This window comes from Hordeum vulgare, chromosome 7H, assembly GCF_904849725.1.
Source record: "Hordeum vulgare subsp. vulgare chromosome 7H, MorexV3_pseudomolecules_assembly, whole genome shotgun sequence".
Classification (NCBI taxonomy): domain Eukaryota; kingdom Viridiplantae; phylum Streptophyta; class Magnoliopsida; order Poales; family Poaceae; genus Hordeum; species Hordeum vulgare.
In genome coordinates, this window is record NC_058524.1 from 626,099,419 (window position 1) to 626,171,507 (window position 72,089).

General features: G+C 47.5%; 2 long non-coding RNA genes across 2 annotated transcripts; both read right to left on the bottom strand.

Moving 5' to 3' along the window:
• Positions 1 to 20,452: 20,452 nt before the first annotated feature.
• LOC123410822 lies at positions 20,453 to 21,472 on the bottom strand. Its single transcript, XR_006613104.1, has 3 exons — positions 21,325 to 21,472; positions 20,799 to 20,849; positions 20,453 to 20,617 (listed from the first exon to the last, which is right to left on the bottom strand). It is a non-coding gene; the product is annotated as an uncharacterized LOC123410822 (long non-coding RNA).
• Positions 21,473 to 22,228: 756 nt separating this feature from the next.
• LOC123412079 lies at positions 22,229 to 22,455 on the bottom strand. The gene is made up of 2 exons (XR_006613403.1): positions 22,422 to 22,455; positions 22,229 to 22,340 (listed from the first exon to the last, which is right to left on the bottom strand). It is a non-coding gene; the product is annotated as an uncharacterized LOC123412079 (long non-coding RNA).
• Positions 22,456 to 72,089: the final 49,634 nt, after the last annotated feature.

Genomic DNA, 72,089 nt, shown 5'->3' on the forward strand with positions numbered 1-72,089 from the left:
AGACTGACACATTCCATCCTTATGAACACCTCGTAAAAGACTGAGTAGGCATATCATCTTAATATTCACAAAGTCACCGCTGACACCTCGTTGCAGACGGAAACGTCGCTGAAAATCCTGAAATAAATCAAAGGACAATGCAAGCACGAGATTTTCTTTATTTACAACCAGTGGATGCATACACACATTCCATCTTTATGAACACCTCGTAAAGACTGACACATTCCATCCTTATGAACACCTCGTAAAAGACTGAGTAGGCATATCATCTTAATATTCACAAAGTCACCGCTGACACCTCGTTGCAGACGGAAACGTCGCTGAAAATCCTGAAATAAATCAAAGAACAATGCAAGCACGAAGACTTGAATCCTGAAATATATCAAAGAACAATGCAAGCACGAAGACTTAGTAGACCGGTTCCATCGACTGACATGCAACTTGTTGCATAAAGATGGGTGGCGGGTGTCTGATTCTCCTAATTTAGTTGAATCGGATCGACAGAGGCGGTCCTTGGAGAAGGTTAAATAGCAACTTCTATATCATCGTTGTGGTTATGCGTAGGTAAGAATCGTTCTTGCTAGATACCCATAGCATCCATGTAAAACATCCAAGAACAAATTAGAGGACGTTTAGCTTCTTTTTGGAGGGTATGTTGTGATTTGATATGGTCAAGAACATAATGTTATATATTTGATGTATGAGATGATCATGTTGTAATAGTTAAATATCAACTTGCATGTCGATGCTACGGCAACCGACAGGAGCCATAGGGGTTATATATTTTTTTCTTTTTCTTTTATCTTCACAATAAGATTTTCTTTATTTACAACCAGTGGATGCATACACACATTCCATCCTTATGAACACCTCGTAAAGACTGACACATTCCATCCTTATGAACACCTCGTAAAAGACTGAGTAGGCATATCATCTTAATATTCACAAAGTCACCGCTGACACCTCGTCGTAGACGGAATGTCTGCCGAGGAAGAAGAGCGTTCACTGGCCTAGCTAACCAGTGGAGTAAATCTCTTTTTGTATTTTTTTTTCTTTGCAATAAGATTTTCTTTATTTACAACCAGTGGATGCATACACACATTCCATCTTTATGAACACCTCGTAAAGACTGACACATTCCATCCTTATGAACACCTCGTAAAGACTGACACATTCCATCCTTATGAACACCTCGTAAAAGACTGAGTAGGCATATCATCTTAATATTCACAAAGTCACCGCTGACACCTCGTTGCAGACGGAATGTCTGCCGAGGAAGAAGAGCGTTCACTGGCCTAGCTAACCAGTGGAGTAAATCTCTTTTTGTATTTTTTTTTCTTTGCAATAAGATTTTCTTTATTTACAACCAGTGGATGCATACACACATTCCATCTTTATGAACACCTCGTAAAGACTGACACATTCCATCCTTATGAAGACGGAATGTCTGCCGAGGAAGAAGAGCGTTCACTGGCCTAGCTAACCAGTGGAGTAAATCTCTTTTTGTATTTTCTTTTCTTTGCAATAAGATTTTCTTTATTTACAACCAGTGGATGCATACACACATTCCATCTTTATGAACACCTCGTAAAGACTGACACATTCCATCCTTATGAACACCTCGTAAAGACTGACACATTCCATCCTTATGAACACCTCGTAAAAGACTGAGTAGGCATATCATCTTAATATTCACAAAGTCACCGCTGACACCTCGTTGCAGACGGAAACGTCGCTGAAAATCCTGAAATAAATCAAAGGACAATGCAAGCACGAGATTTTCTTTATTTACAACCAGTGGATGCATACACACATTCCATCTTTATGAACACCTCGTAAAGACTGACACATTCCATCCTTATGAACACCTCGTAAAAGACTGAGTAGGCATATCATCTTAATATTCACAAAGTCACCGCTGACACCTCGTTGCAGACGGAAACGTCGCTGAAAATCCTGAAATAAATCAAAGAACAATGCAAGCACGAAGACTTGAATCCTGAAATATATCAAAGAACAATGCAAGCACGAAGACTTAGTAGACCGGTTCCATCGACTGACATGCAACTTGTTGCATAAAGATGGGTGGCGGGTGTCTGATTCTCCTAATTTAGTTGAATCGGATCGACAGAGGCGGTCCTTGGAGAAGGTTAAATAGCAACTTCTATATCATCGTTGTGGTTATGCGTAGGTAAGAATCGTTCTTGCTAGATACCCATAGCATCCATGTAAAACATCCAAGAACAAATTAGAGGACGTTTAGCTTCTTTTTGGAGGGTATGTTGTGATTTGATATGGTCAAGAACATAATGTTATATATTTGATGTATGAGATGATCATGTTGTAATAGTTAAATATCAACTTGCATGTCGATGCTACGGCAACCGACAGGAGCCATAGGGGTTATATATTTTTTTCTTTTTCTTTTATCTTCACAATAAGATTTTCTTTATTTACAACCAGTGGATGCATACACACATTCCATCCTTATGAACACCTCGTAAAGACTGACACATTCCATCCTTATGAACACCTCGTAAAAGACTGAGTAGGCATATCATCTTAATATTCACAAAGTCACCGCTGACACCTCGTTGCAGACGGAATGTCTGCCGAGGAAGAAGAGCGTTCACTGGCCTAGCTAAACAGTGGAGTAAATCTCTTTTTGTATTTTTTTTTCTTTGCAATAAGATTTTCTTTATTTACAACCAGTGGATGCATACACACATTCCATCTTTATGAACACCTCGTAAAGACTGACACATTCCATCCTTATGAACACCTCGTAAAGACTGACACATTCCATCCTTATGAACACCTCGTAAAAGACTGAGTAGGCATATCATCTTAATATTCACAAAGTCACCGCTGACACCTCGTTGCAGACGGAAACGTCGCTGAAAATCCTGAAATAAATCAAAGAACAATGCAAGCACGAAGACTTGAGTCCTGAAGTATATCAAAGAACAATGCAAGCACGAAGACTGAGTAGACCGGTTCCATCGACTGACATGCAACACATCCTTATGAACACCTCGTAAAAGACTGAGTAGGCATATCATCTTAATATTCACAAAGTCACCGCTGACACCTCGTTGCAGACGGAAACGTCGCTGAAAATCCTGAAATAAATCAAAGAACAATGCAAGCACGAAGACTTGAATCCTGAAATATATCAAAGAACAATGCAAGCACGAAGACTGAGTAGACCGGTTCCATCGACTGACATGCAACTTGTTGCATAAAGATGGCTGGCGAGTGTCTGATTCTCCTAATTTAGTTGAATCGGATTCGACAGAGGCGGTCCTTGGAGAAGGTTAAATAGCAACTTCTATATCATCGTTGTGGTTATGCGTAGGTAAGAATCGTTCTTGCTAGATACCCATAGCATCCATGTAAAACATCCAAGAACAAATTAGAGGACGTTTAGCTTCTTTTTGGAGGGTATGTTGTGATTTGATATGGCCAAGAACATAATGTTATATATTTGATGTATGAGATGATCATGTTGTAATAGTTAAATATCAACTTGCATGTCGATACTACGGCAACCGACAGGAGCCATAGGGGTTATATATTTTTTCTTTTTCTTTTATCTTCACAATAAGATTTTCTTTATTTACAACCAGTGGATGCATACACACATTCCATCCTTATGAACACCTCGTAAAGACTGACACGTTCCATCCTTATGAACACCTCGTAAAAGACTGAGTAGGCATATCATCTTAATATTCACAAAGTCACCGCTGACACCACGTTGCAGACGGAAACGTCGCTGAAAATCCTGAAATAAATCAAAGAACAATGCAAGCACGAAGACTTGAATCCTGAAATATATCAAAGAACAATGCAAGCACGAAGACTGAGTAGACCGGTTCCATCGACTGACATGCAACTTGTTGCATAAAGATGGGTGGCGGGTGTCTGATTCTCCTAATTTAGTTGAATCGGATTCGACAGAGGCGGTCCTTGGAGAAGGTTAAATAGCAACTTCTATATCATCGTTGTGGTTATGCGTAGGTAAGAATCGTTCTTGCTAGATACCCATAGCATCCATGTAAAATATCCAAGAACAAATTAGAGGACGTTTAGCTTCTTTTTGGAGGGTATGTTGTGATTTGATATGGCCAAGAACATAATGTTATATATTTGATGTATGAGATGATCATGTTGTAATAGTTAAATATCAACTTGCATGTCGATGCTACGGCAACCGACAGGAGCCATAGGGGTTATATATTTTTTTTCTTTTTCTTTTATCTTCACAATAAGATTCTCTTTATTTACAACCAGTGGATGCATACACACATTCCATCCTTATGTACACCTCGTAAAGACTGATACATTCCATCCTTATGAATACCTCGTAAAAGACTGAGTATGCATATCATCTTAATATTCACAAAGTCACCTCGTAAAGACTGATACATTCCATCCTTATGAGCACCTCGTAAAAGACTAAGAAATAAGATTTTCTTTATTTACAACCAGTGGATGCATACACACATTCCATCCTTATGTACACCTCGTAAAGACTGATACATTTCATCCTTATGAACACCTCGTAAAAGACTGAGAAATAAGATTTTCTTTATTTACAACCAGTGGATGCATACACACATTCCATCCTTATGTACACCTCGTAAAGACTGATACATTCCATCCTTATGAACACCTCGTAAAAGACTGAGAAATAAGATTTTCTTTATTTACAACCAGTGGATGCATACACACATTACATCCTTATGTACACCTCGTAAAGACTGATACATTCCATCCTTATGAACACCTCGTAAAAGACTGAGTAGGCATATCATCTTAATATTCACAAAGTCACCGCTGATACCTCGTTGCAGACGGAAACGTCGCTGAAAATCCTGGAATAAATCAAAGAACAATGCAAGCACGAAGACTTGAATCCTGAAATATATCAAAGAACAATGCAAGCACGAAGACTGAGTAGACCGGTTCCATCGACTGACATGCAACTTGTTGCATAAAGATGGCTGGCGGGTGTCTGATTCTCCTAATTTGAAATTTTCAAATTAGTGACCCAAATGTTTTTGGTGAAATGGGTCGAGGTTACTAAGGTCTTCTAAGGATGGGAATTTGGGTATCAAATACCAAATGAATCTATGAGTTCCATTGAAAAATCTTTGGGGGTCAAAACTGATTACAGAAAATATTTTTGGTTGAAATAAAATATGAAAGGTTGTTAAACCCTTCTAAATTTTTTAGAAATCAACTAAAATAAATGCCTAGATGCTATAGAACTGCCATAGGTTAGAAATCAGAAAAGATGGAGGGGAAAGAAATATTGAAGAAGGTTGACAAGTGAACCTATGGAAATTTATTCCAAAGGTTAGTTAAAAATAAATAAATACAAGGGTTCTCCCAAACCAAGTCATTTTGAGAAGAGGCTAGGAAACAAGAAAAATCCTTTTCAAACCAGACATGTTGTTGAAGAAATCTCAAAATATTTTCTTAAAAAGGGTTTCAAATAGCATAATGGATCTGAACATATGATCTTCCACCAAATAAACCATAAAGCATCAACTACAAGATGTAATCAACGCTACTAGACATACCCGAGGAGATGGTGCTGATGAAGATGTTGATGAAGATTGGCCTCCACAAGATGAGAGGATTGTTGGTGATGACAATGGCCTCGATTTCCCCCTCCGGGAGGGAAGTTCCTCCTGTGGAATCGCTCCTCCGGAGGGCAAGAAGTGGAAGGTGCATCACAAGGATGTGAAGTCTGCGTTTTTGAACGGAGATTTGATCAAAGAAGTGTATGTCGCTCAGCCTTCTAGTTATGTGATTGAAGGACAAGAACAAAAGGTGCTAAAACTGCATAAGGCACTTTATGGTCTGAAGCAGACTCCATGGTCCTGGAATGGAAAGTTGGACAAAACACTTGCTGATTTGGGGTTTGAAAGATGTCCATATGAATATGCTATGTACATGAGGTCACAACTGATGGTTGGTGTCTACTTGGATCACCTCGTCATCGGTCATAGGTTGGCTAAAATAACTGAATTTAAAAAGAAAATGAAGAAGTTGTTCAACATGAGTGACGTGGGGTTGTTGAGTTTCTATCTTGGAATAGAAGTTAAAAAGTTGTCTCATGGGATTTTTCTGAATCAGTCAAGTTATGCAGCAAAGATACGGGAGAAGTGTGGAATGACAGCTTGTAATGATGTGAAAACTCTAATGGAGGCTTGTGTGCACTTGAGCAAGTTCAGTACTTGTGATCCGGTTTATGCAACAGAATACAGAAGCATCATAGGAAGTATGAGATACTTGACTCATAACCTCCCTGACATTACCTTTGCTGTTGGGGTTGTAAGCCGATACATGGAGAATTCGGCGACCGATCGCATGACTGTTGTAAGACACATACTACGGTATGTAAAAGGGACACAAGATCTCGGTTGCTTCTAGGGAAGAACTGAACAATGAATGCATATGTGCGGATACAACGATAGTGATTTGGGTGGCGATGTGGATGACAGGAAAAACACAACTGGCGTCATCCTCTACCTTAGATCTAACCCGGTGAGTTGGTTTTCACAGAAACAAAAGATAGTTGGTGTGTCTTCCTGTGAAGCTGAATATGCAGCAACAGCTACATAAGTGCAGTCATGTGTTGATTTGGTCAGTGTGTAACTGCGCCCGCCACAAGCTTCTTGCGTTTATGCTGCAGCCGTGTCGTTGCTTAGCTTATGCATCGGCACGATCCATGCTCGTGGGATGGCACGCCCAGAAATTGGATGGTCACGTTGTTCCCGTTCAGGTTTGTTACGCGTCGCAAAAGAAAAACTCATCTCTCTCTGTGACTACATTTCCTCTATTTTTCATCTACCTTTAGTGCGTGTAGGTTCTCCAGAGAAAAATTCAGATCGAAAAAGAGACCAGATCACAACCTCAAAACTAATACTTTGATACTACTCCCTTCGTTCCTAAATATAAGTCTATTTAAAGATTTCACTAGAAGAGTATGTACGAAATAAAATGAGTGAATCTATACCCTGAAATATGTCTATATACATCCGTATATAGTCTTTTTAAGGGAACATCTAAAAAGACTTATATTTAGAAACGGAGGGAGTAATAATCATATCCATGTGCCCGGACACCTGAGACGGGGATGACAACACCAAACCAGATCGTCAAAGTCCACAAACATTTCACCCAGTAATTAGTCAGCACCGGAACTGCGTTGTAATTGTTGAGTATCGTGATTAGTTAGAAAACATAACATAGACTAGGAATTATTGGGCTTGTCTTGTACTCCAAATTGATCATGTACTCCTATATATATGTCCATGAGGCTCAAGCAATACACTATTCCATCAATCACTCTTCTCCCGTTCAACTTGGTATCCGCCACCCTCAAAAAAAAAATTGGTATCCGCCGCAAGTTCCTTGACCTAGCCGCCGTCGCTTCCGCACCGCGCGCCGCCTCCCGGGAGGTCGGCCTCCATGACCGCCGCTGGGGGCCGCGCCGCCTGTACCTAGGGTTCGTCCGCCGGTCGTGTTGACCGGCTGCCCTAGAGAGTCTTTTCCCGATCTCTTGATCCAGGGTTTTCTCTCTTCCGCCGGTCACTTTGATCGGCATTTTATTTTTGGTTTTCAGATCTTAGATCGGTATGCGTCGCCCGCCGCCGCCGTCGACCACCGCGCCTCTACTCCGACATCCGCGCGACCCAGCTTCTCTGTTGACCCGGTGCCCCCATCAACGCCGTCGTTCGCGCGATGGCACGCCCGTCGATCTCCGCCGGTCGTCATCGTCTTGCTCCGATCGGGACTCCTGCATCGCCCCGACCCGACGGCCTCGCGCCATGCGGCGGCCCATCACATCCGTCGTTCGCCCGCTGCCTGCATATCGATCTCCACCATCGTCTCTTCAAGTCGCGCCGTCGCTTGCCTCGGGCCGGCTGCCGCCTCCGGCCGCGCCGCCTGCCTCGTGCCGGCTGCCGCCTTCGGCCGCACCGCCTGCCTCAGACCGGTTACCAGCTCCTGCCGCATCGGCCTTGCCGGCCGCCGGCTACTCGGTCGCCGCCACCCCGCCTCCACCGAGCAACGTTCCCGAGCTCGCACGCGATCGGATTGATCACCCATCTGCGCGCGATCCGTGTCATCTACGCCGTGCGACTCACCTGATCAGTCGGTTGCATGCGCCTCTGCAGGTCCTGTGAAGGCTGTCTCGAGTACAACGCGCCCTTCCACCGATCGAGCCACGGGCTGCCGCTGCGTTGCCCATCGGGCCGCAGCGCCGCCGCCTAGTGGTTCTCCCGACGGTTGCCCCGACCAGTGAGCCACTGCTATACCGCCCCTTTGGGCTATAGTGCGGCGGCACGCGGTCCCCGCCGCCACCCGAGGCCATCCCCGTGGCTGCACCGAGCCGCGCACCGCCGCTGCGTCGCCCCTTCGGGCCGTAGCCTTGCGGCACGTTGTCTACCCCACCACCCTAAGGTCTTCCCGCCGTCGCCCGAACCACACACTGCCGCTTCGTCGCCCCATCGGGTCGTAGCGCCGCGGCGCATGGTCCACTCCGCCGTCCCCGCGCGTCGACTTCCTGTGATATGAACTGTGCCCTCTCCTTTGGCACAGGAACGCCATTGTCCGCGCCTGTCTTCGTCATGCAGTCGGGTTCTTCCTCGCCTACTTCGAGCATCGCCGCCGCGCTCCAAACCAGCCGCAGCCGCCGCCATCAGGCCGTCGCCGCCGCTCTCCTTTGGCGCTGCTGTAGCTTGCTCACCCGAGCCGGACCGCCCGTCCACCTCCTTCATCTTTGTTCAGCACCAGCTCATCGCGAGCGTCGTCATCGTCTTCCCCGACCACTTCATCTACTCCGACCACCGCAGGCAACATCGACCCCCGTAGATTCGCACCGCAACAGTCGTCGAGTCATTCTCTGCTAGCCTCCTCGACATGGCGTACAGGTCCCCGTCTACGCATGCCTGGTGCTGGCAACACCGGTGTGTGCCTTCGTCCCCGGTGTGTTCCCAGGCCTGGCAAGCCTGGAGCTACGCATCGCCAACATCGACTTCGTCTGTCTACGCATGCGCGGAGCTAGCAACATCGATGCGTGCCTTCGTCCACGAAGTGTCCCCGGGCTTGGCAAACCCGGCACGAGCGTCTTCAATTACGTCTCCTTCCCGGCGCATCACTACTTTGACACCACTGCGCCCATGACTGACTCGACGCCTCCTTGCACCCGCGGCGACTTCCTTGACACCGGCTATCATGACTCGACATCGACCACGACATTTTTTGCACGACTACCTCGACCACGGGTACATCACCCTACGCTCCCGGCTACCTCGACAAATGCACAAAGGGATACCGCCTTGCTTGAGCAACCTCGTCGGTTTCCACTCCAGCCACAACTTCCGCGATGCATCGCCGTTATGATTGTGGGGGGGGGGGATGACCGTCGGCTTACCTTTGGATTTTTCTCCAGTCTCACCATCTGTGTCGCTATTCGCGCCACCACAGTTGTAGAGTCCTTCTCTGCTAGCCTCCTCGACATGGCGTACAGGTTGTGTGCAGGTCCCCGTCTACGCATGCCCGGTGCTGGCAACACCGATGTGTGCCTTCATCCCCGATGTGTTCCCAGGCCTGGCAAGCCTGGAGCTACGCATCGCCAACATCGACTTCGTCTGTCTATGCATGCACGGTGCTGGTAACACTGACGCGTCCACGAAGTGTCCCCGGGCTTGGCAAACCCGGCACGACGCGTCGTCAACTACGTCTCCTTTCCGGCGCATCACTACTTTGACACCACTGCGCCCATGACTGTCTCGGCGCCTCCTTGCACCCGTGGCTCCACGGCGACTTCCTCGACACCGGCTATCCCGACTCGACATCGACCACGACATTTTTTGCACGGCTACCTCGACCACGGGTACATCATCCTACGCTCTTGGCTACCTCGACAAACGCACAAAGGGCTACCGCCTTGCTTGAGCAACCTCGTCAGTTTCCACTCCAACCACAACTTCTGCGATGCATCGCCGTTACGACTGTGTGTGTGGGGGGGGGGGGGGGGGGGCATGACCGTCGGCTTACCTTCCGATTCTTCCCCAGTGTCACAATCTGCGTCGCTACCGTTGTGACTGCCGGGGGATGTTAAATATCGTGATTAGTTAGAAAACTTAAGATAGACTAGGAATTATTCTGGTTTGTCTTGTACTCTAAGTTGATTATGTACTCCTATATATATGCCCATGAGGGTCAAGCAATACAACAACTATTCAATCAATCACTCTTCTTCCGTTTAACGTGTAATAAAACCTCTTATAGGCCACAAGCATTGCAGCAAAACCATAATAAAATACTCCTACATGGTAAGATACTAATGTTTCATGTAGACACCATTGTTGTTTGGTCGCATTCAAGCTCGTCAAGCACATCCTATATCCTCTACACCAATCAGCCTACAAAGTAAAGAACAAAAGAAATTGTATCATGTTGCGAGGCCATATAAATCCAGAAAGCATTGTTTTCATTTATAAACAAAATGAATATAAAAACACTCAGGGAGAAAGACATTATGTTAAGAGGTACTGTCAATAATCTAATCATAAGAGAGATGAGAACTGGACGTACACGGAGATAATGCATCCTTCTTCAAATTCCCATTGAACTGTTAACAGTCTGTCACATTTTTGTCCTTAGTTAGTGGCCACAATCACATATTTGTGTGCACAACTCCTAACCCTCGTAGTTACTCCTAAACTCATTCGCACCATAAATACATATCATTAAGAATAAGTTGGCATCGGGTCGTCTAACAGTTCCAAGCAAGAATTTGTAATGTCTAAATCTGCTATCTGTACGCCCTCATGTTGCAGAATCAACCACCATCAATGCATCGACTTCTTCATTTGAGGCCTTGCCAATAAAATCAAATATTCACATTCTTCCTTGGAATGAGAGCATCAGTAAAGCCAGTCATACCTTAATTGCTGTTTGAAGAGAACTAACATGGATAAGAAATAGTTGTAGTAATAGCAGTTAGATAAGATACAACAAATACTCGTGTTACAACATTCTCATTATGAAATGTCATCAGAAGTCAACACCTTCCAAAGTCACTTTGGATACTAATAATCATGCCCATGTGCCCGAACACCTGAGATGGGGATGACGACACCAACCAGGTCGGCGATGACTTTGTCCGAGTATCCAACCGCAAGAGTCACAAAGTGCATCTGACAGCATATAGGCGAAGCCGCCTCCGGCACTCCGGTTATGGATGTGTCGCCATCATTTTCTTCTGTTGGAGTTAAACCTGACGTTGGTTTCTCCCGTACTTGTGTATGAATGCGTCCGGCTAGGATACATGGCCTTCTTCGAGGAGTATTTGTATTAGGACTAGGACTACTTTAGGACTAGCTTAGCTAATATAAATACTCCAGTATCTCGTTTAATCAACAACTGGATCTAATAAATTCAAATTATTGAGGGGAGCGACATGCTCCCATGTCCAACTCGGCATGTTGTCTGGTGGGAGTTTGAGCGATTCAATTAACAGCCGACAACTCATACATGCGTACGTAGAAACCCGGTGTGTCGATTCAGCCACATGCAGCAACTGTTGTACCCGTTTTACCAAAAGTGTCGGCCGGCTACAACTCATCAGGCAGCAACGTTGTATGTGCACATTATTGACAAAGTACTCGTCAGGTGTCATATGGTATGGGATCGAAAGCCAAGAATCGGTTCGGTGACGGACAGACCGTTCGCATCACAGGGCGAGGTACTGTCCTGTTTGAGTTGAAAAATGATGGTCACAAGGTATTCACAGATGTGTACAACATTGCCAAGCTAAAGAGCAACATCATAGGTCTTGGTCCGCTCGAGGAGCATGGTTGCAAGATTGTGCTCGAAGATGGTAATCTATGGGGGTATATGATCGTCAATGGATGCTAATTACGAAAGTGCAGTGGACAGTGGTCACCGAACAGGCTTTACATCCTCAACTCGTCCCGTATGAATCCAGTATGTCTCTTGTCGAGCATGGAGGACTCGGCATGGAAGTGACACACACGCTACAAACATCTAAATTTTCAGGCTCTTCGACAACTTTGACTAAAGGAGATGGTGCGTGGCCTACCATGCATTAACCATGTTGAACAAGTGTGCAACGGCTGTCCTATTGGTTAACAAAGGCGAGGCCCGTTCCCTTGAGAGGAAAACTTTGGAGCGAGTAATTCTCTTGAGTTCGTCCATAAACAGGTTACACCGGCGACCCCTACTGGAAATGGATATTTCCAGCTCATCGTCGATGACTACAAAAGATACACGTGGATTGATTTGTTGAAGACAAAGTATCAAGCTTTGGAAACATTCAGGATAGTAATGATGGTGGTTGAAGTAGAATCTGAAGTCATGTCTCATGAATTTACAAAAACTTGCAAAACACACTCGATCAAGCAGTATCTTACTACATCATATTGACCGCAACAAAACGGTGTTGTGTAACGGAGGAACCAAACCTGGTGGCGACGACACGGAGCATGTTAAAGTGTAAAGGTTTGCCACACAAGTATTAGGGTGAGGCGGTCTATACGGCCATTTATTTGCTGCACCGGGATCCAACCAAGAGTGTGGTTGGCATGATTCCGTACGAAGCATGATATGGACAGAAGCCCACAGTTGATCAACTTTGCACTTTCAGGAGCGTGACACATAAGGCGGTGACCGGGCACACTAGCAAGTTGATGGATTGGAGTACTTTAATGACATTGGTTGGCCATGAAGCGCGCACGAAGGCGTGTCGGGCATGCAACCCAACGATCAATAAGGCGGTTCTAACGCGTTATGTGGTCTTTGAAGGAGCAAGGTTGATCTTTTAGAAATAAAAGGTCTTGACGGGCAAGAAGATCATTGACCCGCGCGGCTAAAATATTCCAACATTGTAAGATACAAATGTTTGATGTAGAAACCAATGTGGTTTGGTCGCATTCAAGCTCATCAAGCATAGCCTACATCCTCTACACCAATCAGCCTACAAAGTAAAAAAGAAAAGAAATTGTATCATACTGGATTGTCAATTAGAACACATTTATTTGTCAATAATTAGTAAGCGGAGAGGACATATAAATCCTGAAGGCATTGTTTTCATTTATAAAAAAATTGAATATAAAAACACTCAGGGAGAAAGACATTATGTTAGGAGGTACTTTCAATAATCTAATCATAAGAGGGATGAGAACTATACATACATGGAGATAATGCACCCTTCTTGAAATTCTCATTGAATTGTTAACCAGTCCGTCACATTTTTGTCCTCAGTTAGTGTCCACAATCGCATATTTGTGTGCACAACTCCCAACCCTCATAGTTACTCATAAACTCATTCCCACCATGAATACATATCACTAAGAATAAGTTGGCATTGGGTCGTTTAACAGTTTCAAGCAAGAATTTGTAATATCTAAACCTGCTATCTTTATGCCCTCATGTTGCAGAATCAACCACCATCAAGAAGGCGACTTCTTCATTTGAGGCCTTGCCAATAAAATAAAATATTCACATTCTTCCTTGGAATGAGAGCATCGGTTAAGCCAGTCATACCTTAATTATTATTTGAAGAGAACTGACATGGATTAAAAATAGTTACAGTAATGGCAGTCAGATAAGATACAACAAATACTCATGTTACAACATTCTCATTATGCAATGTCATCAGAAGTCAACACCTTCCAAAGGCACTTTGGATACTAATAATCATGCCCATGTGCCCGAGCACCAGAGACGGGGATGACGACAACAACCAGAACGGCGATGACTTCGTCCGAGTATCCAACCGCACGAGCCACAAAGTGCATCAGGATAGGCGAAGCCACCTCCGGCACTCCGGTTATGGATGCATCGCCATCATTATCTTCTGTTGGAGTTAAACCTCACGTTGGTTTCACCCATACTTGTGTACAAATGTGTCCGGCTAGGATACGTGGCCTTCTCCGAGAAGGATTTATATTAGGAAGAGGACAAGTTGACTAGCTTAGCTAATATTAATACTCATGTATTCCGTGTAATCAACAATAGGATAAAATCAATTCAAAATATTGACGGGAGCGACATGGTCCTAGGTCCAACTCGGCATGTCGTTGTCTCGTGAGAGTTCCAGAGATCTAATTAACAGCCTCAACTCGTACATGCGTACGTAGAAACCTGGTGAATCGATTCAGACAAATGGAGCAACTGTTGTACGTGTGTTCGACCAAAAGTATCGGCCGGCTACAACTCATCAGGTAGCAATGTCGTATGTGCACATTATTGGCAAAGTACTCGTCAGGTGTCTTATGGTATGGGATCGAAGCCAACAATCGGTTCGGCGACGGACAGATCGTTCGCATGGCAGGGCGAGGTATTGTCCTGTTCGAGCTGAATAACGGTGGTCACAAGGTATTCACAAATGTGTACAGTATTCCCAAGCTAAAGAACAGCATCATAGGTCTAGGTCAACTCGAGGAGCATGGTTGCAAGATTGTGCTCATAGATGATTATCTATGGGTGTATATGATCGTCAGTGGATGCTAATTATGAAAATGCAATGGACAGTGGTTACCGAACAGGCTTTACATCCTCAACTTGTCCTGTATGAATCCAGTATGTTTCTTGTCGAGCATGGATGACTTGGCATCGAAGTGACACACGCGCTACAAACATCTAAATTTTCAGGCACTTCGACAACTTCCACTAAAGGAGATGGTGTGTGACCTACCATGCATGAACCATGTCGACCAAGTGTGCAACAGTTGTCTCATTGGGAAACAAAGGCGAGCCTGTACCCAAGAGAGGGAAAGTTTATAGCGAGTAAAGCTCTTGAGTTCGTCCACGGACCGGTTACACCGGAGACCCCTTCTGGAAATGGATATATCCCACTCATCGTCGACGACTACAAAAGATACATGTGGATTGATTTGTTGAAGACAAAGTATCATGCTTTGGAAACATTCAGGATATTAAAGATGGCGGTTGAAGTAGAATATGAAGTCAAGCAGAAGGCCCTCCGCACCGATTTGGGGGGGGGGGGAGGAGGTGAGTTCATGTCTCATGAATTTACAAAAAATTGCGAAACAAACTCGATCAAGCAGTATCTTACGACATCATATTGACCGCAACAAAACGGTGTTGTGGAGGGGAGGAACCAAACCGTGGTGGCGACGGCATGGAGCATGTTAAAGCATAAAGGTTTGCTGGACAAATATTAGGGTGAGGCGGTCTATACGGTCGTTTATTTGCTGCACCAAGCTCTAACTAAGAGTGTGGTTTGCATGATGCCGTACGACGCATGATACGGACACAAGTCCACAGTTGATCAACTTTGCACTTTCGGGAGCGTGGTGCATAAGACGGTGACCGGGCATACTAGCAAGTTGATGGATTGAAGTACTTTAATGATATTGGTTGGCTACGAAGCACGCACGAAGGCGTGCCCGGCGTGCAACCCCTAGATCAATAAGGCGGTTCTGACGCGTTATGTGGTCTTTGAAGGAGCAAGGTTGATCTTTTAGAAATAAAAGGTCTTTGAAGGAGCACCGTGGGATCTGCATAATTGGGAGCAGCTAGAGAAAAAAAAGAAGTTGCTTGTCCATACAATAAATAAATAAAAATCAACATAATAAATTAGGAATAAGCGAAAGAGAGAAAAGAAAAATTTAAAATCATCTGAGAGAAACAAAAAGATCGACCGCATACGTCTATGCGGATCTTGCAATCGTATAACACCGGGGGAAGCCGGATAGCGATACGGCGATCTTTATAAATTTAGAATAAGCGAAAGAGAGAAACGAAAAATTCAAAATCATCCGCATAATCGGCTACAAACCGTTTTATACGCTAGCACCGGGCGAAGCCGGATAGCGATACGGAGAACCTCCACGACGCGCCTCCACCCTTCTCCTCCGTCTTCGCCGCCGTCTCCACGTACTTGCACATACGTACACGTGCTCTATAACCTCACACCGTGATGATCGTATTACAGTACACGCGGCGAAATTCCCAAGGTGGCACGGCGGCTGGCTTGCTTGGTGGTGTACCGTGCGGCGTAGTGCACGCCGTCCCCGGGGTTGAAGCGGAAGGAGCCGGCCGGGAAGCCGTGGCCGTGGCCGTGGCCGTCGAGCGGGTGGACGGTGGAGCGGGCGCGGCGGCGGGACGTGGAGGCGAGGGCATGCATGGCGGCGATCGCGCATATCGCCATGTTTGTAGTTGGTTCCTTGCGGTCTGTTTGCGCATATCGCCATGCTTGCGGTTTGCGCCATCGATCGCGTGAAGTGGAAACGGTGAGCGAAGATTTCCCGTTTTCTAATCCACCCGACAGCGAAAGATTGCTGCTCCTTACAAATGTGCTCGTGACTTTACCGTTTCTATTTTAATAGTACCACATCGCCTGTTATACAACTTGTTTTGCAGCTTAAGTAGCGTGTATCCGGCTATCTATTTGCCGATGACGCGAAGCTGTTTCAACATCTTTGCTGAGGCGAAAAGCAGTCACACCATACTTCTGGCTGGGCCAAGCCACGGGTCTGTAACCTGAAGTTGCTGTTAACTCAGCATGAGGGGGGCCGGAAGTGTGGACTGACGTCAGTCTTTTTTCACCTTCTTATGTTTTCCGATATCTCAAAAAAATCCGCCGCCCCCGGTGGGAATCGTCGGATGCACAGCGGTGGCACCTTCTTATGTTTTCCGATATCTCAAAAAAATCCGCCGCCCCCGGTGGGAATCGTCGGATGCACAGCGGTGGCCGGGGTGACGACCCCATGGCTGGGTGGTTGGCGCGCCCGTTGGTCCGACCAGTTCCCATATCGGAAAACCAATCCTACTACTACGTCTAAATAATAAATATATAACTTGGTACTAAGATTTCACGTGTGTAATCCTTCCGATGTATACAAAGTGAGCAATGATAAATACTATTACAATCTAAGATATACTACATTGGGTGGTCGGCGCGCCCGTTGGTCCGACCGGTTTCGATATCGGACATTTTTCTTTCTTTCATTCCACATATAAATATAATGCATAGGAAAGCCAATCCTACTACTATGTCCAAATAATAAATATATAACTCGGTACTGAGATTTCACGTGTAATCCCTCGATGTATACAACTTGTTTTGCAGCTTAAGTAGCGTGTATCCGGCTATCTATTTGCCGATGACGCAAAGCTGTTTCAACATCTTTGCTGAGGCAAAAAGCAGTCACACCATACTTCTGGCTGGGCCAAGCCATGGGTCTGTAACCTGAAGTTGCTGTTAACTCAGCATGAGGGGGGCCGGAAGATGTTTTTTCAATAGTTGCCAGAAGTGTGGAATGACGTCTGTCCAGATATTTTTTCAATAGCTGAGTGATTAAAATTTTACATAGCCTCTCGCGTCGCCCCCATCGTGGGCGACACGGGAGGAGCCAGCGTCTCGCCCCCGTGCCCATCCTCCACTCCGCCACCGCACGTGGTCGGCGCCGGGCTAATCCCGTGCGTGCGACACGGTGGCGGAGGGCCTCTCCCCCCGACCCATGGATGGCCCGCGAGTTCAATATCTCAAAAAAAATGTCCAGATGTTTTTTCAAAATCTGAGTGATTAAAATTTTACATAGCCTCTCGCGTCGCCCCCCTCGCGGGCGACACGGGAGGAGCCAGCGGAATGTCCAGATGTTTTTTCAATATCTGAGTGATTAAAATTTTACATATTCTCTCGCGTCGCCCCCCTCGTGGGCGACACGGGAGGAGCTAGCGTCTCGCCCCGTGCCCATCCTCCACTCCGCCACCGCACGTGGTCGGCCCGGGCTAAGCCCGTGCATGCGACGCGGTGGCGGAGGGCCTCTCTCCTCTCCCCCCGATCCATGGGTGGCCCGCGAGTTCAATATCTCAAAAAAATGTCCAGATGTTTTCTCAATATCTGAGTAATTAAAATTTTACATAGCCTCTCGCGTCGCCCCGCTCACGGGCGACACGGGAGGAGCCAACGACCGCCGCCAACGTCTCTCCCCGTGCCCATCCCCCCTCCACCACCGCACGTGGTCGGCGCCGGGTTAAGCCCGTGCGTGCGACGTGGTGGCGGAGGGCCTCTCCCCTCTCCCCCGGATCTATGGGTGACACGCGCGCCCAGATCCGCGGCAGCGCGGCCCCCACTTCGGCGCACGGCGGCGCGGCGACGCTTGTGGTGGTGCCGGCACTACTAGGAAAAGGCTTGCTAATGGCGCACCTATTTTGGCTACTAATGGCGCACTATAGGTGCGCCACTAGCATCACGTCATTAGATTTTTTTACTAATGGCGCACCACAAGTGCGCCATTAATATCTGGTATACTAATGGCGGACCAGGCAGTGCGCCATTAGTATTGCTCATGGTGCATCATTAGTATGCCTCCCAGATGCGCCATTAGTATGCCTCCCAGGTGCGCCATTAGTATAGCCCATGGTGCTCCATTAGTATCTGGTATTCTAGGATATATATGTTTTGTTTCAAAACCACAAATTCAACAACACATAACATATATATTAAATATATAATACATAATATGTGCCCAATAGTTGTACTGATCCACACCGCATAACATATATGCAAAGTTGCATAACAAATTTCATGATCCATATATCAAAACTCCATAGCATCCATACATCCAAAATTCCATAGCATCCATACATCCAAAATTCCATAGCATCCATATATACATATAGTTCCATAGCATCCATACATACATAGCTCCATAGCAACAACGATACTTTGCGGGCATTAGTAAGTAATATTTGGCACTAAAACAAATGCCTTCATGTTCATATCGTAGTCCAAAGAGCATCCGCATGGCAATGGGTGGGTTCATCCTCCTGGTTGTAATCACCGTCGACGTCCTCGTCCTCCCGTCGTCGTCCTACTGCAATGTAAATAAATAGCAACACTAGAAAATCACAAAGTAATGACATTTTTTACAAGGTACAAAGCAATGACTGATACGATCAAATATCAATAAACATCAGCAGAGTCAAGTATGCATGCCAATGTCATTAGCAAAGTACAGAGTAATGACTGACATAATCAAAATATCAACAAACATCAGCAGAGTCAAGTATGCATGCAAATGATATTTTCAGGGTGATCAGATCAAAGAAAATAGCCATACAAATACTGAATATTCTCTGTTGATGATTTTGTTTTATTTTGCGGGATAAGTAACCACCGGAATAGTCAAAATATCAGTATACATCGGAGAGACCTGCATCTAACAAGCACAAGTGGAGGAAATGCACTATTCTGAATCCACTCCATTCGCAAAAAAGAGGGGAAGGAAAAGATAGTACTCCATAAGAAGAAGGAATCAAAGATGATAACAGGCAAGGCAATCATGATGATATAAACATACATACAGGTGAGACGCCCATTAGAAAATAGCCATACAAGTGGGAACAATCATGTATTCACAAACATTATCGGGCCTGACATAGACTGTAGACTGTTGGGCAACCCTGGGCATTATCGGGCCTGACATAGACTGTAGACTGCAAATGATCCATGCTGGTAGAGCTGATTGGAACATGCCAATGTTTATGGATGTGTTTGCAGTTTCCACTTGGGGGATTTGGAAAGAGCGAAATGATAAATTGTTCAGAGGGATCCCACCATCGCATGGCTCCTGGCTCAGGCTGTAGGTGGATCTGGGAATAAGTGGGATTAGTGGGTTCATCCCACTTAAACTGATTAATTGGGCTCCCACTAGACAGAGAAAAAAATAAGTGGGCTAACCCTATTAGCCCACTGGAGTCCCACCTATCCACCAACCCCATCCACAAGCCTTCCAGCCTACGCAGGAGGCGTCGCGGCGTCGCGGCTGTGCCTCACTGTCCATAGAGGGGACATTGGATTTGTTGCTGCTCCAAGCAGCAGCATTAAGGGGTTTGTTGCTGCGTTTTTTTGCTGCAAGTAGTCTATCTTGAGAGAGGATTTTTTTGCTGCAAGCAGTCTATATTAAGGAAGCAGCAGCAGGTAGTCCATACAGGGGTTATATTAAGGAAGCAGCAGCAGGTAGTCTATATTAAGGAAGCAGCAACAGGTAGTCCATACAGTAGTCTATATTAAGGAAGCAGTTATAGTGATTCAGATATGCTACAGGATTCTGTTTCTTGTAGTTATAGTTATATTTCTGTTTTATAAGTGGTTTCCTATAGATTTATTATTCTACCATCTTATAGATTTATTATTCTACCATCTTATGAAATTTTCTATAGATTTCCAGTTTCCTTCCTATGCAATTACATAATACATTTAAAAAGTGGGAACCCACTTGATCCCACTTAACCCACTTAAATCACTTCTTAAATTCCCATAGGCTACAAAAGAAAGGTCTTCCTATTGCATGGCAATGTGCTGAAGAATTCCAGAAAGGAGAATATTGGGTTGACCTCGATGTGATCAACTAACCTGACCGTCCCCATATTCAACATTGAGATGAACAAGAGACGTTGTAAATTCAGCATATCTTCTTGTGACATAGTGAGGATGCACATCATCCTCCCAAAGAGTCTTAATATTAGCATTCCGCAAGCTGCTCAAATGCAAGTCAAAGACCATCTTGAAGTGAGGCCAGAGTGACATGTTAACCTGCCCATTGTGCAACATGAAAGATGATTCAGCCTAATTTTGGAATGTGGAACAGAAGACAGACTCTCATCCAATTTAGCATGAGCTTTCCTAATGGTAACACCCACATTGACAAAGGTAACTCTCAAGTAAAGTTGATATAGAATTTGAAGGAGTAAACAAGGAGGGAGTCAGAACAAACCTTGTCTAGGTAAGAGTCCAAACATGGAATTCGCCGCTTAAACATGATAAGCTGCACAAACATAAATTCCATTCAGACATGTGTTTCGCACGGGTCATGCTAGCATGCTTTGCCACACATTCAGTTACCAATTTACACAGGGTTTCACCACTTTATGGACTACTTGAAAGAATCTAACAACATATAGAGATTTAGATATGCTCTTGCAAATAATTTATCAGTTACTCTTTAAAGAATGAAATAAAATAAACATTACGGGGAAAGGGTTAATTTTGGCCAGTTTCTGGTGAAAATCAGCCAGAATAATCTAGCAAAATGACAATTCTCCCTTGCTGCTTGGACTGTTTAACAGTAAATATTGGATTAGTACTAGTTTATATATTACAGGGATATCCCTCTACAGAACATGAAAGGCTGCAACCCTGCAACCCCTTTCAGAACATAAGCTTTCTTAAGTTTGACTCCTACAACAGGAATAAAACTCTATCTAGTTATTCATTCATTCATAACATAAAAGGAGAAATACCTGGTGCTGATGAATTATCCGAATCATAAGCATTATTCCTATTGCATCATAGCAGTTCAGAAGTACAGCATTGAAATATTCATCGACAACTTGAATTGGTCCTGAATGAAACAACTGAAACTTTCAAATCATTTGCATCCACCATAATTATGAGAAAGATGGTAAGGTCAATGCTAAATTGACCAACATAGTGGCACTTTTGTTATGACAAGGATAAGAATATAAGACAAGTGTTTGTTGGAGTAACTCATAAGCTCCTCAACCTTTCTAAACTATTAACTTAACATGCACACTAACTTAATAGCTTTACTGCAAAAAAAAAGGATGTAGCCAAGAGTGGGCTTTTAAGTTTACTAGCTAAATACCCGTGTGTTGCTGTACAAGTTCTCTTAAATGCTTAAACATATTTGTCATCCTAGCCCCTAAATTGTGCAAATAAAAAGATATCTCAAAATATACATTGAGCGAATCAACTAACCGAAAATCGTGGTGCATCTGTCTACAACAGAGTGTACGGTAATTGTGGTATGGCAGATCTCCGAAGGTGAACGGACCGTCACCAACTCAGAAATTTATAGAAGTGGAGATTTATCTAGTTTGCACTATGATAATTACAAAGCATCTCAACCAGAATAAACCCATATATCAACAAGTCGTACACTCATATAATCCAGAATAGTACAACCAACTAAATAAAAGCATGCCTATCAGTTTTTGTCTTAGCATGCATTACTGTCTTATGCTGACACTGTGATTTTTCAGGGAAACAGACAATAGCAAAGCAAACAAGGGGAGTTTTTAGTGCAAATAGATCTTTGGCTGCTAAAGTTACAACTGACACCTGGGTAGGTTGTTTAAACCTATGGATGGGTCAGATACAATGGGCAAGATGAGGGACATGGGCGTACCTCTCGGGGCCCGTAGACGGCGGCGATGACCCTGGTGTTGCCCATCTCGAAGAGCGCCGAGCCGTCGGCCCTGGAGACGACGCCGACCTCGCCCTTGAGCTGCCGCATCTGCGAGACGCTGGCCGCGAAGAATCAGAGCCAGCCGAGCTGGAACCGGACGAAGGCGAGAGGGAGGGAGCGGGGGCTCACCTCGTTGGGGCGGCGCCCGTCAACTCGGAATCCGCCGGCGGGGAGGTGGCGCCGCTGCGCGCGGGGGGGCTCCGGCTTCGGCTCCGCTCCGGTGGTTGAGTGCGTGGCTCTGGGCCTCGGGGTCCCTTCCCGTTGATGGCGACCTCGCGGCCATTGTAGCGGCCAGAGTAGACGCGGCTGTGGCGGTCGGAGGCGAAGCGGGCCCAGATCTCGAGCCCTGCGTGGGAGCGGCGGCGGGTATTGGAAGGGCGCGGCGGCGGGAGGGAGGGAAGGAGGGAGCCCTGCGCGCGGTGGAGAGCGTGGGAGCTGCGGCACGGGGGAGGGGGTGGGGGTGGAGAGAGAGAGAGTGGTCACGGGAGAGAGAGTGGTCTGGGAGGGGTGGGGGGTAAAAATTTTTTTTTATTGTAGTGGCGCACCACCTGTAAATGCGCCAATAGTAACCCTGGTTACTAATGGCGCACCTCCTCTGATGCGCCATTAGTAGTTCTGCAAAAAAAATAGTAGTGGCGCACCACCAACAGATGCGCCATTAGTAACACTGGTTACTAATGACGCACTAGCTGTGGTGCGTCATTAGTAGTTTGCAAAAAAAAACAAAAAAAAATTATAGTAGTGACACACTACTAACGGATGCGCCATTAGTAACCCTGGTTACTAATGACGCACCAGTTGCAAAAACAAAAAAACAAAATATAGTAGTGGCGCACCGATTGTGTGGTGCGCCATTAGTGTCCATCACACTAATGGCACACCTCACATGGTGCGCCACTACTATATAGTAGTGGCGCACTGCTTGTGTGGTGCGCCATTACTATTTATATCATCTATAGCCCTTTTCCTAGTAGTGCGGTGGGAATCTGCCGGATGCAGAGGGGATGTCCAGATGTTTTTCCAATATCTGAGTGATTAAATTTTTACATAGCCTCTCGCGTCGCCCCCCTTGCGGGCGACACGGGCGGAGCCAACGACCGCCGCCAGCTTCTCGCCCCATGCCCATCCTCCCCTCCGCCACCGCACGTGGTCGGCGCCGGGCTAAGCCCGTGCGTGCGACGCGGTGGCGGAGGGCCTGTCCCCTCTCCCTCGGATACATGGGTGACATGCGCGCCCAGATCCGCGGCAGCGCGGCCCCCACTTCGACGTACGGCGGCGCGTCGATGCTTGTGGTGGTGCCGGTGGGAATCTGCCGGATGCACAGCGGATGGCGGTGGCCAGGGTGGCGACCCCATGGCTGGGTGGCGGCGCGCCCGTTGGTTCGTTCGGTTTCGATATCAGATCTGGTGACTACCGGGCGGCGCGGGGGGTGGCGGCGGCCTGGCGTGGCTGTCGATCTGGACGCGATGGTGCCGGTGGCTCTTTGCTGGCCTGCCAGAAGTGTGGAATGATGTCAGTCTTTTTTTCTCTCTTTCCTATCTCAAAACCTTCTTATGTTTTTCCACATCTCTTGATCTTGTCCACATGTTCAACGATTTACGGTCCTCCTTATATTTTTAAGCATCTCTTGATCTTGTCCACATGTTCAAAGATTTGTAGTCCTTCTTATATTTTTCGACATCTCTTAATCTTGTCCAGCTGTTCAACGATTGGTAGTCCTTTTTATATTTCGGTGATCTTGTCCAGATGGTCAACGATTTATGGTCCTTATATTTGGGTTTACAGACCACCACCCAAACGAATAATGAATTATGTTTGTTATTCTTTCAATACTTGTTGTGCCATATCCATGGCAGCGCGCCCCCCACTTTGGCGCACGGCGGCGCGGCATCCCCGCGGCGACGCCTGTGGTGGTGCCTGGTGGGAATCATCCGGATGCACAGGGGATGGCGGTGGCGGGGTTCGCACGCGCCCGTTTGTCTGACCGGTTCCGGTATCGGATCTGGTGAATACCGGACGACGCAGGGGGTGGCGGCGGCCCAGCGTGGCCGTCAATCTGGATGCGGTGGTGCCGGTGGCTCTTTGCTGGCCTGCCAGGCCTCCAGGGGTATCTTCGTCTCCGACCCCATCTGCTCCGGTTCGTGCTAGATCCAGTCCAGAGAGACCCATCTCACGGTGATGGCTGCATGGATCTAGCAACGGCGGCTGTATCCTTTTGTTCTAGTCTCTGATAGAGAAGTAGGTGGTCCGATCACAAAAGTTGGATGGAGGTTCTTCGAGCGGATCTGGGTGAAAACCTCGTTCTCAGCTTGATGGCAACACCGGCGATGGCGGCACTCTTTTGTGTCGTTACCTTCTTGAAGGCATCGCTGTGGAGAAGCTCCAGACCTCTATCCGCTACCTCTGGGGGAAACCCTAGATCAGTAGATCAGATGACGGTGTCGCGTTGGCGATGTTTCCTCCTTGCGGGCGTCATTCTTGGAGGCGTACACGGGATCGAGGGACCAGTGGGTGGCTTCTTTGGTGGAGTGGTGCTTCATCTTACCCATTGATGGCGGCGGATCTCGGCGGCGTGGCGCAGTGGAGACTCCGTGCCTGATGTGCGGAGATGGACTCGCGCAAGAGGAGGTAGCTGTCTGGCGTCATGGTGATGTCGATGGCGGAGTGGCCAGACATGGTAGTAACATCAGTATTTGCTGTGAAGACAGACCTGTGGAAGATGGCGATGACGACATATGCTAGTGCGTCACTCCGGTTTGTGCCCCAGACCCGGTATGTGGCTCGGCTGTGGCTTCCGGCTTTTGATGTTAGGCTTAGATGAGTGGTCTGGGTATTTGGCCCAACTAGCACCCCTTCATCATATGGATAGGAGTAGCGGCAGATATTGTCAAGATGGCGGATTCAGGCGTATTGTTGTAATACTTTGTAAGGTCCTCGAGAATAATCAATAAAGTGGTCGCATGCATCTTCCAGATGCAGAAGCCGGGGTCATCCTCCTTTTCTAAAAAAATGTTTTTCAATATCTCTTGATCTTGTCCAGATGTTCAACGATTTATGGTCCTCCTTATATTTTTCAACATCTCTTGATTTTGTCCAGATGTTCAACAATTTGTGCTCCTTCTTATATTTTTCGACATCTCTTGATCTTGTACAGATGTTCAACGATTTTTGCTCCTTCTTATATTTCGGTGACCTTGTCCAGATGTTCAACGATTTATGGTCCTTCTTATATTTCGGTTTACAGATCAACACCCAAACGAGTATTGAATTACGTTTGTTATTGTTTCAACAATTGTGCCATAGCCAACATTTCTTCATCTTGTCCAAATGTTCCACGATTGATGGTCTAATTATGATGGCATGCATATCATAGACCTCAAGTGAAGAGAGCAAGAGTTCACCAACTTGAGTTTAATGCTTTGACAAATGAAACCGAGGGTCGTGGATAACCTACACTCCATTATGTTGACCACCGGCATGAGATCAAGCATTGTTGGACTGGTGGTGCCCAATGAGAAACCGACGTATGTGAACTCTCCAACCGAATGACAAAAAGGAATAATCTCTCCTCCGAGCTTCATCGGTGAGCCTGTAAATTTCCCTCCTCTCTTACTGCTGCTCCGACGGCCAGTGGATGAGAGGCGAATCCCGGTGCCTTCGCTCCAGCTAGTAGTTTAGGTTTGTGACTTTATTCCTGTAGGTGTGGCGCTTATGAGGATGGCGGCAATTCTTTTGGGACATTGTATTTCAGGCTTCGATCCTTCTCGATTTGGTTCATCTCTACACTGTCGACGGAGCTTTGACGTAGATTCATGTTGTCACCTTTGTGCGGCGGGGTTAGGGTCCCTCATCACATGTGTGCTATGACAATATTTGGTGCGTGTTGCCTCAGATGTATCCAAGGACTCAGCAATGACAATTGCGACTACATATCGTAGTCCTTAGGGGCACGTCACTACTAGGAATATGCCTAGTAGTGAGTAGTGACGTCGGGAAAGGCTTAGCAGTAATGAACGAGCGCGCTATATTACTAGGGCGTAGCTAATTTCTATTGAAAATATGTTCTAGAGGCAATAATAAAATAGTTATCATTATATTTTCTGTTCATCATAATTTCCAAAAAATAATTATTATGCGTATTTACATAGTATTTATGCATGCTTTATATAATAGCAACATACACGTACATTGAAACTATATGAGACAACAGTGTCTCATCATCATCTTGATCCCCATAATTCTACAACATAATCTCATAATCTCATCATCATCACAATTATCTAACATAAATGTATCCTCATCATCTTGAAATAGTGATACAGGTTATTACAAATCTCGAATACAGGCAACTACCGGTGGTAATACCATGCATCGGTCTTGCCATTTGTATTTGCATGGAAATACAATGGTAAGAAAATAAATTAGACAAAAAAAGTAATAACAAATAGGGGCTTATGTTGGATGGCACGATCTAAATCCAAATAGGATTAAGAAACAGTAAATTGTGTCTAAATAATTAGACAATGAGGAATACTAATAATCTTCTCATATCCTACTTTTTTATTCATTTAGTTCTTCAATTAACTCAAAGTTCTTTTTTTTTTAAAGAACTCCGCTTTCCTTAAAACATTATAAACAGTTCTTGTCGGTTCAGCACCCTTTTCAAGGAAATAAAGAATAGCTGGAACATTTAAACAAGTTTGATTCTTTATCGGATCATAAAACCCACTTTTCGAAGATATCTTCCTTCTCATTGAGATCGAATATCAAATGGAACGATTCAATAGACGGCTTCTTGGGATAGATGTACATATAAAATGACCTAGTCGCCAATGAGCATTTCTTGTTCATGTGCCTCCAAGAGACGCGAGGTGCACAAGCCACAACATGATCATCACCAACACGTAGGTTGCCGGTGACCGAGTTGAGCATGTATTAGAGAAGGCGCACCACACGATACCGTCTCACGACCTTCCCAGAAAGGGCCCCGCCCACATACGGGCACTACTGTTTGGTGTCAAATTGTCAGACTGATATATATATGTCATAGTATTGTGAGACGACAAGCATGTTGACCAGCTAAGCGAGGAACGTGCATTTTGGAAGCTCACGCTTCTGGACACCCTTTATATGTACCCATCAATACTGCTTAGGATCTGTGCTAGACAACTAAGTTACTACATCGGATATTATTTTATTTTGTTCTCCCACATAAAAAACAATATTTGGTCATGACAGTGCATGTCGAGGCCATCCACGACCTCGAGTGCATGTCGAGGCCATCCACGACCTCGTCCAATAGAGGGTTCGTTGTTTTTCAGTGCATGTCGAGGCCATCCATGCGCCGCCAGGACGACATCGTGTCCATCGCCTAGGAGCGGGTTCGTTGTTATTCAGGAGCTGGAGCTCGCCTTACCTCCGTCGCTGTCCAATAAAGGGTGGAAGCGACAATGAAGCAGACACCGTGTGTGTTGAATTTATATTCTTTGATGCGCAAGTCAATAGATAGTAAGAATAACTGTGGACTACACATCAGCTCACGCAACACGAAGGACTAACTATCGAGATGAAATTTAAAATAAATAAATATCTAGAGGCTGCTGCGTAAGAAATATATGTCTAGACCCCATGGTCCACCGCCCGTGCGTGGTTCTTCTTCCGCATGCTGCGCCACAGCCTTTCCCATATATCTCGCTAACAGCAGCTGGCCGGCGGCGCGACGCCCTCTCCCCCGCATCTCTCCCGTGCACTTCGCCGGCACCTACTCCATCGAGGCCATCTGCCACGCACATCTACGACGAGGTGTGTACCGCGTGCTCAGTCCCAGGGGTCTCTACGTCTCCTACGAGTAAGTCACCACAGTGCATGTCGAGGCCATCCACGACATTGTTAGCTAATCTAGACGTTGGAGTTTTAGGATAGTTTTTGCTTCTGTCAGGAATAAGCAGCAGCATGAGGAGCGACTTGCGCGACGCCATGCAGTAGGCTAGATAGGCGGACTGGACGTGGTCATCACGGCGGCCCGATAAACTCGCAGGTGATGTAGGAGGCACGACTGCTCTCATGGGATGGCGCGAGATTGACGGATCGTGACACGTAGATAGGATCTTCACCTGCCCATCTCCTTCGATTGTAAAAGAAACGAACGAGAAAAGTCGCAAGGTTACGCGGCGCAAAACCCAGTCTCCCTCTCTGTGATCGTGAGCTAGATTTCCTAACAGACATCGTGTCCATTGCGTAGGAGCGGGTTCGTTGTTGTCCAGGATCTGGGGCTCGCCTTACCTCCGTCGCTGTCCTCATGGACAATGTGTCCAATAGACGATGGAAGCGACAATGAAGCAAACACCGTGTTTGTTGAATTTATATTCTTTGATGCGCAAGGTCAATAGATAGTAAGAATAACTGTGGACTACACATCAGCTCACGCAACACGAAGGACTGACTATCTTCCACCTGAACTGGAGGAGCTTCCAGGCAAAATATTTATTCTAACAATTTTCTCACAAGAGAGAGTTCCCTTGTTGCTAATTTTTAGAAGTTCCAAGTAAAAAAGTTGAGCATCTAGGAAGTGAAGGACCAATTGCGTAACTTTTAGTGCTTAGATCATCTCCGCGCGCTAAAAGATTCGTTTTTTGGGCATCGGACAGCTCCAACAGACGCTGTAAAACAGTGCGTGCGTCAAAAACTTTTGGGCACGCGCTTAAAAACTCTACGGCTAACAGCAAACTCTGAGCTGCTGCACGTGGGGCCGCTAGACCGGGCTGGATTGGGCGCCGCAGTAGCGCGCGTCTGTTGGAGAGGCTCCGGTCCCGCGCTTTAAAAGTGCTACAGTGACGCGCTAAAAAAATTATTGGGCGCGGATATCAAGCTCAATGTGCTTCATCCGGCAATGATGAACGGGGTTTACAGAACGGTACACAGCAGAGACGTTGTCACAGTACACGACCGTGGACTTAGTGACACCGTGATGCAACTCTTGAAGTAGCTATCGAATCCATGAGCACTTAGCAACTGCATTAGCCACCGCTCAGTAATCAGCCTCTGCTCTGGAGCACGATACTATGAGTTGTCGTTTCGGCGACCACGAGACGGGTGAGGGACCGAGGTAGACACAGTAATCGGACGTGAAGGGTCGTGTGTTGGGACAGCCAGCCCAATCAGCATCAGAGCAGGCCACCAAATCCATAGAGGGAGACGTCGTGAGAGTGAGTCTGAGGGACATCGTTCCACGGATATAGCGGAGAATCCGTTTCAAGAGCGTCTAGTGGGGGTCACGAGGGGTGAGCATATGGAGGCATATCCGCTACACAACTTACTGCAATTCTGGTGTGATGAGCGTAAGATACTAAAGAGCATCAACAATAGTGTGGTAGAACAGGGCATCCGACGCCAGTGATCCCTCCTGACCAGAGACCTTGGTCTTCGTGTCAATAGGAGTAGCGACACGATGACAATTTAGCATTCCGGCACGCTGAAGCAACTCATGAGCATACTTCTGTTGATGAAGAAAGAAGCCGTTGGGTCGCCGAACGACCTCAATACCAAGGAAGTAATGAAGAGCTCCCAAATCCTTGATGGAAAACTCGTCATGCAGCCGTAAGTAAACTGTTGAAGAAGGGTTGCGGAGGAGGCAGTCAGGATGATGTCGCCGGCGTAGAGCAGCAAGTACGCAGTCGTGTCGCCATGGTGAAGAATGAACAATGAGGTGTCCGGGGTAGTAACACGGAATCCGAGTGTCTATAGAAACCCGGCGATACATTGGTACCATGCACGTGGAGCTTACCTAAGGCCGTAGAGAGACCAAGACATCAAGCACACATGACCAGAATGAGTGGCGTCGATAAAACCGGTAGGATGCTCACAATAGACCTGCTCGACACGGTGTCCATGAAGAAAGGCGTTGGATACATCCATCTAATGAACATGCCATCCACGAGAGACCGCTACTTGGAGAAAGGTGCGGATCGTGCCCGGTTTGGCAACCGGTGCGAACGTCTAGGTGAGCGCGCTGACGAAAACCGCGGACCATCCAGCGAGCCTTGTAGCACTCAAGAGTGCCATCCGAGTAAGTCTTGTGGCGAAAGACCTACTTGCCACTAAGGATGTTAGCACGAGGGAGCCGGGGAAAAAATGTTCAAGTGCGGTTCCACTAAAGGGCGTCGAACTCGTCCTGCAGCGCGGCGAGCTAGTGAGGATCACAGAGGGATGCCTGGATAGAGGCAGCAAGTGGTGATGGCTCAGAGGTGGACGCCACAAGGAGGTACGCGTCGCTGGAGTACAGCAGGCTCGAACGATGGATATCGGCACTAGCCCGTGTCGTAGGACGACGCGGCGACACCAGTACCGCGGCCTGTGAAGGTGGTGAAGATGAGCCGGTCGCGATGGAGGAGGGCAAGGCAATAGCGGCTCCGGCCGCGCCAGGAGGCGAGGTGTCGTCCGCATGCGAGGTCGCGCTCGAGGCCGGGGAAGGGGCGGGTGACGCAGTGCCGGTAGGGGTGGCTAGAGAAGAAGGCGCGGGAGCCTCCAAAAGGGTTGGGTCGGCCAACCCAGAGTGTGACCCCATGGTTGTCGAGGAAGCATGGTCGAAGGCGGGGCCCGTGGTCCGGTCCACGGCACGAGCAGCGCCAAACCCTGGCGGTGGACCAAGGGCCAACCGAGACCGTCCACCAGAGGGGGTTGCCGAAGGGCTGCCGATGGCCGGCGGCGAGGCGGCGGTGGGTACCTGCTGAAATGTAAACACCTTATCATGATAGTAAACGTGGGGATGTTGAGTATCGTGATCAGTTAGAAAACTTAATATGGTCTAGGAATTATTCTGGCTTGTCTTGTGCTCCAAGTTGATCATGTACTCCTATATATATGCCCATGAGGCTCAAGCAATACAACAACTATTCCATCAATCACTCTTCTTCCGTTCAACTGTAATAAAACCTCTTACATGCCACAAACATTGCAGGGAAACCATAATAAAATACTCCAACATGGAAAGATACTAATGTTTCATGTAGACACCATTGTCGTTTGGTCGCATTCAAGCTCGTCAAGCACATCCTACATCCTCTACACCAATCAGCCTAGAAAGTAAAAAAAAAAAAGAAATTGTATCGTACTAGCGAGGCCATATAAATCCTGAAGGCATTGTTTTCATTTATAAACAAATTGAATATAAAAAACTCAGGGAGAAAGATATTATGTTAGGAGGTACTTTCAATAATCTAATCATAAGAGGGATGAGTAGTAGACATACACGGAGATAATGCACCCTTCTTGAAATTCCCATTGAACTGTTAACCAGTCCGTCACATTTTTGTCCTCAGTTAGTGTCCACAATCTCATATTTGTGTGCACAACTCCCAACCCTCCTAGTTACTCATAAACTCATTCACACCATGAATAGATATCACTAAGAATAAGTTGGCATCGGGTCGTCTAACGGTTCCAAGCAAGAATTTGTTATGTCTAAACCTGCTATCTATACGCCCTCATGTTGCAGAATCAATCACCATCAAGGCATTGACTTCTTCATTTGAGGCCTTGCCAATAAAATCAAATATTCACATTCTTCCTTGGAATGAGAGCATCAGTAAAGCCAGTCATTCCTCAATTGCTATTTGAAGAGAACTAACATGGATAAGAAATTGTTGCAGTAATAGCAGTCAGATAAGATACAACAAATACTCATGTTTCAACATTCTCATTATGAAATGTCATCAGAAGTTAACACCTTCCAAAGTCACTTTGGATACTAATAATCATGCCCATGTGCCCGAACACCTGAGACGGGGATGACGACACCAACTAGGTCGGCGATGACTTTGTCCGAGTATCCAACCGCAACAGTCACAAAGTGCATCTCACAGCATAGGCGAAGCCGCCTCCGGCACTCCGGTTATGGATGTGTCGCCATCATTGTCTTCTGTTGGAGTTAAACCTGACGTTTGTTTCTCCCGTACTTGTGTATGAATGCGTCCTGCTAGGATATCTAGCCTTCTCCGAGGAGTATTTGTATTAGGACTAGGACTAGCTTAGGACTAGCTTAGCCAATATAAATACTCTAGTATCTCGTGTAATCAACAACGGGATCAAATCAATTCAAATTATTGACGGGAGCGACATGCTCCCGTGTCCAACTCGGCATGTTGTCTACTGAGAGTTTGAGCAATCCAATTAACACCCGACAACTCGTACATGCGTACGTAGAAACCTGGTGTGTCGATTCAGCCACATGCATCAACTGTTTTACGTGTGTCGGCTGGCTACAACTCATCAGGCAGCAAGGTCGTATGTGCACATTATTGACAAAGTACTCGTCAGGTGTCATATGGCATGGGATCAATGGCTGTATGCACTATCGATGCAGAGGCCGGGGCTTAGCCTCCATTTCGAAAAAAATATTGCATGGGATAAAAAACCAACAATCGGTTCGGTGACGGACGGACAGTTCGCATCACAGGACGAGGTACTGTCTTGTTTGAGTTGAAAAGCGATGGTCACAAGGTATTCACATATGTGTACAACATTGCCAAGCTAAAGAGCAGCATCATAGGTCTTGGTCCGCTCGAGGAGCATGGTTGCAAGATTGTGCTCGAAGATGGCTATCTATGAGGGTACATGATCGTCAGTGGATGCTAATTATGAAAGTGCAGTCGACAGTGGTCACCGAACAGGCTTTACATCCTCAACTTGTCCCGTATGAATCCAGTATGTCTCTTGTCGAGCATGGAGGATTCGGCATGGAAGTGACACACACGCTACAAACATCTAAATTTCCAGGCTCTTCGACAACTTCGACTAAAGGAGATGGTGCGTGGCCTACCATGCATTAACCATGTTGAACAAGTGTGCAATGGCTGTCTTATTGGTTAACAAAGGCGAGCCATGTTCCCTTGAGAGGAAAACTTTGGAGCGAGTAACTCTCTTCAGTTCGTCCACGGACCGGTTACACCGGCGACCCCTATTGGAAATGGATATTTCCCGCTCATCGTCAATGACTACAAAAGATGCACGTGGATATTTCCCACAAATCCATCCAGCTAGTTGTGTGTCTGATTAGCTACGTTGCTGCTGCGTACGTGTGCGTCTCCGCAGAAAGTACTCGTTGGAGTTAGCACGGACGGGACCAAAGCCAACATACAAGCACACCGGTTCGTCGTGTCTCTTGGATGCAAGCTTAAACGCTAGCCGGGGCTTGCCGGAGCACCTGTAGCAGCTCATCAACAGGAAGCTGTAAGCCTCTGCTGTGACCTGCACTACTTCGGCAAGACGGCAAGATGTAATGCGAGCTGGCGCACCTAGAGAAGAGGTCACCGCCTCGCGCTCCAGAGTAGTCGATGGTGACGCCGGAGAAGGAGTTGTAGAACATCAGCCGACAGTTGTAGAACATCAGCCGAGTTGCTCGAGGCCGATGCGAAGGAGGTTGTCTCGCTGCTCCGAGCAGCTCCAAGACCAACGGCCATGGCACGCTTACGCGCTCCGCATGGCGTGCGCGCACGGCCATGGCTCCCCGGCCGATACCCTTCGCATGAGCGGCGCCTCTGCCTCCTCCCGTCCCAGCGCGGCCCGGCAGGGACAACGCAGCAACTATGGCGCCATCGATCGCTTGGCTCGCGTCAAGTGGAAACGGTGAGCGAAGGATTCCAGTTTTCTAATCCACCCAAGACGTACGTCTCGTGGGCCGAAAAAATCCACCCGACGGTCCAGCTGTTCCTTACAAATGTGTTGGTCACTTTACCGTTTCTATTAATAGTACCACATCGCCTGTTATACAACTTGTTTTGCAGCTTAAATAGCATGTATCCGGCTATCTCTTTGCCGATGATGCAAAGCTGTTCCAACATCTTTGCTGAGGCAAAAAGCAGTCACACCATACTTCTGGCTGGGCCAAGCCACGGGTCTGTAACCTGAAGTTACTGTTAAGTCAGCATGAGGGGGGTCAGAAGTGTGGAATGACGTCAGTCTTTTTTTTCACCTTCTTAAAAATGTTTTTTTTACATAGCCTCTCGCGTGCCCCGTGCCCATCCTCCCCTCTCCCCGGATCCATGGGTGGCCCGCGAGTTCAATATCTCAAAAAAAATGTCCAGATGTTTTTTCAATATCTGAGTGATTAAAATTTTACATAGCCTCTCGCGTCGCCCCCCTCGCGGGCGACACGGGAGGAGCCAGCGGAATGTCCAGATGTTTTTTCCATATCTGAGTGATTAAAATTTTACATAGCCTCTCGCGTCGCCCCCCTCGCGGGCGACACGGGAGGAGCCAGCGGAATGTCCAGATGTTTTTTCCATATCTGAGTGACTAAAATTTTACATAGCCTCTCGCGTCGCCCCCCTCGCGGGCGACACGGGAGGAGCCAGCGGAATGTCCAGATGTTTTTTCCATATCTGAGTGATTAAAATTTTACATAGTCTCTCGCGTCGCCCCCCTCGTGGGCGACACGGGAGGAGCCAGCGTCTCGTCCCGTGCCCATCCTCCACTCCACCACCGCACGTGGTCGGCCCGGGCTAAGCCCGTGCGTGCGACGCGGTGGCGGAGGGCCTCTCCCCTCTCCCCCGGATCCATGGGTGGCCCGCGAGTTCAATATCTCAAAAAAATGTCCAGATGTTTTCTCAATATCTGAGTGATTAAAATTTTACATAGCCTCTCGCGTCGCCCCCCTCGCGGGCGACACGGGAGGAGCCAGCGGAATGTCTAGATGTTTTTTCCATATCTGAGTGATTAAAATTTTACATAGCCTCTCGCGTCGCCCCCCTCGCGGGCGACACGGGAGGAGCCAGCGGAATGTCCAGATGTTTTTTCCATATCTGAGTTATTAAAATTTTACATAGTCTCTCGCGTCGACCCCCTCGTGGGCGACACGGGAGGAGCCAGCGTCTCGTCTCGTGCCCATCCTCCACTCCACCACCGCACGTGGTCGGCCCGGGCTAAGCCCGTGCGTGCGACGCGGTGGCGGAGGGCCTCTCCCCTCTACCCTGGATCCATGGGTGGCCCGCGAGTTCAATATCTCAAAAAAATGTCCAGATGTTTTCTCAATATCTGAGTGATTAAAATTTTACGTAGCCTCTCGCGTCGCCCCTCTCACAGGCGACACGGGAGGAGCCAACGACCGCCGCCAGCGTCTCGCCCCGTGCCCATCCTCCCCTCCGCCACCGCACGTGGTTGAAGTGTGGAATGACGTCAGTCTTTTTTTCACCTTCTTAAAAATGTTTTTTTACATAGCCTCTCGCGTGCCCCGTGCCCATCCTCCCCTCTCCCCGGATCCATGGGTGGCCTGCGAGTTCAATATCTCAAAAAAAATGTCCAGATGTTTTTTCAATATCTGAGTGATTAAAATTTTACATAGCCTCTCGCGTCGCCCCCCTCGCGGGCGACACGGGAGGAGCCAACGACCGCCGCCAGCGTCTCGCCCCGTGCCCATCCTCCCCTCCGCCACCGCACGTGGTCGGCACCGGGTTAAGCCCGAGCGTGCGACGCGGTGGCGGAGGGCCTCTCCCTCTCCCCCGGATCCATGGGTGACACGCGTGCCCAGATCCGCGGCAGCGCGGCCCCCACTTCGGCGCACGGCGGCGCGGCGACGCTTGTGGTGGTGCCGGTGGGAATCGGCCGGATGCACAGGGGATGTCCAGATGTTTTTCCAATATCTGAGTGATTAAAATTTTACATAGCCTCTCGCGTCGCCCCCCTTGCGGGCGACACGGGAGGAGCCAACGACCGCCACCAGCGTCTCGCCCCGTGCCCATCCTCCCCTCCGCCACCGCACGTGGTCGGTGCCGGGATTAGCCCGTGCGTGCGACGCGGTGGCAGAGGGCCTCTCCCCTCTCCCCCGGATCCATGGGTGGCCCGCGAGTTCAATATCTCAAAAAAATGTCCAGATGTTTTTTCAATATCTGAGTGATTAAAATTTTACATAGGAATGTCCAGATGTTTTTTCCATATCTGAGTGATTAAAATTTTACATAGCCTCTCGCGTCGCCCCCCTCGCGGGCGACACTGGAGGAGCCAGCGGAATGTCCAGATGTTTTTTCCATATCTGAGTGATTAAAATTTTACATAGTCTCTCGCGTCGCCCCCCTCGTGGGCGACACGGGAGGAGCCAGCGTCTCGTCCCGTGCCCATCCTCCACTCCACCACCGCACGTGGTCGGCCCGGGCTAAGCCCGTGCGTGCGACGCGGTGGCGGAGGGCCTCTCCCCTCTCCCTCGGATCCATGGGTGGCCCGCGAGTTCAATATCTTCAAAAAAAAATGTCCAGATGTTTTTTCAATAGCTGCCAGAAGTGTGGAATGACGTCAGTCTTTTTTCACCTTCTTAAAAATGTTTTTTTACATAGCTTCTCGCGTGCCCCGTGCCCATCGTCCCCTCTCCCCCGGATCCATCGGTGGCCCGCGAGTTCAATATCTTAAAAAAAATGTCCAGATGTTTTTTCAATAGCTGCCAGAAGTGTGGAATGACGTCAGTCTTTTTTTCACCTTCTTAAAAATGTTTTTTTACATAGCCTCTCGCGTGCCCCGTGCTCATCCTCCCCTCTCCCCCGGATCCATGGGTGGCCCGCGAGTTCAATATCTTCAAAAAAATGTCCAGATGTTTTTTCAATAGCTGCCAGAAGTGTGGAATGACGTCAGTCTTTTTTCACCTTCTTAAAAATGTTTTTTTACATAGCTTCTCCCGTGCCCCGTGCCCATCGTCCCCTCTCCCCCGGATCCATCGGTGGCCCGCGAGTTCAATATCTTAAAAAAAATGTCCAGATGTTTTTTCAATAGCTGCCAGAAGTGTGGAATGACGTCAGTCTTTTTTTCACCTTCTTAAAAATGTTTTTTTTACATAGCCTCTCGCGTGCCCCGTGCTCATCCTCCCCTCTCCCCCGGATCCATGGGTGGCCCGCGAGTTCAATATCTTAAAAAAAATGTCCAGATGTTTTTTCAATAGCTGCCAGAAGTGTGGAATGACGTCAGTCTTTTTTTCACCTTCTTAAAAATGTTTTTTTACATTGCCTCTCGCGTGCCCCGTGCCCATCCTCCCCTCTCCCCCGGATCCATGGGTGGCCCGCGAGTTCAATATCTCAAAAAAAATGTCCAGATGTTTTTTCAATATCTGAGTGATTAAAATTTTACATAGCCTCTCGCGTCGCCCCCCTCGCGGGCGACACGGGAGGAGCCAGCGGAATGTCCAGATGTTTTTTCCATATCTGAGTGATTAAAATTTTACACAGTCTCTCGCGTCGCCCCCCTCGTGGGCGACACGGGAGGAGCTAGCGTCTCGTCCCGTGCCCATCCTCCACTCCGCCACCGCACGTGGTCGGCCCGGGCTAAGCCCGTGCGTGCGACGCGGTGGCGGAGGGCCTCTCCCCTCTCCCCCGGATCCATGGGTGGCCCGCAAGTTCAATATCTCAAAAAAATGTCCAGATGTTTTCTCAATATCTGAGTGATTAAAATTTTACATAGCCTCTCGCGTCGCCCCGCTCACGGGCGACACGGGAGGAGCCAACGACCGCCGCCAACGTCTCGCCCCGTGCCCATCCTCCCCTCCGCCACCGCACGTGGTCGGCGCCGGGTTAAGCCCGAGCGTGCGACGCAGTGGCGGAGGGCCTCTCCCCTCTCCCCCGGATCCATGGGTGACACGTGTGCCCAGATCCGCGGCAGCGCGGCCCCCACTTCGCGCACGGCGGCGCGGCGACGCTTGTGGTGGTGCCGGTGGGAATCTGCCGGATGCACAAGGGATGTCCAGATGTTTTTCCAATATCTGAGTGATTAAAATTTTACATAGCCTCTCGCGTCGCCCCCCTTGCGGGCGACACGGGAGGAGCCAACGATCGCCGCCAGCGTCTCGCCCCGTGCCCATCCTCCCCTCCGCCACCGCACGTGGTCGGTGCCGGGATTAGCCCGTGTGTGCGACGCGGTGGCGGAGGGCCTCTCCCCTCTCCCCCGGATCCATGGGTGGCCCACGAGTTAAATATCTCAAAAAAATGTCCAGATGTTTTTTCAATATCTGAGTGATTAAAATTTTACATAGCCTCTCGCGTTGCCCCCCTCGCGGGCGACACGGGAGGAGCCAACGACCGCCGCCAGCGTCTCGCCCCGTGCCCATCCTCCCCTCCGCCACCGCACGTGGTCGGCGCCGGGCTAAGCCCGTGCGTGCGACGCGGTGGCGGAGGGCCTGTCCCCTCTCCCTCAGATCCAAGGGTGACACGTGCGCCCAGATCCGCGGCAGCGCGGCCCCCACTTTGGCGTACGGCGGCGCGTCGACACTTGTGGTGGTGCCGGTGGGAATCTCCGGATGCACAGGAGACGGCGGTGTCCAGGGTGGCGACCCCATGGCTGGGTGGCGGCGCGCCCGTTTGTTCGACCGGTTTCGATATCAGATCTGGTGACTACCGGACGGCGCGGGGGTGGCGGCGGCCTGGCGTGGCTGTCGGTCTGGACGCGATGGTGCCGGTGGCTCTTTGCTGGCCTGACAGAAGTGTGGAATGATGTCGGTCTTTTTTTTCTCTCTTTCCTATCTCAAAACCTTCTTATGTTTTTCAACATCTCTTGATCTTGTCCACATGTTCAACGATTTACGGTCCCCCTTATATTCTTCAACATCTCTTGATCTTGTCCACATGTTCAAAGATTTGTAGTCCTTCTTATATTTTTCGACATCTCTTGATCTTGTCCAGCTGTTCAACGATTCGTAGTCTTTTTTATATTTCGGTGATCTTGTCCAGATGGTCAACGATTTATGGTCCTTATATTTGGGTTTACAGACCACCACCCAAACGAATAATGAATTATGTTTGTTATTCTTTCAATACTTGTTGTGCCATATCCATGGTGGCGCGCCCCCCACTTTGGCGCACGGCGGCGCGACATCCCCGCGGCGACGCTGTGGTGGTACCTGGTGGGAATCAGCCGGATGCACAGGGGATGGCGGTGGCGGGGTTGGCGCGCGCCCGTTTGTCCGACCGGTTCCGATATCGGATCTAGTGAATACCGGAGGACGCAGGGGGTGGCGGCGGCCCAGCGTGGCCGTCGATCTGGATGCGGGGGTGCCGGTGGCTCTTTGCTGGCCTGCCAGGCCTCCAGGGGTATCTTCTGTTGGAAATATGCCCTAGAGGCAATAATAAATAAGTTATTATTATATTTCTTAGTTCATGATAATCGTTTATTATCCATGCTATAATTGTATTGATTGGAAACACAATACTTGTGTGGATACATAGACAAAACACTGTCCCTAGTAAGCCTCTAGTTGACTAGCTCGTTGATCAAAGATGGTCAAGGTTTCCTGGCCATAGGCAAGTGTTGTCACTTGATAACGGGATCACATCATTAGGAGAATCATGTGATGGACTAGACCCAAACTAATAGACGTAGCATGTTGATCGTGTCATTTTGTTGCTACTGTTTTCTGCGTGTCAAGTATTTGTTCCTATGACCATGAGATCATATAACTCACGGACACCGGAGGAATGCTTTGTGTGTATCAAACGTCGCAACGTAACTGGCTGACTATAAAGATGCTCTACAGGTATCTCCGAAGGTGTTCGTTGAGTTAGTATAGATCGAGACTGGGATTTGTCACTCCGTGTTACGGAGAGGTATCTCGGGGCCCACTCGGTAATACAACATCACACACAAGCCTTGCAAGCAATGTAACTTAATGTAAGTTGCGGGATCTTGTATTACGGAATGAGTAAAGAGACTTGCCGGTAAACGAGATTGAAATAGGTATGCGGATACTAACGATCGAATCTCGGGCAAGTAACATACCGAAGGACAAAGGGAATGACATACGGGATTATATGAATCCTTGGCACTGAGGTTCAAACGATAAGATCTTCGTAGAATATGTAGGATCCAATATGGGCATCCAGGTCCCGCTATTGGATATTGACCGAGGAGTCTCTCGGGTCATGTCTACATAGTTCTCGAACCCGCAGGGTCTGCACACTTAAGGTTCGACGTTGTTTTATGCGTATTTGAGTTATATGGTTGGTTACCGAATGTTTTTCGGAGTCCCGGATGAGATCACAGACGTCACGAGGGTTTTCGGAATGGTCCGGAAACGAAGATTGATATATAGGATGACCTCATTTGGTTACCGGAAGGTTTTCGTACATTACCAGAAAAGTTTCGGGCTCATCGGTAGTGTACCGGGAGTGCCGGGAGGGGTGCCAGGGACCATCGGGACGGGTGTCACGCCCCAAGGGGTCTCATGGGCTATGGGAAGAGATAAACCAGCCCCTAGTGGGCTGGAATAAGTTCCCACTAAGGCCCATAAGGTTTGAGAAGGAAAAAAACACAAGGTGGAAAGAGTTTCCAAGTGGGAAGGTGGAATCCTACTCCAAGTAGGATTGGAGTAGGCATCGTCCACCTCCAATTTCGGCCAAACCTTTAGGTTTTGAGGCGGATTGTTCGCGGGGCGGATCGAGGGACGTGAGGACGTTCCACTACATCAACCGCGTTCACTAACGCTTCTGCTGTACGATCTACAAGGGTACGTAGATCACTCAGCCCCTCTCGTAGATGGACATCACCATGATAGGTCTTTGTGCGCGTAGGAAAATTTTTGTTTCACATGCGACGTTCCCCAACAGTGGCATCATGAGCTAGGTTCATGCGTAGATGTCTTCTCGAGTAGAACACAAAAGTTTTTGTGGATGGTGATGTGCGTTTTGCTGCCCTCCTTAGTCTTTTCTTGATTCCGCGGTATTGTTGGATCGAAGCGGCTCGGACCGACATTACTCGTACGCTTACGAGAGACTGGTTTCATCGCTACGAGTAACTCCGTTGCTCAAAGATGACAGGCGGGTGTCAGTTTCCAACTTTAGTTGAATCGGATTTGATCGAGGAGGTCCTTGGATGAGGTTAAATAGCAACTCATATATCTCCGTTGTGGTGTTTGCGTAAGTAAGATGCGATCCTACTAGATACCCATGGTCACCACGTAAGACATGCAACAACAAAATTAGAGGACGTCTAACTTGTTTTTGCAGGGTATGCTTGTGATGTGATATGGCCAACGATGTGATGTCATATATTGGATGTATGAGATGATCATGTTGTAATAGATAATATCGACTTGCACGTCGATGGTACGACAACCGGCAGGAGCGATAGGGTTGTCTTTATACTAACGTTTGTGCTTGCAGATGCGTTTACTATTTTGCTAGGATGTAGCTTTAGTAGTAATAGCATGAGTAGCACGACAACCCCTATGGCGACACGTTGATGGAGATCATGATGATGGAGATCATGGTGTGACGCCGGTGACAAGAAGATCGTGCCGGTGCTTTGGTGATGGAGATCAAGAAGCACGTGATGATGGCCATATCATGTCACTTATAAATTGCATGTGATGTTAATCCTTTTATGCACCTTATTTTGCTTAGAACGACGGTAGCATTATGAGGTGATCTCTCACTAAAATTTCAAGACGAAATTGTGTTCTCCCCGACTGTGCACCGTTGCTACAGTTCGTCGTTTCGAGACACCACGTGATGATCGGGTGTGATAGACTCAACGTTCACATACAACGGGTGCAAAACAGTTGCGCACGCGGAACACTCGGGTTAAGCTTGACGAGCCTAGCATGTGCAGACATGGCCTCGGAACACATGAGACCGAAAGGTCGAGCATGAATCGTATAGTTGATATGATTAGCATAGAGATGCTTACCACTGAAACTATTCTCGACTCACGTGATGATCGGACTTGAGATAGTGGATTTGGATCATGTACCACTCAAATGACTAGAGAGATGTACTTTTTGAGTGGGAGTTCTTAAGTAATATGATTAATTGAACTAATTGTCATGAACATAGTCTAATGGTCTTTGCGAATTACTATGTAGCTTGCGCTATAGCTCTACTGTTTTATATGTTCCTAGAGAAAATTTAATTGAAAGTTGATAGTAGCATACTTTGCAGACTGAGTCTGTAAAACCGAGGATTGTCCTCGTTGCTGCACAGAAGGCTTATGTCCTTAATGCACCACTCGGTGTGCTGCACCTCGAGCGTCGTCTGTGGATGCTGTGAACATCCGACATACACGTTTCTGATGACTACACGATGGTTCAGTACAAAAATACTTAATGGCTTAGAAGCAAGGCGCCGAAAACGTTGTAAAACGTCACGGAACATAAGTGATGTTCTAAACAGATGAAATTGTGATTTCATGCTTGTGCCCTTGTTAAGAGGTACGAGACCTCCGACAAGATTCTTTGTCCACAAAGCATAGGAGAAAAGGCTCAATCGTTGATCATGTGCTCAGATTGTCTGAGTACGACAATCGCTTGAATCAAGTGGGAGTTAATCTTCCAGATGAGATAGTGATAGTTCTCCAAAGTCACTGCCACCAAGCTGTGAGAGCTTCATGATGAACTATAACATATCAAGGATACATACAATGATCCTTGAGCGATTCGCGATGTTTGACACTGCGAAAGTAGAAATCAAGAAGGAGCATCAATAGTTGATGGTTTGTAAAACCACTAAGTTTCAAGAAAGGCAAGGGCTAGAAGGGATACTTCGTGAAACGGCAAAATAGTTGCTGCACTAATGAAGAGACCCAAGATTAAACCCAAACCCGAGACTAAGTGCTTCTGTAATGAGGGGAACAATCACTGAGGCGGAGCAACTCAAGATACTTGGTAGATAAGAAGGCTGGCAAAAGTCGAAAGAAGTGTATTTGATATACATGATGTTGATGTATACTTTACTAGTACTCCTAGTAGCACGAGGGTATTGGATACCGGTTCGGTTGCTAAGTGATTAGTGACGCGAAATGAAAGCTACGGCATAAACTGAGACTAGCTAAAGGCGAGGTGACGATACGTGTTGGAAGTGTTTCCAAGATTGATATGATCAAACGTCGCACGCTCCCTCTACCATCGGGATTGGTGTTAAACCTAAATAATTGTTATTTGGTGCTTGCGTTAAGCATGTACATGATTGGATCGTGTTTATTGCAATACGATTATTCATTTAAAGAGAATAATGGTTACTCTATTTTCTTGAATAATCACCTTCAATGGTTTATTGAATCTCGATCGTAGTGTTACACATGTTCATGATATTGGTGCCAAAAGATACGAGTTGATGATGATAGTACCACTTACTTGCGGCACTGCCACTTGAGTCATGTTAGTATAAATTGCATGAAGAGGCTCCATGCTGATGGATCTTTGTACTCACCTGATTTCGAATCACTAGTGACATGCGAATCATACCACATGAGCAAGACCTTGTTCTCATTGAGATGAAATAAGATAGTAACTTGTTGGAAGTGATACATTTTGATGTATGCAGTCCAATGGGTGCTGAGGCACGCAGTGGATATCATTATGTTCTTACTTCACTGACGATTTGAGTAGATACAGGAGTATTTACTTAATGAATCACAAGTCTAAAATGTTGAAAAGTTCAATTCCGTTTCAGAGTGAAGTTCGTCGTAACAAGAGGATAAACTGTCTACGATATGATCATGGAAATGAATATCTGAGTTACGAGTTTTGGTACACAGTTAAGACAATGTGGAAATTGTTTTGCAGTTCATGCCACCTGGAACATCATAGTGTGATGATGTGTCTGAACGTCATAGCCACACACTATTTGGTATGGTGCATACTATGATGTCTCTTATCGAATTACCACTATCGTTTATGGGTTATGCATTAGAGACAACCGCACTCACTTTAAATAGGGCACCGCGTATTTCCGTTGAGATGACACAGTATAGACTGAGGTTTAGAGAAATCTAAACTGTCGTTTCTTGAAAGTTTGGGGTTTCGACACTTATGTGAAAAAGTTTCAGTCTGATAAGCTCGAACCCAAAGCGGATAAATGCATCTTCATAGGATATCCAAAACAGTTGGGTACATCTCCTATCTCAGATCCGAAAGCAAAGTGTTTGTTTCTAGAAACGGATCCTTTCTCGAGGAAAGGTTTCTCTCGAAAGAATTGAGTGGGAGGGTAGTAGAACTTGATGAGGTTATTGAACCATCACTTCAACCAGTGTGTAGCAGGGCGCAGGAAGTTGTTTATGTGGCGCCTACACCAATTGAAGTGGAAGCTGATGATGATGATCATTGAGCTTCGAATCAAGTTACTACAAACCTCGTAGGTCGACAAGGTCGCGTACTGCTGCAGAGTAGTACGGTAACCCTGTCTTGGAGGTCATGTTGTTGAGCAACAGTGAACCTACGAGTTATGGAGTAAGCGATGGTGGGCCCAGATTCCGACAAATGGCTGGAAGCCATGAAATCCGAGAGAGGATCCATGTGTGAAAACAAAGTGTAGACTTTGGAAGAACTACTTGATGGTCATAGGACTATTGAGTAAATATGGATCTTTAAAAGGAAGACAGACGATGATGGTGATAAGTCACTATTAAGAAAAGCTCGACTTGTCGCAAAGATGTTACCGACAAGATCAAACAGTTGACTATGATGAGACTTTCTCACTCGTAGCGATGCTAAAAGTCTGTTAGAATTATGTTAGTAGTTGTTGCATTATTTATGAAATATTGCACATAGGATGTCAAAACATTGTTTCCTCGACGGTTTCCTCGAGCAAACATTGTATGTGATACAACCAGGAGGTTTTGTCGATCCTAAAGATACTAGCAAGTATGCAAGCTCCAGCGATCCTTGAATGGACTGGTGCAAGCATCTCGGAGTTGGAATATACACTTTGATGAGATGATCAAAGATTTTGGGTTTGTACAAAGTTTATGAGAAAATTGTATTTCCAAAGAAGTGAGTGGGAGCACTATAGAATTTCTGATAAGTATATGTGGTTGACATATTGTGGATCAGAAGTAATGTAGAATTTCTGTAAAGCATACAAGGTTGTTTGAAAGGAGTTTTCAAAGGAATACCTGGATTGAGCTACTTGAACGTTGAGCATCAAAGATCTATGGAGATAGATCGAAAGCGCTTAATGGAAGTTTCAACAAGATGCATGCCTTGACAAGTTTTTGAAGGAGTTCAAAATAGATTAGCAAATAAGGAGTTCTTTGTTGTGTTGTAAGGTGTGAATTTGAGTAAGACTCAAAACCCGACCACGGAAGAATAAAGAGAATAAACGCAGGTCGTCTTCTATGCCTTAGCCGTAGACTCTGAAGTATGCCATGCTGAGTACCGCACCTGATGTGTGCATTGCAGCAAGTCTGTTAAGAGGTACACAGAGTGATCCAGGATTGAATCACTGATCAGCGGTCAAAGTTATCCTTAGTAACTAAATAGACTAAGGAATTTTTCTCGATTATGGAGGTGGTTAAAGAGTTCGTCGTAAAGGGTTACGTCGATGCAAGGTTTGACACTAATCCGAATAACTATGAGTAGTGAAACGGATTCGTATAGTAGAGTAGATATTTGGAGCATTTCCGAATAGCACATAGTAGCATCATCTATAAGGTGACATAAAGATTTGTAAAGAACGCACAGATCTGAAAGTTTCAGAACCATTGACTAAAACCTCTCTCACGAGCAAGACGTGATCAGACCCCAGAACTATATGGGTGTTGGATTCGTTGGAATCACATGGTGATGTGAACTAGATTATTGACTCTAGTGCAAGTGGGAGACTGTTGGAAATATGCCCTAGAGGCAATAATAAATAAGTTATTATTATATACCTTAGTTCATGATAATCGTTTATTATCCATGCCATAATTGTATTGATTGGAAACAATACTTGTGTGGATACATAGACAAAACACTGTCCCTAGTAAGCCTCTAGTTGACTAGCTCGTTGATCAAAGATGGTCAAGGTTTCCTGGCCATAGGCAAGTGTTGTCACTTGATAACAGGATCACATCATTAGGAGAATCATGTGATGGACTAGACCCAAACTAATAGACGTAGCATGTTGATCGTGTCATTTTGTTGCTACTGTTTACTGCGTGTCAAGTATTTGTTCCTATGACCATGAGATCATATAACTCACGGCCACCGGAGGAATGCTTCGTGTGTATCAAACGTCGCAACGTAACTGGCTGACTATAAAGATGCTCTACAGGTATCTCCGAAGGTGTTCGTTGAGTTAGTATAGATCGAGACTGGGATTTGTCACTCCGTGTTACGGAGAGGTATCTCGGGGCCCACTCGGTGATACAACATCACACACAAGCCTTGCAAGCAATGTAACTTAATGTAAGTTGCGGGATCTTGTATTACGGAACGAGTAAAGAGACTTGCCGGTAAACGAGATTGAAATAGGTATGCGGATACTAACGATCGAATCTCGGGCAAGTAACATACCGAAGGACAAAGGGAATGACATACGGGATTATATGAATCCTTGGCACTGAGGTTCAAACGATAAGATCTTCGTAGAATATGTAGGATCCAATATGGGCATCCAGGTCCCGCTATTGGATATTGACCAAGGAGTCTCTCGGGTCATGTCTACATAGTTCTCGAACCCGCAGGGTCTGCACACTTAAGGTTCGACGTTGTTTTATGCGTATTTGAGTTATATGGTTGGTTACCGAATGTTGTTCGGAGTCCCGGATGAGATCACGGACGTCACGAGGGTTTCCGGAATGGTCCGGAAACGAAGATTGATATATAGGATGACCTCATTTTGTTACCGGAAGGTTTTCGTACATTACCGGAAAAGTTTCGGGCTCATCGGTAGTGTACCGGGAGTGCCGGGAGGGGTGCCGGGGACCATCGGGAGGGGTGTCACGCCCCAAGGGGTCTCATGGGCTATGGGAAGAGATAAACCAGCCCCTAGTGGGCTGGAATAAGTTCCCACTAAGGCCCATAAGGTTTGAGAAGGAAAAAAACACAAGGTGGAAAGAGTTTCCAAGTGGGAAGGTGGAATCCTACTTCAAGTAGGATTGGAGTAGGACTCCTCCACCTCCAATTTCGGCCAAACCATTAGGTTTTGAGGCCGCCTCCTCCCCTCCCTCCCACCTATATATACGGAGGTTTTAGGGCTGATTTGAGACGACTTTTCCACGGCAGCCCGACCACATACCTCCACGGTTTTTCCTCTAGATCCCGTTCCTGCGGAGCTCGGGCGGAGCCCTGCTGAAACAAGGTCATCACCAACCTCCGGAGCGCCGTCACGCTGCCGGAGAACTCTTCTACCTCTCCGTCTCTCTTGCTGGATCAAGAAGGCCGAGATCATCGTCGAGCTGTACGTGTGCTGAACGCGGAGGTGCCGTCCGTTCGGTACTAGATCGTGGGACTGATCGCGGGATTTTTCGCGGGGCGGATCGAGGGACGTGAGGACGTTCCACTACATCAACCGCGTTCACTAACGCTTCTGCTGTACGATCTATAAGGGTACGTAGATCACTCATCCCCTCTCGTAGATGGACATCACCATGATAGGTCTTTGTGCGCGTAGGAAAATTTTTGTTTCCCATGCGACGTTCCCCAACATCTTCCTCTCCGACCCGATCTGCTCTGGTTCGTGCTAGATCCGGTCCAGGGAGACCCATCTCAGGGTGATGGCTGCATGGATTTAGCGGCGGCGGCTGTATCCTTTTGGTCTAGTCTCTGATAGAGAAGTAGGTGGTCCGATCACAAAAGATGGATGGAGGTTCTTCGAGCGGATCTGGGTGAAAACCTCGTTCTCGTCTTGATGGCAACACCGGCGATGGCGGCACTCTTTTGTGTCGTTACCTTCTTGAAGGCATCGCTGTGGAGAAGCTCCAGACCTCTATCCGCTACCTCTGGGGAAACCCTAGATCAGTAGATAAGATGACGGTGTCGCGTTGGCGTCGTTTCCTCCTTGCGGGCGTCATTCTTGGAGGCGTACACGGGATCGAGGGACCAGTGGGCGGCTTCTTTGGTGGAGTGGTGCTTCATCTTACCCATTGATGGCGGCGGATCTCGGCGCCGTGGCGCAGGGGAGACTCCGTGCCTGATGTGCGGAGATGGACTCGCGTAGGAGGAGGTAGTTGTCTGGCGTCATGGTGATGTCGATGGCGGAGTGGCCAGACATGGTAGTAACATCAGTATTTGCTCTGAAGATAGACATGTGGAAGATGGCGATGACGACACATGCTAGTGCGTCACACCGGTTTGTGCCCCAGGCCCGGTATGTGGCTCGGCTGGGGCTTCCGGCTTTTGATGTTAGGCTTAGATGAGTGGTCTTGGTATTTGGCCCAACTAGCACCCCTTCATCATATGGATAGGAGTAGCGGCAGATATTGCCAAGATGACGGATTCAGGCGTATTGTTGTAATACTTTGTAAGGTCCTCGAGAATAATCAATAAAGTGGTCGCATGCATCTTCCAGATGCAGAGGCCAGGGGTCATCCTCCTTTTTTTTTAAATGTTTTTCAATATCTCTTGATCTTGTCCAGATGTTCAACGATTTATGGTCCTCCTTATATTTTTCAACATCTCTTGATTTTGTCCAGATGCTCAACAATTTGTGGTCCTTCTTATATTTTTCGACATCTCTTGATCTTGTACAGATGTTCAACTATTTTTGCTCCTTCTTATATTTCGATGACCTTGTCCAGATGTTCAACGATTTATGATCCTTCTTATATTTCGGTTTACAGACCACCACCCAAACGAGTATTGAATTACGTTTGTTATTGTTTCAACAATTGTGCCATAGCCAACATCTCTTCATCTTGTCCAAATGTTCTTCGATTGATGGTCCAATTATGATGGCATGCATATCATAGACCTCAAGTGAAGAGAGCAAGAGTTCACCAACTTGAGTTTAATGCTTTGACAAATGAAACCGAGGGTTGTGGATAACCTACACTCCATTATGTTGACCACCGGCATGAGATCAAGCATTGTTGGACTGGTGGTGCCCAATGAGAAACCGACGTATGTGAACTCTCCAACCGAATGACAAAAAGAAATACTCTCTCCTCCGAGCTTCACCGGTGAGCCTCTAAATTTCCCTCCTCTCTTACTGCTGCTCCGACGGCCAGTGGATGAGAGGCGAATCCCGGTGCCTTCGCTCCAGCTAGTAGTTTAGGTTTGTGACTTTATTCCTGTAGGTGTGGCGCTTATGAGGATGGCGGCAATCCTTTTGGGACTTTGTATTTCAGGCTTCGATCCTTCTCGATTTGGTTCATCTCTACACTGTCGACGGAGCTTTGACGTAGATTCATGTTGTCACCTTGGTGCGGCGGGGTTAGGGTCCCTCATCACATGTGCGCTACGACAATATTTGGTGTGTGTTGCCTCAGATGTATCCAATGATTCAGCAATGACAACTGCGACTACATATCGTAGTCCTTAGGGGCACGTCACTACTAGGAATATGCCTAGTACTGAGTAGTGACGTCGGGTAAAGGCTTCGCAGTAATGAACGAGCGCGCTATATTACTAGGGCGTAGCTAATTTCTATTGGAAATGTTTCCTAGAGGCAATAATGAAATAGTTATCATTATATTTCCTGTTCTTCATAATTCCCAAAAAATAAATATTATGCGTATTTACACAGTATTTATGCATGCTTTATATAATAGCAACATACACGTACATTGAAACTATATGAGACAACAGTGTCTCATCATCATCATGATCCCCATAATTCTACAACATAATCTCATCATCTCATCATCATCATAATTATCCAACATAAATGTATCATCATCATCTCAAAATAGTGATACAGACTATTACACATCTTGAATACAGGCAACTACCGGTGGTAATATCATGCATCGGTCTTGCCACTGATATTTCCATGGAAATACAATGGTAAGAAAATAAATTAGATAGAAAAAGTAATAAAAAATAGGGGCTTATGTTGGATGGCACGATATAAATCCAAATAGGATTAAGAAACAGGTAAATTGTGTCTAAATAATTAGACAATGAGGAATGCAAATAATCTTCTCCTATCCTACTTTTTATTCATTTAGTTCTTCAATTAATTCAAAGTTATTTGTTTTTCTTTAAAGAACTCCGCCTTCCTTAAAACATTATAAACAGTTCTTGTCGGTAGAGCACCCTTTTCAAGGAAATAAAGAATAGATGGAACATTTAAACAAGTTTGATTCTTTATCGTATAATAAAAACCCACTTTTCGAAGATCTCTTCCTTCTCATCGAGATGGAACATCAAATGCAATGATTCAATAGACGGCTTGTTGGGATGGATGTACATATAAAATGACCTAGTCGCCAATGAGCATTTCGTGTCCATGTGCCTCCAAGAGACGCCGGGTGCACAAGCCACAACATGATCATCACCAACACATAGGTTGTCGGTGACCGAGTTGAGCATGTGTTAGAGAAGGCGCACCACACGACACCTGCTCACGACCGTCCCAGAAAGGGGCCCGCCCACATACGGGCACTACTGTTTGGTGTCCAACATGCCGGACTGATATATATGCCATAGTATTGTGAGACGAGAAACATGTTGACCAGATAAGCGAGGAACATGGATTTCTGAAGCTCACGCTTCTGGACACCCTTTATATGTATCCATCAATATTGTTTAGGATCTGTGATAGACAACTAAGTTACTACTCCCTTCGTTCCTAAATATAAGTCTTTTTAAAGATTTTATTAAGAGACTACATACGAAGCAAAATGATTGAATCTACACTCTAAAGTATGTCTATATACATCTGTATATAGTTCTCTAGTGGAATCTCTTAAAAAACTTATAGTTAGGAACGGAGGGAGTACATTGGATTTTCTTTTCTTTTTTTGTTCTCCCACATAAAACAATATTTGAACTTTAAACTTTGCACCACAAGTAAACATTCATTCTAATAACAACTAGATTAAAGCTGGCTGGCGGCGCGACGCCCTCTCCCCCGCATCTCTCCCGTGCACTTCGCCCGCACCTACTCCATCGAGGCCATCTACGACGAGGTGTGTAGCGCGTGCTCAGTCCCATGCAGTAGGCTAGATAGGCGGACTGGACGTGGTCATCACGGCGGCCCGGTAAACTCGCAGGTGATGTAGGAGGCACGACTGCTCTCGTGAGATGGCGCGAGATCGACGGATCGTGGTGCGTAGATAGGATCTTCGCCTGCCCATTTCCTTCGGTTGTAACAGAATAAGAAGCAAGAGACACGAACGAGAAAATTCGCAAGGTTACGCGGCGCAAAACCCAGTCTCCCTCTCTGTGATCGTGAGCTAGATTTCCTAACAGGCATCGAGCATGGCGGCGCGCTCCCCAGGCCACGCTGCCAGGACGACATCGTGTCCATCGTGTAGGAGCGGGTTCGTTGTTGTCCAGGATCTGGAGCTCGCCTTACCTCCATCGTTGTCCTCGTGGACAATGTGTCGAATAGACGATGGAAGCGACAATGAAGCAAACACCGTGTTTGTTGAATTTATATTCTTTGATGCGCAAGGTCAATAGATAGTAAGAATAACTGTGGACTACACATCAGCTCACGCAACACGAAGGACTGACTATCTTCCACCTGAACTGGAGCAGCTTCCAGGCAAAATATTTATTCTAACAATTTTCTCGCAAGAGAGAGTTCCCTTGTTGCTAAGTTTTAGAAGTTTCAAGTAAAAAAGTTGAGCATCTAGGAAGTGAAGGACCAATTGCGTCACTTTTAGTGCTTAGAGCATCTCCGCGCCCTAAAAGATTTGTTTTTTGGGCACCGGACAGCTCCAACAGACGCTATAAAACAGTGCTTGCGGCAAAAAAATTTGGGCACGCGCTTAAATACTCTACGGCTAACAGCAAACTCTGAGCTGCTGCACGTGGGGCCGCGGGACTGGGCTGGATTGGGCATCGCAGTAGCGCGCGTCTGTTGGAGAGGCTCCGGTCCCCGCGCCTTAAAAGTGCTACAGTGGCTTGCTAAAAATTGTATTGCCCGCGGATATCAAGCTCAATGTGCTTCATCCGGCAATGACGAACGGGGTTGACGGAATGGTACACAGTAGAGACGTTGTCACAGTACACGACCGTGGACTTAGTGACACCGTGATGCAACTCTTGAAGTAGCTATCGAATCCATGAGCACTTAGCAACTGCGCCACCGCTCGGTAATCAGCCCCTGCTCTGGAGCACGATACTGTAAGTTGTCGTTTCGGCGACCACGAGACGGGTGAGGGGCCGAGGTAGACACAGTAATCGGACGTGAAGGGTCGTGTGTTGGGACAGCCATCCCAATCAGCATCAGAGCAGGCCACCAAATCCGTAGAGGGAGACGTCATGAGAGTGAGTCTGAGGGACATCGTTCCACGGATATAGCGGAGAATCCGTTTCAAGAGCGTCTAGTGGGAGTCACGAGGGGTGAGCATATGGAGGCATACCCGCTACACAACTTACTGCAAGTCTGGTGTGATGAGCGTAAGATACTAAAGAGCATCAACAATAGTGTGGTAGAACAGGGCATCCGACGCCAGTGATCCCTCCTGACCAGAGACCTTGGTCTTCGTGTCAATAGGAGTAGCGACACGATGACAGCTTAGCATTCCGGCATGCTGAAGCAGCTCATGAGCATACTTCTGTTGATGAAGAAAGAAGCCGTTGGGTCGCCGAACGACCTCAATACCAAGGAAGTAATGAAGAGCTCCCAAACCTTGATGGAAAAATCGTCATGCAGCCATAAGTAAACTGTTGAAGAAGGGTTGCGGAGGAGGCAGTCAGGATGATGTCGCCGGCGTAGAGCAGCAAGTAGGTAGTCGTGTCGCCATGGTGAAGTATGAACAATGAGGTGTCCGGGGTAGTAACACGGAATCCGAGTGTCTATAGAAACCCGGCGATACATTGGTACCATGCACGTGGAGCTTACCTAAGGCCGTAGAGAGACCAAGACATCAAGCACACATGACCAGAATGAGTGGCGTCGACAAAACCGGTAGGATGCTCACAGTAGACCTGCTCGACATGGTGTCCATGAAGAAAGGCATTGGATACATCCATCCAATGAACATGCCATCCACGAGAGACCGCTACTTGGAGAAAGGTGCGGATCGTGCCCGGTTTGACAACTGGTGCGAACGTCTCGGTGAGCGCGATGACGAAAACCGCGGACCATCCAGCAAGCCTTGTAGCACTCAAGAGTGCCATCCGAGTGAGTCTTGTGGCAAAAGACCTACTTGCCACAAAGGATGTTAGCGCGAGGAAGCCGGGGAACCAATGTTCAAGTGCCGTTCCACTAAAGAGCGTCGAACTCGTCCTGCAGCGCGGCGAGCTAATGAGGATCACAGAGGGATGCCTGGATAGAGGCAGCAAGTGGTGATGGCTTAGAGGTGGACGCCACAAGGAGGTACGCGTCGCTGGAGTACAGCAGGCTCGAGCGATGGATATCGGCACTAGCCCGTGTCATAGGAGGACGCAGCGACACCAGTACCGCGGCCTGTGAAGGTGGTGAAGATGAGCCGGTCGGGATGGAGGAGGGCGAGGCAATAGCGGCTCCGGCCGCGCCAGGAGGCGAGGTGTCGTCTGCATGCGAGGCCGCGCTCGAGGCCGGGGAAGGGGCGGGCGACGAAGTGCCGGTAGGGGTGGCTAGAGAAGAAGGTGCGAGAGCCTCCAAAAGGGTTGGGTCGGCCAACCCAGAGTCTGACCCCATGGTTGTCGAGGAAGCATGGTCGAAGGCGGGGCCCGTGGTCCGGTCCACGGCACGAGCAGCGCCAAACCCTGGCGGTGGACCAAGGGCCAACCGAGACCGTCCACCAGAGGGGGTTGCCGAAGGGCTGCCGATGGCCGGCGGCGAGGCGGCGGTGGGTACCTGCTGAAATGTAAACACCTTATCATGATAGTAAACGTGGGGATGTTGAGTATCGTGATCAGTTAGAAAACTTAATATGGTCTAGGAATTATTCTGGCTTGTCTTGTGCTCCAAGTTGATCATGTACTCCTATATATATACCCATGAGGCTCAACCAATACAACAACTATTCCATCAATCACTCTTCTTCCGTTCAACTGTAATAAAACCTCTTACATGCCACAAGCATTGCAGCGAAACCATAATAAAATACTCCAACATGGAAAGATACTAATGTTTCATGTAGACACCATTGTCGTTTGGTCGCATTCAAGCTCGTCAAGCACATCCTACATCCTCTACACCAATCAGCCTAGAAAGTAAAAAAAAACAAAAGAAATTGTATCGTACTAGCGAGGCCATATAAATCCTGAAGGCATTGTTTTCATTTATAAACAAATTGAATATAAAAAACTCAGGGAGAAAGATATTATGTTAGGAGGTACTTTCAATAACCTAATCATAAGAGGGATGAGTAGTAGACATACACGGAGATAATGCACCCTTCCTGAAATTCCCATTGAACTGTTAACCAGTCCGTCACATTTTTGTCCTCAGTTAGTGTCCACAATCTCATATTTGTGTGCACAACTCCCAACCCTCCTAGTTACTCATAAACTCATTCACACCATGAATAGATATCACTAAGAATAAGTTGGCATCGGGTCGTCTAACGGTTCCAAGCAAGAATTTGTAATGTCTAAACCTGCTATCTGTACGCCCTCATGTTGCAGAATCAATCACCATCAAGGCATCGACTTCTTCATTTGAGGCCTTGTCAATAAAATCAAATATTCACATTCTTCCTTGGAATGAGAGCATCAGTAAAGCCAGTCATACCTCAATTGCTATTTGAAGAGAACTAACATGGATAAGAAATTCTTGCAGTAATAGCAGTTAGATAAGATACAACAAATACTCATGTTTCAACATTCTCATTATGAAATGTCATCAGAAGTTAACACCTTCCACAGTCACTTTGGATACTAATAATCATGCCCATGTGCCCGAACACCTGAGACGGGGATGAAGACACCAACTAGGTCTGCGATGACTTTGTCCGAGTATCCAACCGCAACAGTCACAAAGTGCATCTCACAGCATAGGCGAAGCCGCCTCCGGCACTCCGTTATGGATGTGTCGCCATCATTGTCTTTTGTTGGAGTTAAACCTGACGTTGGTTTCTCCCGTACTTGTGTATGAATGCGTCCGGCTAGGATATCTAGCCTTCTCCGAGGAGTATTTGTATTAGGACTAGGACTAGCTTAGGACTAGCTTAGCTAATATAAATACTCTAGTATCTCGTGTAATCAACAACAGGATCAAATCAATTCAAATTATTGACGGGAGCGACATGCTCCCGTGTCCAACTCGGCATGTTGTCTACTGGGAGTTTGAGCAATCCAATTAACACCCGACAACTCATACATGCGTACGTAGAAACCTGGTGTGTCGATTCAGCCACATGCATCAACTGTTGTACGTGTGTCGGCTGGCTACAACTCATCAGGCAGCAAGGTCGTATGTGCACATTATTGACAAAGTACTCGTCAGGTGTCATATGGCATGGGATCAATGGCTGTATGCACTATCGATGCAGAGGCCGGGGCTCAGCCTCCATTTCGAAAAAAATATGGCATGGGATAAAAAACCAACAATCGGTTCGGTGACGGACGGGCAGTTCGCATCACAGGACGAGGTACTGTCTTGTTTGAGTTGAAAAGCGATGGTCACAAGGTATTCACATATGTGTACAACATTGCCAAGCTAAAGAGCAGCATCATAGGTCTTGGTCCGCTCGAGGAGCATGGTTGCAAGATTGTGCTCGAAGATGGCTATCTATGAGGGTACATGATCGTCAGTGGATGCTAATTATGAAAGTGCAGTCGACAGTGGTCACCGAACAGGCTTTACATCCTCAACTTGTCCCGTATGAATCCAGTATGTCTCTTGTCGAGCATGGAGGATTCGGCATGGAAGTGACACACACGCTACAAACATCTAAATTTCCAGGCTCTTCGACAACTTCGACTAAAGGAGATGGTGCGTGGCCTACCATGCATTAACCATGTTGAACAAGTGTGCAATGGCTGTCTTATTGGTTAACAAAGGCGAGCCATGTTCCCTTGAGAGGAAAACTTTGGAGCGAGTAACTCTCTTCAGTTCGTCCACGGACCGGTTACACCGGCGACCCCTATTGGAAATGGATATTTCCCGCTCATCGTCAATGACTACAAAAGATACACGTGGATATTTCCCACAAATCCATCCAGCTAGTTGTGTGTCTGATTAGCTACGTTGCTGCTGCGTACGTGTGCGTCTCCGCAGAAAGTACTCGTTGGAGTTAGCACGGACGGGACCAAAGCCAACATGCAAGCACACCGGCTCGTCGTGTCTCTTGGATGCAAGCTTAAACGCTAGCCGGGGCTTGCCGGAGCACCTGTAGCAGCTCATCAACAGGAAGCTGTAAGCCTCTGCTGTGACCTGCACTACTTCGGCAAGACGGCAAGATGTAATGCGAGCTGGCGCACCTAGAGAAGAGGTCACCGCCTCGCGCTCCAGAGTAGTCGATGGTGACGCCGGAGAAGGAGTTGTAGAACATCAGCCGACAGTTGTAGAACATCAGCCGAGTTGCTCGAGGCCGATGCGAAGGAGGTTGTCTCGCTGCTCCGAGCAGCTCCAAGACCAACGGCCATGGCACGCTTACGCGCTCCGCATGGCGTGCGCGCATGCTCGAGAGATCAACATCTCTTGATCTTATCCACATGTTCAACGAGTTACGGCCCTCCTTATATTCTTCAACATCTCTTGATCTTGTCCACATGTTCAAAGATTTGTAGTCCTTATATTTTTCGACATCTCTTGATCTTGTCCAGCTATTCAATGATTTGTAGTCCTTTTTATATTTCGGTGATCTTGTCCAGATGTTCAACGATTTATGGTCCTTATATTTCGGTTTACAGACCGCCACCCAAACGAATAATGAATTATGTTTGTTATTCTTTCAATACTTGTTGTGCCATATCCATGGCGGCGCGCCCCCCACTTTGGCGCACGGCGGCGCGGCATCCCGGCGGCGACGCCTGTGGTGGTGCCTGGTGGGAATCAGCCGGATGCACAGGGGATGGCGGTGGCGGGGTTGGCGCGCGCCCGTTTGTCCGACCGGTTCCGATATCGGATCTGGTGAATACCGGACGGCGCGGCGGGTGGTGGCGGCCCAGCGTGGCCATAGATCTGGATGCGGTGGTGCTGGTGGCTCTTTGCTGGCCTGCCAGGGCCTCCAGGGGTATCTTCCTCTCCGACCCGATCTGCTCCGGTTCGTGCTAGATCCGGTCCAGGGAGACCCATCTCCCGGTGCTCGCTGCATGGATCTAGCGGCGGCGGCTGTATCCTTTTGGTCTAGTCTCCGATATAGAAGTAGGTGGTCCGATCACAAAAGCTGGATGGAGGTTCTTCGAGCAGATTTGGGTGAAAACCTCGTTCTCGGCTTGATGGCAACACCGGCGATGGTGGCACTCTTTTGTGTTGTTACCTTCTTGAAGGCATCACTGTGGAGAAGCTCCAGACCTCTATCAGCTACCTCTGGGGGAAACCCTAGATCAGTAGATCAGATGACGGTGTCGCGTTGGCGTCGTTTCCTCCTTGCGGGCGTCATTCTTGGAGGCGTACACGGGATCGAGGGACCAGTGGGCGGCTTCTTTGGTAGAGTGGTGCTTCATCTTACCCATTGATGGCGGCGGATCTCGGTGGCGTGGCGCAGTGGAGACTCCGTGCCTGATGTGCGGAGATGGACTCGCGCAGGAGGAGGTAGCTGTCTGGCGTCATGGTGATGTCGATGGGAGAGTGGCCATGTGGAAGATGGCGATGAGGAGGTGCCTTCGGTGATGAGGAATCTGCGTGCTGTTGTGCCTGGGTTTGGGTACAGGACCCGACCAAGATCGCCACCAGGGGTTCCCTTTCCGTCGAGGAGCCCCCTAATCAGGCCTCGGCAGGCTTCCACGGGAGATTCCTGGAAAATCTCTGCGACGAGCCAAGCCGGTCGGGGCAGGTCAGCCTGCTGGTGTACCCGATTCTCATCCATCTTGACCGCATCCATGACTTCTCCATCGAGCCCTCACTGCGGCAGCAGCATCAGGTGGACGATGCGGGCCCTCACTGCGTGACTGCCGCGCTGACAGCGTCAACCCCTGTGCGGATAGATGGCGCTTTCCACGATGACAGCCCCACCCCACCAGATGAAGCTGCTGCTGTCCAGACCGGGCTGGGCACCGCTTTTGCCTCGGCCCCTCATGACCAAGGAGATGGAGACAAGCTCCTCGCCAACCAGCGTGCTATAGGCATGCACGGCGCCCCATCGCCTCAGCTGGTATCCTTGACCATCCAAGAGAAGAAGCTGCCCAACTCCTTTCCGGGCCGGCGCAGGAGGCAGATCCCGCTCTCATGTCTCCTGCCATTATGGCCGTGCCGGAAGATGTGCCTGCAATTGCTGTCGCAGATGCCCATCCCTCTCTGTTGCTTGTGGACCAGCTGCGTCCTGCCGCTCCAAACCTACTCACATGCATGGTTGCGGCCCCAGCCGCATGCATGGGCAGTCTATCGGCAGCAAGAGGATGCGAGCCCGCGAGCGCACCAGCTGGGAAACTTGCTGGGTCGTACGACGCTGGCCCAACATAGCCTGGGATGAATGGGATAAGGGGCATGAACGTTGACGGCTTGCTGCCGGATCTGATCTCCTTTGGGCCGGCCCATGACGCCCCCCTCCTTTTAGCCCGCTGGGACAGCTTGACTGCTTCATTGCCTCTCTCTGCTCCCCAGCGCCTCCCTCCCTACTTCCACCGCCACCGCCGCCGCCGTCCATGACCACCACACCGCCCCCTTGGTCGACCTATGCTCGGTCCACTGACCAACGGCGTAGTGGGAGGCTCGCGGCACTGCCGAGCCACGGCCTCTCCACCATGGCCAAAGTGCAGCTCCTGCTCCTCAAGAAACATGGCCAGACGACGGAAGAGCCGTCGGCCCCTGACGACGTCCGGTGCTATTTGGGCATCTACCAGGAGCCCCTCCCGCCCCACTTCATCCAGGCGGTCACCAAGTTGACCGCTGCCACGGCCAAGAAAGGACGTCGCACCTCGGCCATGACACCTGCAGCTGATGGCCTGCCGGCCACGGAGGGTACGGTGGCGGTGCAGTAGCTCGGTCTTCTCCCGGCCATGGTTGCTTCCCTCAGGTTTCAAATGATGATAAAACCCCGTTTTTTACCGCAACGAGTTGTCTGTTCTTATTTGTATCTGCTGCTGCTCCCTCCCCTGTATTGGAGTCTGTCGGTGTCTGCGTCTGTTTCAGTTCGGCCCTGCTCAGTTGTGCTTAGGTTTGCCTATGGATAGTTCTATCTTAAGCTGGAATGTTAGAGGTCTAAACCACCCTGCGAGGCGTCTGGTTGTTGCTGGTGCTGTTCGAGATCACCATTGTAAGCTTGTCTGTCTCCAAGAGACGAAGTTGGATTCAATCACCAACAATATCATTGCCGAAACTTTGGGTACCCACTTTGTGGACAACTATGTCTTCCTTCCTGCTGTTGGCACCAAAGGGGGTATCCTCATTGCAGCCTCCTCTGATCGCTTCAAAGTTGAGCCACAGCCGCTGCTGCAGGGGACATTCTCAGTGTCCGCCTTGATCATCGACCTTTGCTGCAATTTGTCCTGGCTGATGACAGGGGTCTACGACCCACAATCTGACGAGGACAAGCTTTCCTTCCTGAATGAGATCAGGCACACTAAGACCTTAGCTCCACCTGAATGGGTTGTGCTGGGTGATTTTAATCTCATTAGCCGTGCATCAGAGAAGAGCAACAGTAACATCAATCTCCGTATGATCCGTGCTTTTCGAGCAGCCATTGACGATCTGCATCTTAGGGAACTGCCGCTCATCGGACGCCGATTTACTTGGTCCAATGAGAGACTGAACTCCACTCTAACCAAGATTGACAAAGTCCTGTTCACTAAGGAATGGGAAACTAGGTACCCCAATTACCAGCTTCTCCCAGGATCAACTGACATCTCAGATCACTGCCCTCTAATCATGAAGAAGATTCAAATGGGTCGCTCCTCGGGTTTTCGGTTCAAGGCCTGGTGGCCACGCGAGGAGGGCTTCAGTGAGGTTGTCTCCCAAGCCTGGTGCAAACACCTGCACACTAATGACAGCATCAGGAAGTTGCACATCAAGCTAACTAGAACGGCCAAAGCCCTCAAAAATGGAGCATAGGCCTAATCAAAGAAAGAAGATTATGTTCGGCAATCGCTTCCGAGGTCATTTTTCAGCTTGACATCGCAATGGAGAGCAGGCAGCTCACCCAGCAGGAACTTGACTTGCGTGTTGTGCTTAAGGGCAGGCTTCTCGCCCTAGCTGCTATACAGAAAATAAGATGGAGGCAAAGATCAAGACTGGTTTGGATTAGAGCCGGGGATGCGAACACTAAGCTGTTTCACCTACGCGCCAACGGCAGAAGAAGGAAAAATCACATCCCCTTCCTGCATCATGGTGGCCACGTCGCTTCTGATCATCAGGATAAGGCAGCAGTTTTAAATGATCACTTCATCTCACTGCTGGGTTGGCAGGCCAGTGCAATCTTGCAAATGAACTGGCCCAACCTTAATCTGCCTTCTGGAGATCTGAGGCACCTTGATCACCCTTTTGATTTGGATGAGCTTGGGAATGCTATTAAGGAAATGGTTGCGGAGAAGGCGCCAGGCCCGGACGGTTTCATTGGGCTTTTCTTCAAAAGATGCTGGCATACTATTAAGGTGGACCTGCTCAATGCCCTCAACCAACTCTCTGGCCTCAATGCTACAAATTGGAACTTGCTAAATTCTGCCTTCATTGTTCTAATCCCGAAAAAGGACAACGCCCTGAAAGCTGTTGATTATCGCCCAATAAGCCTCTCACACAGTGTTCCCAAGATCCTGGGAAAGCTCCTTGCTAATAGCTGGCTCCATCTATGCAACACCTTATTTCCATGAGCCAGAGTGCCTTCCTCAAGGGACGATCGATCCAAGACAACTTCCTGTATGTCCAAAACCTCATTCAAAGCTTGCATAGAGCCAAGAGAGGGGCAATTTTCCTGAAGCTGGATATTGCCAAGGCTTTTGATTCAGTCAGGTGGGACTATCTGCTCGAGGTGCTTTTCCACATGGGTTTCGGACAGAGATGTCGTGACCTTATCGCAACCGTGCTACGCTCAACCTCCTCCAGAGTAATCCTCAACGGCGATCCATGGTTGCCGTTCTACCACCGTTGCGGTTTGCGGCAGGGTGACCCTCTCTCACCCTTTCTCTTCCTGCTTGCTATTGAGCCTCTACAGCGTATGTTTGCATCTGCAACTGAAGCCGGGTTACTCAAGCCTATTGCCAATGGACTAGCCTCCATCAGAGTAAGTCTTTATGCCGATGATGCTGCTCTCTTCCTGAACCCGTGCAAGTCTGAGATGATGGCCACTCATGCAATCCTGGAAGCCTTTGGGAAAATATCTGGCCTCTATACCAACTTCAGCAAGTCCTCAGCCTTCCCCATCTGCTGTGATGAGCTGACAACCAATGAAGTGCTTTTGGAGTTCGAGGGAACAACTGACTCTTTCCCTTGCAAATATCTTGGCCTGCCCCTGAGCCTGCGCAACCTCGGACGCGCCGATTTTCAGTTTCTCATTGACAAGATAGCTGCTAAGTTGGCAGGATGGAAAGGCAAGCTCCTGAACAAAGCGGGAAGATTAACATTGATCAACTCAGTGCTTACTTCACTAACCACCTACCTTTTGACCCTGTTCGCGCCTAGCAAGTGGCTGATTAAAAGGATTGACAAACTCAGGCGAAGCTTTTTATGGAAAGGCACTGAGGAGGAGACAAAAGGTGGCAGCTGTGCAGTCAATTTGCGGCTGGTCTGCTCACCTAAGCAGTATGGTGGATTGGGCATCAAAAACCTCTCCTCTTTTAGCAGAGCCCTACGACTACGGTGGGCCTGGTTCGCTTGGCAGCAACAACCTAGGCCTTGGCTGGGCATGAAGCTTCCATGCTCTGCTGTGGATATGCAACTTTTCGATGCCTCAACCAACATTCACCTTGGAGATGGACATACTGCATTTTTCTGGAAGTCCAGGTGGCTGGATGGAGTGGCACCAAAAGACATTGCACCATCCCTGTTCGTGCTGGCGCGCAGGAAAAACTTCACGGTAGCTCAAGCCATGCAAGACAACAAGTGGATGAAGGGGTTGGAGCGAATCAGCTCCCACGATGACCTGCATTCTTTCCTGCTTCTATGGGAGAAGATTCAGAATGTCAACTTATCTGAATCTAGAGATACCATTGACTGGATCTGGACGAAGAACAAAACTTACTCCGCCAAGTCAGCATATTCCTGCCAGTTCATTGGCTCTGTCGCCAAACCTGAGGCTAACAACATCTGAAGACTCAAGATTGAAAGAAAAGTGCAGTTCTTTATTTGGACTTTGGCTCAAAACAGACTGCCAACCATCGACAGATTGAGAGCACATGAAAGTGATCACACCGCGATGTGCTCTCTCTGCCGCCAGCTCCCTGAAACTGCCCTCCACCTCTTCGGCGCATGCTCTTCCTCCATGGTGGTTCGGAACAGATTACACCTTGCACGGCCTTTGAGCTACCCAACACTGCCAGCAAACCCTCAGTCAATCTCACAATGGTGGCGCAACTACTCCCAGAACTCCAGAGAAATAGCTGCTGCTGCTGCCTACTTTGCTTGGCACATCTGGAACGAGAGGAACAGACGGATCTTCAACACTATATCTATTGTGGCGGATGGTGTGACCTCTCTGATCAAAGCCGATCTTGATGTTGTAAGACTAGCGATGTAGAATCTTACTATGTACAGGCAGCGTCCACTGGATGACAGCTCACTCTTTTGTATATCCCTAATCTTTAATGAAAAGACAGAGCACCTGTCGTTTTAATTAAAAAAAATATATTTTTCAACATCTCTTCATTTTGTCCAGATGTTCAACGATTTTTGCTCCTTCTTATATTTCGGTTACCTTGTCCAGATGTTCAACGATTTATGGTCCTTCTTATATTTCGGTTTACACACCACCACCCAAACGAGTATTGAATTACGTTTGTTATTGTTTCAACAATTGTGCCATAGCCAACATCTCTTCATCTTGTCCAAATGTTCCACGATTGATGGTCTAATTATGATGGCATGCATATCGTAGACCTCAAGTGAAGAGAGCAAGAGTTCACCAACTTGAGTTTAAGGCTTTGACAAATGAAACTGAGGGTCATGGATGACCTACACTCCATTATGTTGACCACCGGCATGAGATCAAGCATTGTTGGACTGGTGGTGCCCAATGAGAGACCGACATATCTGAACTCTCCAACCGAATGACAAAAAGGAATACTCTCTCCTCCGAGCTTCATCGGTGAGCCTGTAAATTTCCCTCCTCTCTTACTGCTGCTCCGACGGCCAGTGGATGAGAGGTGAATCCCGGTGCCTTCCCTCCAGCTAGTAGTTTAGGTTTGCGACTTTATTCCTGGAGGTGTGGCGCTTATGAGGATGGCGGCAATTCTTTTTGGACTTTGTATTTCAGGCTTCGATCCTTCTCGATTTGGTTCATCTCTACACTGTCGACGGAGCTCTGATGTAGATTCATGTTGTCACCTTGGTGCGGCGGGGTTAGGGTCCCTCATCACATGTGCGCTACGACAATATTCTGTACCCATCACATGTGCTACATCGGATTTTATTTTTTTTGTTCTCCCACATAAAAAAACAATATTTGTTCTCCTACGAGTAAGTCACCACAGTGCATGTCGAGGCTATCCACGACATCAAGCACGGCGGCGCGCTGCGCCGCCAGGACGACATCGTGTCCATCGCCTAGGAGCTGGAGCTCGCCTCCGTCGCTGTCCTCGTGGACAATGTGTCCAATAGACGGTGGAAGCGACAATGAAGCAGACACCGTGTTTGTTGAATTTATATTCTTTGGTGTGCAAGTCAATAGATAGTAAGAATAACTGTGGACTACACATCAGCTCACGCAACACGAAGGACTAACTATCTTCCACGAGCAGCTTCCAAGCAAAATATTTATTCTAACAATTGTCTCGCAAGAGAGAGTTCCCTTGTTGCTAATTTTTAGAAGTACCTAGTAAAAAAAGTTGACCATCTAGGAAGTGAAAGACCAATTGCGTCATTTTCAATGCTTAGAGCATCTCCAACAGGCTTCCAAAAACTACTCCACGCGCTAAATATTTGTTTTTTAGGCGCCGGACAGCTCCAACAGACGCTGCAAAACAGTACGCTAACTAAAAACTTTTGGGCACGAGCTTAAAAACGCTACCGCGCGCAGCATATTCGCTGCGCCGGCTTGCGCGTGCAGCAAACTCTGAACTACTGCATGTGGGGCCGCTGGAGCGGGCTGGATTGGGCGTCGCACTAGCGCGCGTTTGTTGGAGATGCTCCGGTCCCCGCTCTTTAAACGTGCTACAGTGGCGCGCTAATAAATTTATTGGACGCGGATATCAAGCTCAATGTGCTTCATCCGGCAATGATGAACGGGGTTGGCGGAATGGTACACAGCAGAGACGTTGTCACAGTAGACGACAGTGGACTTAGTGACACCGTGATGCAACTCCTGAAGTAGCTATCGAATCCATGAGGACGTAGCAACTGCATTAGGCACCGCTCGGTAATCAACCTCTGCTCTGGAGCACGATACTGTGAGTTGTCGTCTCGGCGACCACGAGACGGGTGAGGGACGGCCATCCAAATCAGCATGAGAGCAGGCCACCAGATCCGTAGAGGGAGACGTCGTGAGAGTGAGTCTGAGGGGCATCGTTCCACGGATATAGCGGAGAATCTGTTTTAAGAGCGTCTAGTGGTAGTCACGAGGGGCGTGCATATGGAGGCATACCTGCTACACAACATACTGCAAGTCTGGTATGGTGAGCGTAAGATACTAAAAAGCATCAACAATAGTGTGGTAGAATAGGGCATCCGACGCAACTGATCCCTCTTGAGCAGAGACCTTAGTCTTCGTGGCAATAGGAGTAGCGACACAATGACAGATTACAATTCCGGCACGCTCAAGCAGCTCATGAGCATACTTCTGTTGATGAATAAAGAAGCCGTTGGGTCGCCAAACGACCTCAATACCAAGGAAGTAATGAAGAGCTCCCAAATCCTTGATGGAAAACTCGTCATGCTGCCGTAAGTAAACTGCTGAAGAAGGGTTGCGGAGGAGGCAGTCAGGATGATATCACCGGCGTAGAGCAGCAAGTAGGCAGCCGTGTCGCCATGATGAAGAATGAACAATGAGGTGTCCGAGCTAGTAACACGGAATCCCAGCGTCTATGAAAACCCGACGATACATTGGTACATGCGCGTGGAGCTTACTTAAGGTCGTAGAAAGACCAAGACATCAAGCACACATGACCAGGATGAGTCGCGTCGACGAAACCGGTAAGATGATGTACCATCCGAGTGAGTCTTGTGGTGAAAGACCTACTTGCCACTAAGGATGTTAGCGCGAGGAAGCCGGGGAACCAATGTCCAATGTGAAATACCTACTTTCCACTAAAGAGCGTCGAACTCGTCCTGCATCACGGTGAGCTAGTGGGGATCACGGAGGGTAGCCTGCATAAAGGCAGCAAGCGGTGACGGCTCAGAGGTGGACGTCACAAGGAGGTACTCGTCGATGGAGTACAGCAGGCTCGAACGATGGATACCGGCACTAGCCCATGTCATAGGACGAGGCGGCGACTCTAGTACCACGGCGTGTGAAGGTGGTGAAGATGAGCCGGCCGCGATGGAGGAGGGCGAGGCAACAGCGGCTCCGGCCGCGCGAGGAGGCGAGGTGTCGTCTGCGTGCGGGGTCGCGCCCGAGGTCGGGGAAGCGGTGGGCGACGCAATGGCAGTAGGGGTGGCCGACCCGGAGTCCGACCCCATGGTTGTCGGGGAAACATGGTCGAAGGTGGGGCCCGCGGTCTGGTCCACGGCACGAGCAGCACCAAACCCTGGCGATGGACCAAGGGCCAACCGAGACCGTCCACCAGAGGGGGTTGACGAAGGGCCACCGGTGGCCGGCGGCGAGGCAGCGGTGGGTACCTGCTGAAATCTAAACACCTTCTCATCAAAGTAAACGTGTCGCGAGGTGAAGACGCGGTGGGACACGAAATCGTAACAGCGGTATCCTTTGGTGTTGGGTGGATAGCCAAGGAAGATGCAAGCAATGGAACAAGGTGCAAGCTTATGAGGCGTGGTAGCGATGATGGTAGGGTAGCAGAGACAGTCGAAGATGCGAAGCTCGTCACAAGAGGGTGGTGAACCTAAAAATAGATGGTGAGGTGCAAAATTTCCGTGAGTGCGGCAAGGCTGAATGTTTAGGAGAAGTGATGCAGTGGCAAGCACGTTATGCCAGAAGGACGGAGGCACATTGGCATGAAAGAGAAGCGTACGAACGCAGTCGTTAAGAGTGCGAAGGATGCGTTCAACGCGACCATTCTATTGCTAAGTGTAGGGCCAGGTAAGACGAAATATCGTACCGTGTGTGGTGAGGAGAGTGCGAAGAGCCAGGTTGTCGAATTCCTTCCCGTTGTCCATTTGGAACGCAAGGATAGGACGCCCAAGCTGCGTAGTGACATAGGAATAAAAGGCAGCAAGAGTGATGATAGCATCGGACTTGCGCCGCAACAGGAAGGTCCACACATAATGCGAAGTAGGAGTAGGATTATCCCGTATTATTTGCAACGGGAGTGGTTCACACATCACTATGAACTAACTCAAATGGGTACGATGCAACATGAGAAGAAGCCCGAAAGAGGAGACGACTATGTTTGCTAAGACGACAAGCAGGACAAGAGTGATCCTCTATATGATTACACGTGAAAGAAATACTCCGAAGAATATGACGAAGGGTGGCAGGGTTGGGATTACCCAAGCGGGCATGCGACAGGTCCACACCGGTGGCGAGGGCAACATGACCGGCGGAGGTGGATGAGGCAATGGAGCCGACTGGGTAGAGGTCATCAAGATTGTCACATCGGTGGAGCACCATCCAGGTACGAGCGTCCTTGACAGAAAACAAAACATATCAAATTCAATGCTAATGGGATTTTCACGTGTACAATAGCAAACGGAAACAAGGTTTTTTATAAGATCAAGGGGAACTAAGATGCTAGATAAACAAATTGGTGTGGATGAAGAGGGAAAAGATGCGTGTCCTATATGAGTAATGGGAAGAGAGGAACCGTCCCCGATGGTGATACGGGAGAAGTATTGACGGGATAGGAATGTTGGAAATTTGCCCTAGAGGAAATAATAAAATAGATATTATTATATTTCATGTTTCAAGATAATCGTCTATTATCCATGTTATAATTGTATTGAATGGAAACGCAAATATATGTGTGGACATATAGACAAAACAATATTCCTAGTGAGCCTCTAGTTGACTAGTTCGTTAATCAAAGATGATTAAGGTTTCCTAGACAGACAATTGTTGTCACTTGATAACGGAATCACATCATTAAAGAGAATGATGTGATGGACAAGAGCGAAACTATAAACATAGCATGTGATCGTGTCATTTTGTTGCTATTGTTTTCTGCATATCAAGTATGTGTTCCTATGACCATGAGATCATGTAACTCACTGATACCGAAGGAATGCCTTGTGTGTATCAAACGTCGCAACGTAATTGGGTGACTATAAAGGTGCTCTACACGTATCTCCGAAGGTGTCCTTTGAGTTAGCATGGATCAAGACTGGGATTTGTCACTTCGTATGATTGAGAGGTATCTCGGGGCCCACTCGGTAATAAAACATCACAAACAAGCCTTGCAATCAATGTGACTAAAGAGTTAGCGACAGGATCTTGTATTACGGGACGATTAAAGAAACTTGCTGGTAATGAGATTGAAATAGTTATGGAGATATTGATGATCGAATCTCGGGTAAATAACATACCAAAGGACAAAGGAATGATATATGGGATTAATTGAATCTTTGACATAGAGGTTCAACCGATAAGATCTTCATAGAATATGTGGGATCCAATATGTGCATCTAGGTCCCGGTATTGGATATTGATCGGAGAGTGCCTCGGTCATGTCTACATAGTTCTCGAACCCGCAAGGTCTGCACACTGAAGGTTCGGTGACGTTTCGGTATAGTTGAACTATTGATGTTGGTAACCGAATGTTGTCCAGAGTCCCGGATGAGATCCTGGACATCACGAGGCTTTCCGGAATGGTCCGGTGACAAATATTGATATATAGGAAGTATCCATTTGGCTTCCGGGAGGTTTTCGGGCATTACCGGTAAAGTACCGAAAGTGACGAATGGGTTCCGGAGTTCCATTGGGAAGGACCACTCACCCGGGAGGGAACTAAAGAGGCACAAGGGTGGCGCACCATCCCCTGGTGGGTTGTTGGCCAGCCCAAGTGGGCATGGTTTGGCCGAAGGAGGAGAAAGGAAGGAAGAGGTGGGGCAAACCGAAATAGGAAGGGACTACTCCTTCCAATCGGATTGCAGGAGAACTCCTCCTCCTTGCTTCATGCGCCAGCTAAACCTAGGGGGTTTTCCCTAGGGCGCCACCCCTCCCTCCCATCTATATATAGTGGAGGTGTAAGAGGCTTTTGGCAACCCAAGACATAGTGCAGCCCTCTCTCCATCCACCATTTCGTGACACTCCATAGCTAGTTCGGTATGGCAGGGCTTCAGCTCCACCACCATCAAAAAAAAAATGAAACTCCATGGGCACTAGCACCCATGGTTTTATTGATATAGAAGAAGCATCCCTCATGAGAAACCAGAAATTCGTCCCCGACGTGGATCGAACCCTGGTTGCTGGAGACGCCACTGCGCTCCCTTGCCACTAGGCTACAGCCTAGTTCTCCAGCTCCACCATCACCGTCACGCCGTGGTGCTGCCAGAGAATTCAGCTACCTCTTCGTCTCTGTTGCTGGATCAAGAAGGCGAAGATCGTCATCGAGCTGTACGTGTGTTGAACGCCGAGGTGCCGTCCGTTCGGTACAAGATCGCGGTGGAGTTCGTGTGACGCTTGCGATTCGGATCACGAAGACGTTTGACTACATCAATCGTGTTTCTTAACGCTTCCCGCTTAGCGATTTATAAGGGTAGTGGATCCGATCTCCCCTCTTGTAGATGATCATCACCATGATAGTTTTTGCATGTGCGTAGCAATTTTTTTGTTTTCCATGCAACGTTCTCCAACAGTGGTATCAGAGGTAGGTATATGCGTAGATGATATCTCGAGTAAATATCGACCGCATTCATCTACGCGGATCTTGCAATCGTATAGCACCGGTCTAAGCCGGATAACGATACGTCGATTTTTTACCTCCGTAGAAAATCAACATAAATAAATTTGGAATAAACGAAAGAGAGAAACGAAAAATTCAAAATCATCTGAGAGAACCAAAAAAATCGACTGCATATGTCTATGCGGATCTTGCAATAATATAGCACCGGGCGAAGCCGGATAGCGATATGTCATTCTTTTAACTCCGCAGAAAATCAATATAAATAAATTTAGAATAAGCGAAAGAGAGAAACAAAAATTCAACATTATAAGAGAGAACCCGACCTCCGCATAAAATCAATATAAATAAATTTGGAGTAAGCGAAAGAGAGAAAACAAAAAATTCGAAATCATTCAAGAGAAGCAAAAAAGATCGACCACATACGTCTATGTGGATCTTGCAATCGTATAGCACCGGACGAAGCCGGATAGCGATACGTCGATTTTTACCTCCGCAGAAAATCAATATAAATAAATTTGAAATAAGCGAAAGAGAGAAATGAAAAAGTCAAAATCATCCGAGAGAACCAAAAAAATCGACTGCATATGTCTATGAGGATCTTGCAATCGTATAACACCGGACGGCCACGTCGATCTTTTAACTCCGCAGAAAATCAACATAACTAAATTTAGAATAAGCGAAATAGAGAAACGAAAAATTTAAAATCATAAGAGAGAACCCCGCATAAAATCAACATAAATAAATTTAGAATAAGCAAAAGAGAGAAACGAAAAAAATTCAAAGTAATTCGAAAGAATAAAAAGATCAACCGCATACGTCTATGCGGATCTTGCGATCGTATAGCACCGGTCGAAGCCGGATAGCGATACGTCGATCTTTTACCTTCGCAGACCCGATGGACCAGCCTAACTGATTCGTGACCGCATCGTCACTAATAACAGGGTCAGTACGACCGTATTTAAACAGGAAAGCTGCCACCCAAGCTCGCCGTGTGGTACTAAACAAGCTTCGGCACCGAACCGAGCGGCCCATCACGGGTGTAACCTGGCCCTCGTGCTGCGTCTTGGGGTTTCGATCACGCGACCGACTCTTGGCGATGGGCAAAGAAGAATGCATGTCCTTGACCCTCTCTGACCAAAAATGTACACGTACCAGTGTCATCTCCTTCCCTTAAAAGAAAAGCAGCGTCATCTCCTAAAAAATTTAAACACCCTCCAGGTTGATCGATGGGTGTGGGCTGCGGAGTCAGCCACCTTTGTACAAAGTGTATCTTTTGCACGTCTCGCTTCGTCGGTTCGCTTCTGCACGTGGCGTCGTTTTTTTTTCTCGTTGGGTCGCGTGGCTTTTCTTTCTTCTTCTGTTTGGGGTGAGGTGGGTGTCGACGCGGGTTCCTTCTCACATAAAGCGTGACGGCATCGGTGTTTGTGATGGGTGGGATGTGATCTTCCGCTGCGTTTTTCGTGTCTGAATGTACTTTTACATCATATAAATTTATTATGGTAGATGTTTATTTTGTTTACTATAAACTTGGTCAAATTTTACTAAGTTTGACTTTAGTGAATCCTAATATGCACGGTAGATAAAAATGGAGAGAGTAACATGTGAGAACACAATATGTTTGACAATCCACATAGCGTATCAGCTCAAAAACATCTCCCAGCTCTGGCGACACGGGGGAAACCTAGTCGCCGCCAACAAGCCCCTCCACGGATCTTCCTCGCATAGCTGGGCAGGTGGCAGCGGGCAGATCTGGCTCCTCAGGCCCCCAATTCCCCCACACCGCACCACCTGGCGCCTCCCCGTCGCGAAGGCTACCAACTTCTGGCCTGATGACGCCGGCTCTAGTCCCCGACGGCTTGGCCCCACATAGCACTAGCCAGCCACGCCCTCACCATTGCAACGGGAGTCAAAATATTACGCCCTAACCAAATAAGTATGACTCAATACCTCGATGTATGAGCGTCCTCTATTTTTATAATTTTAACACAGTGGCTCATCATGTTGACACTTCTTTATTTTTTCCACGCTCTTTAATGATGTCCGGTGTGTCCATGTAGTCACAATGCATTTGACGAAGTGAATCTCAAGACTATGAGCCAGCGACTGGACGCCACACTTGTTATTGTGTAGCACAATGGGATTTTTAAAACTTTAACAACTAATCTCGTCGATCACAAACTACTCCCAACCCCTAGGCATATAAACACTTCTCAAGAACTAAGTAAAACCTAAACCTAAAACACTTAACCACTTAAATTCTAAAGCTATTTAAATCAATCTTATGGAGAACTACTAAAATAGACCACATGACAGTACCTCATATCAACAGTTTAGTGTCCATCGCTTTCGCAAAATGAATCTCTTTTTGACTGGTTTTTATTTTTTATTATCTTACGCTTTTATGTTTTCTTTTCGGTTTCACATTTTCTCTTAGTTTTTTATTTACTTTTTTATTTATTTCTTTTTCATTTTCCTAAATTCTTTCAAATTTTTGAATATTTTTTGAATAATGAACATTTGTCTGATCTACAATTCATTTTTGAAATAACGAACATTATTAGAAATAGTAAACATTTTTTAAATTCATTATTTTTTTTACAAAGTCCGAATTTTCTGAATAACAAACATTGTATGATTTCATGAACATTTTTTAGAACTCACAACTTTTAAAATTTGGATTTTTGAGAAATTACGAAATAATTTAAAGATAGGAAAAATAAAAAAATTAATGAGAAAAAAGACATAAAAACAAAGATAAAAACATGAACCGGCCATGAAAACGTAGTGGAAAGGAAAGGAGGATGTGCATGCTAGTTGTAATAAAAAGAAAA